Source organism: Pseudonaja textilis, chromosome 1, assembly GCF_049901715.1.
Source record: "Pseudonaja textilis isolate UNSWEBS1 chromosome 1, rPseTex1.2, whole genome shotgun sequence".
Taxonomy (NCBI): domain Eukaryota; kingdom Metazoa; phylum Chordata; class Lepidosauria; order Squamata; family Elapidae; genus Pseudonaja; species Pseudonaja textilis.
In genome coordinates, this window is record NC_141990.1 from 21,456,300 (window position 1) to 21,528,045 (window position 71,746).

At 42.4% G+C, this 71,746-nt stretch overlaps 3 protein-coding genes across 9 annotated transcripts; 2 read left to right on the forward strand and 1 right to left on the reverse strand.

The window, feature by feature from the left end:
• Positions 1-4,548: 4,548 nt before the first annotated feature.
• LOC113441624 (claudin-4-like) lies at positions 4,549-54,212 on the forward strand. Of its 6 annotated transcripts, XM_087927866.1 has the most exons (4): positions 47,658-47,789; positions 51,124-51,515; positions 52,072-52,374; positions 53,699-54,212. In XM_087927866.1, the coding sequence occupies exons 2-3, from the start codon at positions 51,177-51,179 to the stop codon at positions 52,336-52,338; spliced, it is 606 nt and encodes a 201-aa protein (XP_087783992.1). In that variant the 5' UTR covers positions 47,658-47,789; positions 51,124-51,176; the 3' UTR covers positions 52,339-52,374; positions 53,699-54,212. The 6 variants fall into 6 exon arrangements, 5 of the variants coding, with proteins under 5 accessions (XP_026564510.1, XP_026564511.1, XP_087784002.1 ...); XR_015742438.1 differs by lacking the exons at positions 47,658-47,789; positions 51,124-51,515; positions 52,072-52,374; positions 53,699-54,212 and adding exons at positions 4,549-4,674; positions 25,051-25,947; positions 28,541-29,134; XM_087927876.1 differs by lacking the exon at positions 47,658-47,789 and adding an exon at positions 4,565-4,674 and having other exon boundaries at positions 52,072-54,212.
• CLDN4 (claudin 4) lies at positions 16,636-19,022 on the forward strand. Its single transcript, XM_026708728.2, has one exon. It carries the CDS (start codon positions 16,881-16,883, stop codon positions 17,508-17,510), a length of 630 nt encoding a protein of 209 aa, XP_026564513.1. The 5' UTR covers positions 16,636-16,880; the 3' UTR covers positions 17,511-19,022.
• Positions 34,816-47,650, reverse strand: METTL27 (methyltransferase like 27). 2 transcript variants are annotated; one of them, XM_087927893.1, is made up of 6 exons: positions 47,518-47,637; positions 46,565-46,614; positions 45,176-45,304; positions 42,570-42,705; positions 41,668-41,760; positions 34,816-35,047 (listed from the first exon to the last, which is right to left on the reverse strand). In XM_087927893.1, exons 2-6 carry the CDS (start codon positions 46,589-46,591, stop codon positions 34,833-34,835), a joined length of 600 nt encoding a protein of 199 aa, XP_087784019.1. In that variant the 5' UTR covers positions 46,592-46,614; positions 47,518-47,637; the 3' UTR covers positions 34,816-34,832. The 2 variants fall into 2 exon arrangements, with proteins under 2 accessions (XP_087784019.1, XP_026564240.2); XM_026708455.2 differs by lacking the exon at positions 46,565-46,614 and having other exon boundaries at positions 47,518-47,650.
• Positions 54,213-71,746: the final 17,534 nt, after the last annotated feature.

Sequence of the window (71,746 nt, forward strand, 5' to 3'; positions counted from 1 at the left end):
AGTACAATTAAGTAATTAAACTTACAATTAAACTAAGGAAACTTTCTCCCTTTAGTACAGTGGCTCTCAACTTTGACCACCTGAAGATGTATGGACTTAAGTTCCTAGAATTCACCAGCCAGCATAGTGGCCAAAGTTGAGAAACACTACTTTAATACATAAGTAAGGTAAGGTAAAGGTTCCCCTCGCACATATGTGCTAGTTGTTTCCGGCTCTAGAGAACGGTGCTGATCTCCGTTACAAAGCCAAAGAGCCAGCACTGTCCGAAGACTTCTCCATGGTCATGTGGCCGGCATGACTAAAGGTGCACGGAACGCTGTTACCTTCCCATCAAAGTGGTCCCTATTTTTCTACTTGCGTTTTTACATGCTTTCGAACTGCTAGGTTGGCAGAAGCTGGTACAAGTAACGGGAGCTCACTCCATTATGCGGTGCTAGGGATTTGAACTGTTGAACTGCCGACCTTTCTGATTGACAAGCTCAACGTCTTAGCAACTGAGCCACCACATTTAGTACATAGCATCCTGTTACTTAGAAATATTGCAGGAGAAAGAGGGCAAACATTCCTTCCGGGTGCAAAGATATCAGGCATGGCATAAATTTTGACTGCCTTCTCAGGGCTACTGCATGCTCTATGTCAGGAGGCAGAATCATTAAATATGAGAGTGCTCCACAGTCAGTGTCATTCTGGACCTTTCCCCACTGCTGAATTGAAGTCTTAGGACATAGACAGACAGCCATCTCTCCAAGCTTCTCTCCAAACTGTAGTCTAGCATGAACTATGCTGACATGCTGGATGCCGTGTTATCGCTGAATAACAAGTCCAGCAAGTCCAGGACTGACCTTGCCCTTTTCACCAGGGACAAGGAAAGGAAAGTGATGGATATTCCCCTGCCTCAGTTTCTCCTCCCACTGGAAAGCAGTACAATCACTCTCCCTAATCAATGGGAGTGTAAGTGAGGGGTTTGAATGGCAGGTTTAGCCAGTGTTGACTGACTAAGAGGCCACAGGTGTGACGCTTGGGAAAGAGTGCCAAATACGTATTGAGAAACTGGCCTGGCAGACAAATCTGCATCATCATCTACTCTAAGCAAAACCAGCCTGGTCCCGATTGATCTGATCCAACAGTGAAACAGCTTCCTGATGGAGAGCCGGCTGCTGATATTCAGGGTTGATTTTGAATATCATGATATTGATACTGACATTGATATTTGGCCTTTTCCTGATTTTTATCGACTTCTGTTTTTATTGTTTGCATTTTTATGTTTGGAGGTTGATTGTTCCTATTATTTGTTAGGGGTTTTATACCATGGATGTTTAATCGGTTTTATTGAAAAGAGTCTTTTCAATCCACCCATCCATCAGAATAGAGCTGAAAGGGACCTTCAAGGTCTTCTAATCCAACCCCTTGCTCAAGCAGGAGACCCTATACAATTTCAGACAGAAAATGGCTGTCCAGTCTCTTCTTAAAAGCCTCCACAACTTCCGAAGGCAAGTTATTCCACTGGTTAATCGTATTCGCCGTTAATCATCTTCACTGTCTTCACTTCTCTTTAATTCTAGGTTGCTTCTCTCCTTGATTAGTTTCCATCCATTGCTTCTTATCTTGCCTTCTGGTGCTTTGGAAAATAAGTTGACGCCCTCTTCTTTGTGGCACTGAAAATTTCGATTGCAGTGGGGTAGAAATGGGCAAAAATGAATTGCAAATATAGAGGAAGGGCAGAGGAATGGGGTGAATTGGGAGAAAACCTCCCTGTCAGCATATTGGGAGAGTTAATCTCCTGGCTTTTCTCTGGTTCTGGGACCTCTCACCTAGGTTAATGGAAGGTTGTGGGGCAGTGAAGTAGGAAGGAAGAATCAATAATGAGCAAGCACTGTTTTCAACTGTTTCTCCAAGGGCATGTCAGGGCTGGCTGTGAGTGGTTGTGGCCAGTAGTTCCTGGAATGGGTAAAACAGAATTTCCACAAATAATAAAAACAGAAAACAAAGACAGCCGCCTCCACACCTTTTCCAACAGAAACATAATGTTGGCACATGTGACAACAGATTAGCAAAGTACAGAGGTGGCTCTCTTTCAGGGAAGCGGGGGTCAAAAAAAATCAAAAGGGCAGCCAAAACCATGCAATCAAAACTTTGTCCTTTTTTTTTTTACATGTGTTGACAAATAAGCACATGTTGTTTAATATAATTCCCTTGGGCTGCCAGATTCTTTCAGATTTTTTACTACCACAGACCAGCGTTTTTCAAACTTGACAATTTAATATGCGTGAACTTCAACTCCCAGAATTCCCTGCTTTTATGACCATAATGGACCCTGGAATTATGGTCAAGCCAGGCATTAAGAAGGTCACCACATTGCCACACCTGATTTTACAACTTTTTAAGACAGTCATTAAGCAAACACTGTGGTTGTTAAGCAAACCCATTGTATCCAATGGCTATTTTTTTTTGTGCTACAAACCAGAGTAAATAGCAGTTTCAGACAAACCCCCCCCCCCATAACAAATCAGAATTGTGTGACCATGGGACAGTTCAAATAGCCCTAAATGCCGGCCATTTGCCAAATCCAAAACATGATCATGGGACAGTGGTAGGGGGCTATTGGAACTTTGAAATTGTGTTGTAAGTGGTTTGTCATAATTTCAAACGATCACTAAGTGACTGCCTAATTCAAGGACGACCTGCAACAAACTCCTTCTTTATAATGCTTGCTGATTGAAACTGGCATTCTGTGGAGGACTGTGCTTTCACAAAGAGGGCTAAATTTGCAGAAGTTTGTTGTCCAGTTTTTCTTATGGCTCAAAAACAAAGCCCAGTAAACAATAACCAGAATGAGCCATATGTTTGCAGCAGCCCAAAGTGACCCATAAGAGCTGGACATACCCCAGACCATGTCATCCACAGTCACACTGTGGATAAAATACAATAATTTAATTTTTATGTATTAGATTTATATGGCTGCTCACTTCATAAAACTGTAGGAAAATATCACAAGTGAATTCATGGTGCTCCCTGTGCTTGGTTGTTTGCTTGCAGACGTTTCTTTACCCAACTATGTAACATCATCAGTATGATAGCATTACGCTGATGATGTTACCCAGTCAGGTAAAGCAATGTCTGCAAGCAGCAACCAACCTCAGAGAGCATCAAGTATGCCACAGTTCCTTCCTGAGTTACAGATATTTTCTTCTATTGGACATCACAAAGGATACATCAATGAACCCATTAACTCCAAACCTGGGAACAAAGCCAGGGATTAAGAGCTTTCTGAAATTCCAGAAATATTGAGTGCCCTCCATATCTCGGGGGGAAGGGGGGGAATGCTGTCCCAGTTCTTGGCTGAGAGGGGATTTTCTTTGATTCCACAAGATGCCAGTATATAATTGAAGGAATTTGGAGTGCATCCATTCTGTCCCAATGTACCTGGCAAACAGAAACAATTGGAGAATAGCATCAGAAGAACAGGTAATTACTACTTTAAAAATAGATTCATAAAGTTGAAGGTCGAATCTGGGTTGGTCACCAAGACCAATTTTGATCTCACTGCATTATCCTGGGACACTTATATTTGTCTTCATTAGTAGTAAAGCTGACTTTAAGCTGCCTTAGCTGTGAGTTGCCTATGAGACTCAATAAAGGCGAGTTATCAAGATTTATATTCTTTGAAATTGAGTATTAATTCAATAGAAAATTAAACCAGAGTGAAATGTGCTGTACTCATTGCTGGTCCCAATCCTGCCTGTATTACCCTTGTTCCAAATCAATGCACCCCTCCAACGTTATAAGTGACACACACAGCCTAACTGGTTTTACAACAGATTTGTGCTCAGAAGAGGGGAAACACTATAGCAGATGATGGTAACTATGTGAGCAGGGATGTGATGTGAAAAACAGGTTGCTTGGTGTCATGATTAGGTGCGCATGGTAAATCCTGTTTAGCTTTGGAATCAGGCAAAATTGGCTAGGTGCTGCCTTACCCAGGAGAATTATAGAGCCAGCCTATTTCTGATTAGAGTAAGAGGCTAGAGAGAAAATGATAGGGATCAGTAATTCCTTTCTGATCCAATTGCGGAGGTTGCAAACTTGATGATAAAACCTGCGTTCCACTTTCGGTGAATCTTGGTTTAATGCAGATTAGTAAGAAAAACAACAAGAGGAACAGTGGTTTAATTTATACAGAATTTGTTTTTGCTTGCTAGCAAAGGAAGGGTATCTCAGGATTGCTGCCAGGTACTTGGAGATCAGTCTTGTGATGGCAGAAATGTCTACGTGTGCCAGAATGGGCACATATCACAAGATTAACCATTGCAGTGCTGAACAGGAGGAGAGTCAAAGGAGATTATTTTTAATGGTCCATGTACTTGAATGCACAAGCATTACCTCTTACAGATTTGGCGGTCCTACCATATCTAACTAGACCCCAAACCTCCTTCTAACATCCTTTTTGTTCCATGCATATCTCATACACCTGGCCTTGATCTCTGCAGCTTTCCACAATGTCTTCCCCGCCTCCCCTGGCTACCTGCCTGGCCCAGCCTTCCCTCTCAAGGAACTTATCCTGTGACTTTATTTGATGAACAGGGACCCCTGACAGCTCCCCCATTCCTTCTTCCTTCAGTCTGCCATCTCCTTGGATGGCTCAATTGCTCGCTGGCAGGCGCACAAGCTCCACAGGTGAGTGACTCTCCCCTTTCTTTCCCCCCAGCTCCCCAGCTAAGCGGAGGCCGGCTCAAGATTCCTGATATTCACCAGGTAAAGCCCCCTCTTTGGGCCCAATTAAGCTGCTCCAAACTGCAGCAGTGGGAGCATGTCTTAGATTCCCTTGTGGGTCAAATGCCATTCCCAATAAGTAGGATAGGATCCCACTTGTAAGGTACATATATACATTCCTTCAGTGATTTATTCCCAGTTCCCCCAGTTCAATATTTCCCTGCCAGGTTTTTTTTTCCCCCTTTAAGTTTGCCAGACCTAAGCTGTACAGCAAATCCATTTTCTTGGCTGTTGTTGGATTTTTCACAAAGTTGCGAAATGGAAGCAGCTTTCTTTATAAGGAGTTATTTATTAGTGGAATTCTTTGATTGCTTTCAAAGAGTACTGTACAATGGATTCTTCTGAGTGGCAGCTGATTAACAGCCGAGGTATAAAGATTTGCCCCTTTCAGAATAGAGAATAGGTTCTTTATATTTTCAACAGATATATTCTGTGAAAGTGGGTTCTTCTAATTCACTGCATGTGTACAAAATGGAGGAATTGGCTGTCTTGGGAGAATGCCAGTTTACAGATTAAGAAATATTCTAGAAGGGGGATTCAGGCAAGGACTGAGTAGGCTCACAGGCCCTAGAATGTTTATTGGCTATTTAAGAAAGAGACAAATGTACCATAATATGTGTGTGTGTGTGTGTGTGTATGTGTGTGTGTGTGAGAGAGAGAGAGAGGGAGAGAGAAATGCATTTTAGAAAAGGGCAACCTTAGAGCACTGAGTAGTGAAGTTATATCCATATGCCTAAAAGATGGTTATGGAAAACCAGTTTGGAATATTAGCATATTGGTAGGGAAACCCAGAGTTTTCAAAAGCCGGTCAGTGGGTGGGTAGAATAATCCCTTGCTATCATCTTGTACGAGACAATCATCATTATCATCAGCAACATTAGAACAATTTTATGAGAACTGAGTCTGCTCAGAGGACAAGCAATGGACTATTATTGGAAATGATGGACCATTTAACAAATGATTTTGTGTGATGTTTTGTCATAAACCCCACTTCTTCAACAGAATATACTCTTTAGCCAGAGATAGTTTTCACTTCTAGTAGAGAAATAGTAATACACTCTTGCAATGTACACACAGGGAATTGTTCCAGGCTGCCACTAGAATTTGCCATTGTCCAAATTCAATCTCAGAAGTATTAAATCAGTGAATTTCCCTTACACACCCACCCGTTCTGTGGCACCACCCAATTGTATGAAAATGAGTGAGATGTTCCTGGCTGCTACCTTGAAGTCCTCCTCCTTTTTTTTCATGTGAGAAAGAGCTTTATGTCTCTTGTGGCAGGAGTGTTATGCTGATTAATTCTGTGACAAAGATTGTGTGGCACACATTTCAGCAGAAACTCAGAGCACATCTCATTGCCAGCTCATGCTGCATCTGGGTTTGAAGTTTGAACTTCACTGCCGCGAAGTATCTTAACACCCAGTGAAACTCTTTCATGAATGAGTCAACAAGTGAGTCACGTCGTGATTATCTCCTGCTTGTACTTTTAAAATCTATTGCTGTCTAAATTTGGTATGGGAGTACACATGATACTCTGAATGTAAACATGAAACTTTACAGATCCCATACAAATACTGTATATGATTTATACAGCACACAGGAACACCACAAGCTTAAATCAGATTTTAACTACTAATGGTAGATGAACATGGTCTGAGCAGAGTTATACCTTACAAATAATCTTCAACTTACAATCATTCGTTTAATGACTTCTTGAAGTTACAACAGTGCTGGAAAAAGCGATTTATGACCAGTCCTCACACTTACGAATTGTTGTAGTCACATGATCAAAATTTGAGCACTTGGCCACTGGCATGTGTTTACCATGGTTTCAGTGATGACCGTTTGTAATTTCCCAGTGGGATTCTGATATGCAAAATCAATGGGGGAAGCAGGCAAAAATGACCATGGCAAAAAAAGGTCATAAAATCAGCCACAACCCTCTTATCGACAGCATTGTTTAATGACGGAAGTTCAAATCCCCATTGTGGTTGTAAGTCTAGGACTGTCTGCATTAGCTTTTAGAGAGGAAATTAATACAGCAAATTGTTGGGCCAAAAGTAAAACACTTTCATACTATTGCCCGGGAATTACATTGAATTACAGGGTTGGAAGGGACCTTGGAGGTCTTCTAGTCCAACCCGCTGCTCAGGAAGGAAACTGTATACCATTTCAGACAAATCATCAGGATAAGGAGGTAGAGGGTATCATCTTTTGAGGGAGGGGCTCTGGCTTGGAAAAGAGAAGTCACAACACAGCCATCATAGCTTATGAAAAGGCACAGAGAGCAAGTAAATTAGCTTCCCATGAGTCTTGATGGAACCTGAAATGCTTTGCTGTGACCTGTTCAGGATCCTTTAAATATTAAATATAGGTGGAAATATAAAACCATTGTTATTTATAGAGCACCATTAATCTAAAAGGTACACCACAGAATAATATATGATCTGAGGAAAATACAATTACAGTGGGAATCCCACCTCTAGAGAAGCGAAACGTCTCCAAAGAAAAACCAGAAAGTCCAGTTGCCTCTTGGGAAAGAAAAAAAAAAAGCACCTTTGGGACAACCATGACCTGGATGACTGAAAATCTCCATAGACGTACAGGTGGGAATAAATGTAAAAATAAAAGGTATGAAATTAAATAAAAACAAACCATTGAAGGTAGCCGTAGGAAGCTTTTTGGGGTTAGACAGGGGCATTTAGTGTTTTGAAAACTTTATCAGAGGGAAAACTAGTTTAGTAGTACCACATTAGAAAGTTCACCCAATCAATTTTGTAAAATCTTGTAGAACTTAGAAAGCTGCAATACTTGGCAACCCTAAATAAAACTCCTTCTGTTGCAACACAGCTTTCTCATCACCTTATGCACAAGCACGGTCAAATTGCCAGGCACATAGCAAAACTTAAAAATTTTCCTCAGCCCCAAGAGAGTTTTGAAACACACGCAGTATGAGATGTTCTCAACAGAAAGTGAAAAGTAATAAACTCATTTGGGTTTTCCCTTATTGAGAGAACAAGAAGAGTCATAACATGGAAATAACATGGAAAGCTAATTTACTTGCTCTGTGCCTTTGATAAGCTTTGACCAATGTGTTGTAACTTCTCTTTTCCAAGCCAGAGTTCCTCCCTCAAAAGATAGCACCCTCTACTTCCTTATCTTGATGATTGTGAAACTAATATTCAATAGTCTGTACTCCTTAGGATATGATGTAATGCGAAGGAACCTTCATGAGATTTGTGTTGTCCTAACATAGAACATAAAGTTAGAAGTGACCTAAGAGATTCAATTGCATGCAGACCACATGATTAACTGATGACTATCCAGTCTAGTATTGGCAAACCTATGACATACATGTCAAAGGTGACGCATCACAAATTTGGGGTAATATACCAGTATTCACCAACCCCCGAGGACACCTATTCTCAAAAACGTGCCATGATCTTGTGCAATTTTTAGAGATTGCACAGTGAGAACATGGTGTGCCCTCACATAGCCTCCAGTAGTTGTACAAGAGAGCCGTGTTCTCATGTGGCCTCTGGAGGTTCCAAAACTCATGCAAGAATGGGTGTGTGTGTTTTTGTGTGACTTTTGGAAGCTGCAGAAGAGTCCTTGTCAATATGGCAATGTCTGTAGATATACATTGCTTTCTTTTCAGTGGTCTGATCTACATATCAGACTTAGCAGCTAAACCATTTTTATTTAACCAGGTTTAAATACTGTAAACCAAATATGGCAGTCTGAAAACCATATATCAGCTTCAGAAACTCTAAGGCAACATTTTTTAAGCTTGGCAATTCTAAGATGTTTATACACTTGAGCTTCCAAAATACTGGCTGGGGGGTTCTGGGAGTTGGAATTCACCCATCGTAAAGTTGCCAAATTTGAAAAACACCGATCTAAGGCGCTTGTTGCTCACCAGGAACGAACAGGGCTAAAATATTCAGAACTGTGTTTGTTTTGTTTAACTGGCTTACAATGGTCATTTTGGGGGGGGGATCAATATTATTATTGCAGATGCCATCTTGACTTTTTTTCACACACTCCTCGACATAGCTGTGGTCTGCCTATGCTCACTGCACAAAACTTCTTTAAGTCCTTGAGCTGTTGGGTAAGAGTTGTGCTCCCTGTTTTTATTGTTGGAAAAGCCTAGTTAAAATATGAAGCCAGAGTCACCCTGAAGTGCTGCTTAGGGTGAATACCAAATAACTTTAGGAGTGACTTGAAGGGCACTCCTTCTGAAATTCCATGTTCTCACTGCTAAGCATCAAATTGCTGTTGTAATCATTATTTAGAAGCTTATCATGCCTTTCTCTCTGTCAAGGACGCTCAAGGCAGTTAGCACCAAAAGAGCACTCAAACTAGTGCAATTAAAGTAAATTATACAAATACAAAGTAAATAAAGTCCATATTAAGTGTTGTATAGTTTTGTTTTGTTTTTCCTGTGATGTTTTACGCATGCAGGATGCTTGCTCAATTTCTAGAATGAATGATAAAACCCGCCCTATGTTAGGACATCAGCGAGAGGACAAGGATAGATTTATTTCAGGTTAAAACCAACCCACAGGGATATGGTAGCATAAAAGGAAGAAAAGTGGAGCGGTGAAAGCAAGGGTGGGAAAGGAGAACTACTTAATTTCAGAGAAGCCCATTAACCATCACAAGCTTCTTAGAACAGTGGTCTCCAAAGTTGGCAACTTAAGACTTGTGGACTTCAATTCCCAGAATTTTGCAGCCAGCATGCTTTAGAAGCAGGGCCCTGATTGGCAATGGTCTGTGCCAATCTTTCCTGGCATTTTGGTCAATGATAAAGGACAAAGAGGAATGGATTTTTTTCTGCCTTTCCCTGCTTGGAAGGTAGGAGGGATGGGCGAGTCACCTGCTTGTACTTCACATTCCTATCCTGAAGTGTGATACCTATCATGCCAGAAACAAGTACAACTCTACATTCCTGAAATGAATGCAGATTTCAGATAAATTTGCTATTTTGGATAAGGGTCCTAAATATCAATTTTGCAGAAGACAATGTTGAAAAAGCACTACACAATCTAAAACCATCTCTATCTATTGGACCGGACGGAATATGTGCCTACTTCTTAAAAATGCTATCCACTGCCATAACTGAACCTCTAAGCATAATCTTTGAAAAATCTTTCAGGACCAGCTCCTTGCCAAAACTATGGTCACAAGCCACGGTTATCCCCATCTTCAAAAAGGGAGACCCCCCAGCCTAGTTGAAAATTACAGACCAATCTCTTTATGCTGCATCACCTGTAAAGTCATGGAATCAATTATTAACCAATCCATCATCCTCCACTTAGAAACAAACAACCTACTCTCTAATAAATAATTTGGTTTCAGGAAAAAACTATCCTGTAATCTGCAACTCTTACACTGCAAAAACATATCGACTACACAACTCGACCAGGGCAAAACAATAGACGCAATCTACATAGACTTCTGTAAAGCCTTTGATTCAGTGGTACATAACAAACTACTCCTAAAACTAAAATCTTACAGTATCTCTTGGCACCTGCATTACTGGATAGAAGCATTCCTGTCAAACAGACAACAAATGGTCAAAATTGGGCGCGTCCTATCAAATTCTGTACCTGTCAACAGTGGTGTCCCCCAAGGCAGCGTTCTAGGACCAACTCTTTTCATACTCTACACAAATGACCTCTGTGATCATACCAAGAGCAACTGCGTTCTCTTCACTGATGATGTAAAGCTGTTCAATACCACAGACAATACTGCTACCCTTCAGAAAGATCTTGACTATGTATCAGAATGGTCAATCAAATGGCAACTTCAAATCTCAACACATAAATGCTCTGCCCTACATATTGGCAAAAAAAATGAATCAGAAAATAAAATACAGGCTGAATAGTCAAGATCTTGTTGATTATCCAAACTCTGTCAAGGATCTTGGAGTACTCATCTCAAATGACCTAAGTGCTAGAGCCCACTGTAACTACATAGCCAAAAAGGTGTTAAGAGTTGTTAACCTAATCTTACATAGCTTTTTCTCTGGTAATATTACACTAATAACTAGAGCATACAAAACATTTGCTAGACCAATACTCAAATACAGCTTATCAGTCTGGAACCCACATTACGTATCTGATATTAACACAGTTGAGAAAATCCAGAAATATTTCACAAGAAGAATTCTCCACTCCTCTACTCGTTGCAGAATACCTTATGCCACCAGACTCGAAATTCTAGACCTAGAAAAGCTAGGAACTACTCTGCCTTCTGTCCGATCTAAGTATAGTATATAAAATCATACATTGCAATGTCTTACTTGTCTGTGAATACTTCAGCTTCAACCATAACAACACAAGAGTAAACAATAGATACAAACTCAAGGTTAACCACACCAAACTTGATTGCAGGAAATAAGACTTCAGCAACAGAGTGGTCAATGTCTGGAATACTCTACCTGACTCTGTGGTTTCATCCCCAAACCCCAAAAACTTTAACCTTAGACTGTCTACTATTGACCTCACCCCTTTCCTAAGAGGTCTGTAGGGGGAGTGCATAAGCGCACCAATGTGCCTACCATCCCTGTCCTATTGTTTCTTTTCTTTTTTTCTTTTTCTTATATGTATCCATGTATTCATAACTATGAATACATGGGTTACTTATACCTATTATCTTGTAAGCAATTGACAAAAATAAATAAATAAATAAAATAAATATGCAGCTGGTTTTGTCCGGTTTCTATTAAGCTAATATGCTCATTTTATTGTGGCTCATGGTAGGTCCATTGTTGATAGCTTAACTTGGGACTCCTTTGCTTTGCCTTTTCACTTTGTTCAATAATCTCAGATCAGACTTTCTTGACCTTGGCAACTTTAAGAAGGGTAGTCAATGGGGGCAGCTGGATTCCCTTAATAGCTGAGGCAGAAAAGGTCATAAAATCAATTCCAACTCACATAATGACCACATTGCTTAGCAACAGAGGTTCTGGACCCAAGTGTCGTCATTAAGTCAAGGACTACTTGTATGTCCACCAGCTCTTTTGGTAACTGATTCCACTCTCACTAAATTGTTCTTGCCATTAGAATGGAATGGAATAGAATGGAATGGAGTAGAGTAGAATGGAATGGAATGGAATGGAGTTGATTAGAATAGAATAGAATAGAATAGAATAGAATAGAATAGAATAGAATAGAATAGAATAGAATAGAATAGAATAGAATAGCAAAATTGGAAGGGACCTTGGAGGTCTTCTCGTCCAACCCCCCGCTTAGGTAGGAAACCCTACACCATTTCAGACATGGTTATCCAATATCTTCTTTAAAACTTCCAGATCTTTCTAGGGTTGAGAAGTGCTTTGATCTCCAAATTTCCTGATACCCAAATTTGGGGATTCTTGCTCTGTATGAGGAATTTGACTAAAATATCTCTAAAGTCCCTTTCAAGCCTATGCTTGATAAGAGCTGTGGATCTGTTTTAAAAGAATGTGGCCTTCGGGCTTCCTGTTTAGTTTAGTAATCCTTGGGGTCAAAGATAAGGGATGATTCCCCCCAGCAGCGACATATTGCTGTGTTTTGATTCTGAAAAGCAGATGAAAGTTAAAGATTGCCCAAGACCAGCTCAATGATGGCCCTACAGTTTTCTTGGCAATGTGCACACAAGTGGAGCATATGCAAGTTTCTAAATGATGCGGAATTATAACTCCAGGCAAACCTGGCTTATGGTAAAGATGTCAGTTGGAGAGAAATATCTGAAGGACTACAATATGGCTTATTCATTTTGGAGAGCTGGAATGGCACAGCCATACGTTTTCCAGGAAATCAAGCTGGGCTTCCTAATTAGTTGCAAAGCAAAGCTGCACCCGCAGCAACCCTGGCCAAGCTTAAGTCCTCTCTCATGCGCAGATGGGAGGAGGGTTCGATAATACAGGAGCTGAGAAAACAGTTAGCCTTTTCCTAGCACAGACAACCATAGTCTTCTCATAGTTGCAGACTGGGCATGCTGCAGATCTTATCAGCCAAAGAGTGCTAGCTGGCAGGCACTGGAAGACAGGTGTTTTCTGCCCCTGCTCTGTGGAATATCCTGCTGTAGGAGATTAAAATGGCCCCAACCCTACTGGCCTTTCACAAGGCTTAAAAAACTTGACTGTGTACTTGAGCTTGGGATGCTGAATGTGTTAAGGGCCCCATTTCTTGGCTTTGCTACCAGGTTGCATATATTTATTTTGGTTTTTTAAAATTGTTTTTAAATGTTTTTGTTTTGTTTTTATAGTTTTGGAATTGTAAGCTGGCCAGAGTCATTCATTAAGATGAGTGGCTATAGAAATTGAATAAATATTTACAATAAATATTGCATTGATATAGAACACTAACCTTCAAGCTTGGCAGCTTTAAGATATATGGACTTCAACTCCTAGAATTATCCAGCCAGGATATTCATTTATAGCACCCTTGCAAACTCATGAGCTGAACTGAAATTGACATCTCCTCCACTCCCTAGTCTGAGCTATTGACTGCTACCTCATACAATGCATAAGGAGCTAAATTTCCTTAACTGTCCCTCAACTCTTGGGCTATTCTGAATGGTTGCACACGGTTTGAGTCTTCTTCATTTTAATTTGCCAAATGCAAACATTTGGCGAAAAAGAATGAAGAAGACTCAAACCATTGTGGTCCTCTATTATTTACACCTGAGAACATTGATGGTCCAAGAGTCAAACTCTTCTCACTGTGGGTAAGGATGCTCAGTTATCTAGATCAACATTTCTCAACCTCAGCAACTTTAACACTTTGGACTTCAACTCCCAGAATTTTTCAGCTGGCATATTGGTTGGGAAATTCTGGGTGCTGAAATCCACGTAGTTTAAGCTGCTGAGGTTGAGATACGCTGGCCTAGATGCTTGGAAGAAGCTACAATGGTCAAACTCACCACGTAAATGATGTCAAGATGCATTTGACCTTAGTCATCCTCTGCTCATCCTTACCTGTAAAAGGTCATGTTTATTTGGGACTCCAGGCTATAAAGTTGAAAGAATGGTTTAAGTTGGAGTAGGCAGCTTTCTTGAATAGGAAGACCCACTTCAGATTTTGACAGCAGTTGCACACTGCTTTATAAAAGTTGAGAGGGTGACTGAGAGGCTTGCTTGATTACAAGAATGACATCCATAAAGGGGAAAACAGCCAATATAGGGAAGATACAAACTCTCAGTCTGCAAGTTTATGGCATAACCCACGAGGATGGGTTCAGGTACTGAATTCTAAACTTATCAAATGGGCTGACTTCACAAAACTTGCTAAGCTTGTACGCAGAAAAAGTTAATGCCAACCAAGCTTTATATGTTGCAGGAATTCAGCCACTAATCTTTAACTACCTGTTTAAGTATGTTGTGTGAATGTAGCCTTCAACTTTTTCTCACATTGGTGGACACATTTTCAAGCAATGGTCTGGGTTGCAGCTACTATCCAATCATTTTTATTTTCCTGAAATGCTTAGTGGGTTATATGACGTCTAGGGGTATTCTTAGAAATAAACATATTATTAGACACCAGCAAATTTTCCTAAATACTGATGTTTCGTTTAATTGTAATTAAATAATAAGCTTTATTTTGCTTTTTTTTAACTAGAGGGCAGCAAATATGACAGTAGATTTTATTTGTGGGCACCCTGTCAAATACTCTTGGTTTAAAGTTACTTTCACCCCATTTGATAACATGAAAACGGTTGGTATATCACTTCTTGCTCTTTTGGCTAAAATCAAAGACTGGTAGAAAGAAAGATTGGAAAAGACCATGAAGATCATCCCTGATTGCAGGAGAAGACTGGAAGTTGAGGTTCAAAATACAAGTTATGTCTGACAAGAAACTTCTGCTGATTTTCTGATGTTATAACTCATCAACAATATTAAATACAGCCTCAAAATCTGACTGGGAAACCGATCTTGGTGTACGGGATAGTGAATATCTGCCCTCCAGCCCACCACCGCAAATCCTGTGCCACTTATCTGATTTACCTAATTTGATTCCTAAACTATTATTTTTTCCATGGAACACCATAATTCTACACTCTATAAATCTCCCACTATTGTAGTAGGTACTTCAGTATATGTGATAATCTATGATAATCTGAAGTTATTCCTGGCCCAAAGAAATGCAAGTCCTGATATCCCCATAATTATGTAAACATTATTATCCAATTTTAAGATGACTGGGTGTTTCAGCAAAAGGGACAGATTCTTTCTGAACACCACATAGAAGAAAACTGGCCTCTTGAAAGCTCTTATTTGGATAACACAGATGTCTGCAAGGTGGAATCAAACAACTCAAGAGGATGGCCATGACAATCCTATCAAAGCCCTATTTGTTTAATGTGTGTCTACACATGACATACAGCATGTTAAAAAAAAAAAAGCAGAGACCTTACAGGTGGCTATATCATGGGATCATATCAGTTTAGCCTCCACACTTTTTTCCCAAGACAAAATGCCTGAAGCATATGTGGACAAAAAAACACAGCAATGTTATATCAGCTTGATCAGTTCTTGCTGAAATTTTCCATGCACGCTGTTGAGAAATCTGTTCTTTTCACCTTGTTTGTACTATTCATGCATAAAGATACTGCGTCCATGTTCCTTTTGTGAAATCTGCTTGGAAACATTAGCAGATTAATAGATAATCAGAATTGGAAAGGACCTTGTAGGTCATCTAGTCCAACCCCCCCGCCCAAGCGGGAGACCCTACACCATTTCATAATGGAATTGGAAGGGACCTTGGAGGTCTTCTAGTCCAACTCCATGCTCAAGCAGGAAACCATAGACCATTTCAGATAAATGGTTGTCCAATCTTTTCTTTAAAACCTCCAGTGACTCCTGCACTGCACTAAAGTTGGAGTTAATTCCCACAAAAGGTTCTTACAAAGACTCTGACTATCGTCCTGATCATATTTATGAGAGAAGAGATGTTGTGGTGCACTGAAACTCGCCTGTAGTTTCTTCCCCTCTATTTCCATAAGACTTGGGATGTTGCATCCTTTGCTGCTCAACCAGTTTGGCGCTCTCAGGGGTGTAGCCCAGCTGCCTGTGGTCATCACATCCTCTGAGGGTGAGGTGATAATCTATGATGCCCTCCCAGCAATTGGACTAGAAGCAGGGCCTGGAGCGGGACAGACCTATCTGAATTGCAAAGGAGGGTGTGGGAAGAGAAGAATGCTTCCATGCAGAACAACATTATACTGGGTGGAGACTAGAGAGTAATTCTCTACTTTGAGCGTTCTAAAGACCAACACCAGGGTAACAGATGCTAGGCATGAATTAAGGAGAACCAAGTAACTTCTGGACCATAAAGAACACTACTAAGTGAGTCAGTTCCACCCATTCCAATCTACCTCAAAAAGTTATTGTGGGAAAAATTATTTGTAAATAGCCTTGTGCTCCTAGAGAAAGGTGAGCAAATCCTCTTCCTTGCTACAGTTTGTGATTGTGTGATCTGTAAGCACAATTTGCAAAGAGAACTGATATTGATGACTACTAGGTTAGGATCATTGACTGGAATCTCTTTAGACAGAAGCAGTGGACCCTTTATGTCATCAGTGCAAGACTTCCTTCTGCACTTCCCTGAAGCATCTGAATGTACACTGATGGAAGTAGAACATTGAGCTGCCAGAAGGAACATTGGGTTAGACTTGCTGAGCAATTTCTATGCTCTTAGTAAGAATGAAACATTTACATCAGCCTACAAAGATTTCAGCAAAGAACGAGGTGGGAACACTTTCTGTTCTGACCCTTTGCTTCTTGTCTCATGCTATAACTTCCTTTTGGGACTGGGATTTTTTGGTGAGTCAGGATTGGAGAAACCCATTTCTGCCAGGATAACAACCTCTCTTTGAAGAAGACGAGAGGAGGAGGAGAAGGAATCCTGGGGAACAGGTTTGAGCTTCTCTGTCTGTTCAGACTGGATGGCTTCTGTAAAACTCCACCCACCACCGCAGCCTATAACTTCCCCAAATTTGCCACCCTCATTTCAGTATTATTGCACCGTCTCTTGTTGTAGTTTTCCAGTTTGGGGTTTTTTTTTTAAATAAATTTTTGCCTCCTTGGTTGGAGCTGCTCCAAGAAGCAAGAGGAGAACGCTATGGCTTCCATGGGGATGCAAGTCTTGGGAATTGCCTTGTCGGTGATCGGCTGGCTAGGTAGCATCCTCTGTTGTGGGTTGCCGATGTGGAGGGTGACAGCCTTTATAGGCAACAACATTGTGGTGGCCCAAATTATTTGGGAGGGCCTATGGATGAACTGTGTGGTCCAGAGCACGGGACAGATGCAATGCAAGGTCTACGAGTCTATGTTGGCACTGGCACAGGACATGCAAGCTGCTCGGGCTCTGGTAATCATTGCCATCATTCTGGCTGTCATTGGCATCTTCTTCTCTATCATTGGAGGAAAGTGCACTAACTGCGTGGAAGATGAAGCTAGCAAAGCCAAGGTGATGATCTTCGCTGGAATTATTTTTCTCATCTCCAGCATCATGCTTCTGATTCCACTCTGCTGGACAGCAAACAACATCATACGAGACTTCTACAACCCCATGATCCCAGACAGCCAAAAGCGGGACTTGGGGGCTTCTCTCTATATTGGCTGGGCCTCCTGTGGCCTGCTGCTCATTGGAGGAGCACTACTGTGTTGCAACTGCCCTCCCAGACACGAGAAACCCTATTCGACAAAGTACACAGCAGCTCAATCGGTGCCAACCAGCAACTATGTCTAAGCCATTCTTCCTCCCTCATGTGTCCTGGGGACTTTGCACCTTGGAGGAGGCAGTTAGGGACGCAGTCGACTTCAGTGTGAGGAGGGATCATTCTTTCCCATCCTTTGGACTTGGTGCAGTAGCAGGAAACCTGGCATATTTCATCCAGATTTGGAAAGCAGGGACTCATTTTTTGCATTCACCTGTTTGAACAAACATCTCTCAAGGATCGGAGTCTGACAGCTGCTCCTATCCAAACTGCACTGAAAACTGGCTTCTGTGAGACTAGTCACCTTCAAACTCACCAGGATCTCAGCCAGCTCAGCTCAGCTGAAAGAGAAAAATTGCTGAAATGGAGGCCTACGTGAAATACAGCAGCAACAGGGAAGCTTGAATTGGGGTGGGTGCTTGCTGGACTTCTGGACACCTTTGGAATTTGGCTAGAAGAATTTGATGGTGGATATAGACCTGGTGTGTAATATTGGCAAGAACAGTCACTGGTGGAGGTGGAGGGCAGGGGTATAAGCCCCCTCTAATTGCTGGCTGTCTCTTTGTATTTGGAAATCTGGGTAGCAGAGAGTCCATCAAGTTTGGTTTCTGGCTGCCTTTCTATAACTGGGTGTTCCATTGTTTGCAATCGCTCTAGTGGGTGTTTTGATACCTGCTGAAAATGGGAAGCTGTCTGGGAAGGTCTCTGTTCACTTTCCTTCCTCAAATTGCTGCAAACTCTTTAAAATGAATGCAATGATTAAGTAGAACTATATCTAGGTTTGCAGGTTGTGGAGGTCTAGGAGGAAGCTGAAACTGTGGGATAATTAGTTCCTGGGCTGTCAGACAATGAGTTGAGAAAGGAGACATAGACCCAGTTTATTTGAGATCTTCAGAAATACGATAGGAAATTTGAATTCTGCAACATAGGGAAGAGATTGAATAATAACAATATACCTTTTTAATGTCTTGCATGGATTAATTTAAACTCAGAGTTAAACCAGTTTTGAATGCTTGAATACAAGTGTAAATTTAATCTGAGGGATGGATAATCTTAAAAAAAGACATTTTGAGACTGGCTACTAATATGGTATTTCTGTTCATTTATAAAGTACCATCTAAAGTCTATTGAAACTGCACCAAGTGTCTTCAATTCCAATTGGCAATTTGAGAATGATGAACTGGTGTTAAATAGGACCAATAGGACCAAAAAGATATATTTCTACCTTTTTTCCATTCAGGGCTGAATTTGAAGCAGGCTTTTTGGAAGATTAACCTCAATTAATTTTGAATACCAGGTTTCTATCCAGCTGCTTATGAAATAAAGAAAAATGTCTCTGGGCATAGACAGAAGTCAGGCTTTATTAACAGTCTTATTATTTAATGGAGTGTCATATCATCATTTAGAATGAATTACTCTCCAAAATAAGATTTTGTCAAGTTTTCCAGATAGGTGTGTAGGTCTCCATTGACAAATGTATTATTTGCAGAACCCAGAGGTGTTACAAGTTTGTTCCTCCCTTGCAGAGATGCTGAAGAAAGAAAGGAAAGTCAATTCTCACAAAACAAAACTGTTTTTTCATATTTTATTTGTGAGTTATTGTTTATCAATTGATTTGAGCTTGTGTAAAAGCAGTCTATAAATATTTTAATTATAATCACACAAAAAAACCACCCTTGCCGTTTCATGTCTTTCCTTGAATTCAATGTATCTATACAGTGCACTTTTATTTTACACCTGTTCTTTGTTATCATTTAGGGACAGTTTCCTATGCATTTGGTTAGTGAAATTATCAGATGCTTGGTTCATGAGGCTAAAGCATTGGGTTGTTAATTATGCATTGCAGAAGCAGGGGAATCATTTGTTCTGTCAGCTGATTTTTTTTTACTACTGCCCATTATTGATTCCTTTGAAATGCATTTCTGCTGGGTGGTAAGTTGCCTGGATGGTAAGTAAAGAAAAACTGGTCATGCTGCTTAAAGCTGTTTGCTAGATCAGAGAAAAGAACTATTGATTCCACCATAATGGTTCCTATTGGGCCAGTCAGAATCCTGCACAGAAACTCCAAAGCAGATCAGCACTTTCCAACAACAATTCTCCACCATCCATAATTTAGAACTGACTTCCTTAACAACCAGATGTTCTTTTTTGATACCTTGGTTAATTGTCACTGATAACCTCATCCTCCAATTGGTCTTTTGATAATTTGTCTTTATAAAACTAGAAAACCAGATTAACCAAGATTCAGGCTCCAAAATTCCAGATCCCATGATTTGGAGCAACAAGCTCTCATCTAGTGGTCCGTCCAGATTTTTGTAAATCAGATCCGATGGCCCTTATTTCTAGTAGGAATGAGATCCACGCACAATTTATGCATGATGTACAATAAACACCTGCAGCTGTCTCGCTGGAAATTGATTCAGTCACTTTTTACAGTTTATAGCTTTCTATCGTGCTATCTGTCCATCCACAGTTAAGAATTGTACACTTTAGATCAGTTTGCACAACATTGTAGATGAACTAAAATAGGAAAGGTAATTTGTTATTAAATATGGTGTGAAGCAACTCTTCATTACATTAGTGTGTTATATAAACCACTCCACCAAATTAAAACATAAAATGCCTTATGGATTGAAATGTATCATGATATATTGTCAATAGTAATTGTGTTTTATTAACTTGGATTAGGTGTATTATCTAGCTAATTAATTCAGAAGGACTTGCTTCCAGACAAATATGTCTAGACCAGGGCTGTCAAACTCCCGGCCTGCCGGCTGGATGCATCATGAGCTGGCCACACCCACACCCATTTCAGTGAAGGGGAAAAAAGTCCTGATATGTCATGTGACGCCTCCTTGACGACATGAGTTTGACACCCCTGGTCTAGACGCTAGACTTTCAGTTTTGGGGTGATTCACATTACATGCTTAACCCAAGCAGGCAAAAATTAAAACCATGGGTGTCCAACATTTTGGCTTGCCTGTGCTACGTTGAATAAAGAGGAATTGTCTTGAGTTGCATACCAATATATATAATATAGTTTTATAATATAAAATCATATACTAATGTTAAAAGGGGCCACATTACTAGCAGTCCAGGGCCACATGTGGCCCATGGGCCATGGGTTGGACACACCTGTTATAGACTATATTTGCATGGGATGCAAAGCTTGCTTAGTATCCTTGATGGGTTTAAGCTTACTCAGCATCCTTGATGGGTTAGCAAGTTGTACAAACCCAGCCTCCTTGGCTAGTTTATAACCAGAATTAATTAAGTTAAGTCATTGTTTTGCTACAAAACTCCAAATGCTAATCAGTATACTGTACTTTAGGAAGAGGTGAGTCATTGTATTCTGAAGTTATGGCTATAGCAGAGGGAGCAGCTGTTTGGACTTTGCAAACTGAGGAGAATAATTAATTGATTTGTTTAAAATACTTATGCATGCCATGGCACATACCTCTAGGCAGCATACTAATTTTAAAATATATTTACATACCAAAATAAAATAGCAAAAAGTAGTAAAAAAGAATAGCAAAGCATATAAGATGATACAACAATACTGTATATGTTGGGACAGTTCCCAACATTCTGAGGGAAAAGCTGGTTAGGAGTTCTAAAAACCTTATAGTCTTAGCATAAATTTATTTATTTTCTTTATTTTGATTTGTCAATTGCTTACAAGATAATAGGTATAAGTATATACATAGTTATGAATACATGAAATGGGTACATATAAGAAAAATAAAAGAAACAATAAGACAGGGACGGTAGGCACGTTGGTGCGCTTATGCACGCCCCCTACAGACCTCTTAGGAAAGGAGTGAGGTCAATAGTAGACAGTCTAAGGTTAAAGTTTTTGGGGTTTGGGGAAGAAACCACAGAGTCAGGTAGAGTATTCCAGATATTGACCACTATGTTGCTGAAGTCGTATTTCCTGCAATCAAGTTTGGTGCAGTTAACCTTGAGTTTGTATCTATTGTTTGCTCTTGTGTTGTTATGGTTGAAGCTGAAGCATTCATTGACAAGTAAGTCATCGCAATGTATGATTTTATATACCATACTTAGATCAGACCGAAGACGGCATAATTCAAGGTTTTCTGGGTCTAGAATTTCAAGTCTGGTGGCATAAGGTATCCTGCAACGAGTAGAGGAGTGGAGAATTCTTCTTGTGAAATATTTCTGGACTTTCTCAACTGTGCTAATATCAGATACGTAATGTGGGTTCCAGACTGATGAGCTGTATTCGAGTATTGAATATACTATTGAATGAATGGTTCTAGTCCAGGGACATTGGTATATACGACACAGGTCCACACTCCAAAGTGTGCTTGAACACAGAGAGAAAAACCACAAAATGGAGCTCCAAAATGAAGTGGGAGCCCAGTCTTTTCACCTCAGTAATGGACAGCTGGGATGAGGAGAGTATACCTGCCCCAGGATGCACAACAGAGAAATCCACAGCTCAGATTCTGAATGGGGAACAAACAAGGCAGGATGGGTGATTATTTTTTTTGCCTTCTGGCTGCAGGAGCATCGCAACATTGAAGGTGTTGGGTAAGAAAACATCTCCATCATAGAATGGAGGCGCTGAAAATGGAGACATAGCAGCTGGGCAGGTGGGGCCACTGGAAAAACAGGTTTCTGATTTCCTGGTCAGTGTTTACACAGCATCCCACAGCTAAACACTAAACAGGAAGCAAATTAACTGGCTTAGCTGCCTTATTCCACCACCACCTCAGCATCCCGAAATGTTGCATTCAATTAATCTTAATGAAAGATCATCTAGAGGTAGTTAAGTTCTGCACTTTCTGTACTACGACTTGTTTTGGGGTAAAAGACAGAGGCTGTCCAATGTGTTAGCAAACTAATGAATGGGGGTTATGTAAATTGCTTACTGTACTTGGCCTCCTGCCCTGTATATACTCTTATCCCCTGTAGGTACTCTGCTCTGTACCCACAAGGTCCTCTGGATACCTGTGATTTGTTATGTGAGTCTGTATTTTTGTTATGTGGTGTTCTGACTCAGCTCCCAAACATGACAATTCCTCAATGATTCCTTTATTAGGAGCACCAGCAGCCTTGGCAAAAAGTCTCCCTGTCTCTGTCTCCCTCCCTCCTTCCCTCCCCCTCCTCTCTCTTGTCTGTCCAGCAGGTAGATGAATAGTTATCTGCCAAACTTAATCATCTTTGCACGCTGCCTTTTATCCCCAGAGCTACAGTGCAGCTTTGCTAGCTCATGGGCTCTTCCGTCCCAAGGATCAGCCTAAATATTTCCACTGCTCTCCTCTCCTCTGCCTTCTGCACGTCCACATATTAGGCACTGGACCCAGCTGTTCCTCCTTTTCCTCCTCATCCACCTCCAGACCTGGGGACTGTTGACTCTCCATCTGAGGGCTGACGGACGACCCAGGCTCTGCCTCTGTCTCTATCTCTGACAGCTCCATTCCCTCTTCCACCTAGGAGCTCTCGGGTTGCCTTGATGCTGACCCTGACTCCCACGCCGCCTCCGCATCTGATTTGGCTGCTGGAGGGGGCTGGCAGCTGACAGGCTACAACACGTGGGCATCAGTACTGTAAAGATTGGCTCCGTAGCTAACTATATTCCTTACTGGCTGCTTTTGAAGGGGGCGGGAAGGTAGATGTGAGGCCAGCATTTTATTCTAAGGTTGTCCCATTTGCCCTTGTTCCCCACCCACCCCATCCCGAAGATGAACCAGCCCCATTCCATTTTCTCAGCAAGAGGGAGACTTTAGGGAGAGGTTGAGTAAGATTTGATGGATTGACAGAGTGGGAGGAAAAAAAGCAGGTACCGCCACAATGTCTGCAGGGGATGGTTAAAAATGTCAGGATGGGGGCCATAATGGTGCATCCGGTGTAGGAATGAGGGGAGCTTGGGTTGGTCTTCCATATCCTGGGGATGCCCCCCGGAGGCTGCACAAAATGGTACAGTTCATCCTTGACTTACAAACACAACTGGGACCAGAACTGCTATTGCTAAGCGACAGGGGCGATTAAATGAGACATACTTGATTTTATGAATGTTTTGGGTTTTTTTTGCTGCAGTTGTTAAGTGAATCACTGCAGTTAAGCCAGTCACAAATCCAGCTTCCCCCCCACTGACTTTGCTTGTTAGAAGCTGGCCGGGAAGACCGCAAATGGCAATCCTGTTGGAGACCAGAGGTGGTATCCAGCAGGTTCTGACCAGTTCTGGAGAACCGGTAGCAGAAATTTTAAGTAGTTCAGAGAACCGGCAAATATCACCTTCTGACTGGCCACGCCCCCATCTATTCTCTGCCTCCCGAGTCCCAGCTCATTGGCTGGGTCTTCTTTGGGTGCCCTGCACAGAGAATGGAGCTGGAAAGCAGGTTAGTGGGGTGGGAAGGAAATGGGATTTTGCAGTAATCTTCCTTTGCCACACCCACCAAGCCACGCCATGCCCACCAAGCCACACCCACAGAACCAGTAGTAAAAAATTTTGAATCCCACCACTGGGGTCTTCAATTCCCAGAGTTGAAGTCCACAAGTCTTAAAGTTGCCAAGGTTGGAGACCCCTGGAATAGTCTATCAAAATCCTTTCTCTATTAGTGAAGCCTGGAAAGCAACTAAATGGAAGGGAGAAGGAATCAGAAGGTGTTTGGGGTGGCTTGGCTGTGTTGGGAGTGTGTATAAGAGGATTTCTTTCTTTCTTTCTTTCTTTCTTTCTTTCTTTCTTTCTTTCTTTCTTTCTTTCTTTCTTTCTTTCTTTCTTTCTTTCTTTCTTTCTTTCTTTCTTTCTTTCTTTCTTTCTTTCCTTCCTTCCTTCCTTCCTTCCTTCCTTCCTTCCTTCCTCCTTTCCTTCCTTTCTGGTTTTTCTTGAAAGAGAGGAATGAGTAACTGGAGAGAGTTAATCTTGCCCGCTGGGAACATAAGGCAGGAAGAAAGCCTGGGGAGATTTCTGAATGAGCAAGTAAAACCTGTGTGCTGGGGTGGGTGGGGGTTGGTTCCCCGGTGGCGTAGGTTTGCTTTGAGGCTTTGCTTCCCTCTGCATCATAATCATAATCTTTGTATGTTGTTTTTCCAGTTTGTTTTTTGTTTTTTTGCAAAACGATGCAGCTATTTTGTCCTAAACTTTATAATCCCATTCATAATGGCCTAGCAGCTCCAAAAGATAGAAAAAAACAATCCTAAGTTCCTATATCCATCTATAATTATGTTGTAGAGCTGGCTTAGCATCAATCAATATGGACACTCTTAAAAAAGCCCAGACTGATAAGTACATGAATTACCCCCCCCCCCCATGCCTACTCCCCCCCAAAAAACGTTTTAGGCTCTCATCCTTTGATCAGGTCAATTTCACTTTCTCAGAAACTCCAAAACTGTTGACTGTATAGTTTTAATCTGCACAAAAGAAATTCTCTGAAAATGTACCTTGATTCTTCCGTCTGTAAATATTAGCTCTTTGAAGAGAGGAACCGCAACAAACTTTCCCTCCCTGTCTTTGTACGACACTAAGATCCTGTTTGTGGGTTACCTGCATATGTCCTAGTTAATTGGTGCTGCTTTCATCCTAATCAATCAGGGTTCTGTTTCCAGCAGGTGGGAGCATGATGACAGCCCTGGCCCTGCAGCTGGTTGGGCTGGCACTGTCTATCCTGGGCTGGCTGGGCTCTATTTTGGCCTGTGCCTTGCCCATGTGGAAAGTGACGGCTTTCATCGGATCCAACATCATTGTGGCACAGGTCTTCTGGGAGGGGCTGTGGATGAACTGTGTTTATGAAAGTACTGGACAGATGCAATGTAAGGTCTATGACTCCCTACTTGACCTACCAGCAGACCTACAAACTGCCCGGGCCTTGGTGGTGGTCTCCATTGCCATGTCTTTCCTGGCTCTCCTGATTGCCATCTCTGGAGCAAGGTGCACCCGCTTCGTAGAAGACCCAAGTACTAAGGCCAAAGTTTTGATGATAGCTGGTGTGGTCTTCATCCTAGCTGGAATGGCGCTCCTCTTTCCTGTCTCCTGGTCAGCAAGGAACATTGTCAGCAACTTCTATAATCCACTCGTTCCTGAGGCCCTGAAGAGAGAGCTGGGTATTTCACTTTACATAGGTTGGGCAGCGAGTGCTTTCCTGATCCTTGGTGGAGGCACCTTCTGTTGCTTCTTTCCTCCAAAGGAGGGAAATAAATTCTATCCAGTGAGATACTGGACAGGAAGACACCCTTCTGAGAGCAGCTATGCCCGCAAAGACTATGTATGATCCTTCTTGGAAAAGCTACGCCTCTCCTCCTTACTCCAAGCCTTGAGAAAGGAGGATTGGCTGGTGGAAAGGACTCCTCTGATGCAATGATGTTACAGAATATAAATCTTGAGATGCCAATCGCCTGTCAGGCCTGTCCACACGGAGCCCACATTGACATGACATGTGACACCAAGAGAAAGTTCACGCCAGCCGTTTGTAACATTTTTATTCGACAAAGCAGCATTATTTCATGGTACGTGACAGTTTCCTCAAATGAGTGCTGTGGTTTGATGATATGCCAAGAATTGTATCAGAAAGATAAGTTAGCTCAGGCTTTGGCAATGGGTTTTTTTTTGGTCCAGTAGACATAAATTTAAGAGCATGATGTAAGGCTTGGCTAGCTCTGAAATTGTTGGGAGCTGAGTGGCATACAAATTAGATAGATATAGATAGATAGATGAAAGATGAGAGATAGATAAGGCTGCCACAGTAGATGTGAATAGTCATCAAATGCCTTTTGTTTAACACCTCAACATTTCTTCTTGCATTTTTGTCTTAGCATCTTCCTAAGACTGAGAGATAAATTTTGGAGAAGGGGAGAGAAAGAGCCAGAAGTTAGTGCCTGATTTTGCAGCTTCCAGTGTAGGCTGTATTGGGTAGGATGAGGATTCTGCTTGATGCCAAGAAGTTCCTTGGCATTAGGCTGCCTACCTCCGGTCTGGCCTTTTAGATAGTAAGAGCTATCCTGAGCCCTTCAGGTATTTTACTCTACACACAAATTAGGGCCTTTCCCCACTCCTGAAGCTACCAATCTTTGAGTCAACAGAAACCTACACCAGCATAACATTTGCTGGCTTAATTAGGGTTACACCTCCTGAAAAGTCAATTGGTGCCATGTACAGGTAGCCCTTGACTTACGACCACAATTGAGCCCAACATTTCAGTTGCTAAATGAGACATTTGTTAAGTGAGTTTTGCCCCATTTTATGACATCTCTTGCCACAGCTGTTGAGTGAATCACTGCAATTGATAAATTAGTAATCCAGGTGTTAAAGTGAATCTGGCTTCCCCATTGCCTCTGCTTGTCTAGAAGGTTGCAAAAGGTGAGCACATGATCTTGGGACACACAATGGTCATAAATATGAACCAGTTGCCAAGCATCTGAATTTTGATCATATGATCATTGGGATGCTGGAAAGGGAGTAATTGTGAAAAACAGTCACAAGTCATTTTTTCCAGTGCCGTTGTAACTTTGAACACTCACTAAATGAATTGTTGTAAGTTGAGGACTACTTGTAGTAGGGTCCTGATTGATCATGAGCACAGAATGTTAAGGAATGGGAGTGGTGCTTTCCTCTGACTTTCCTCCCTTCCCCTCCCACTAAACATCTCCAGCCCACAGAATAACGTCCACCGGCCATTCTCCTTAATGTGAGATGGGTAAGAGACTTGAGGAGGGAGGGAGTTTTGATGAATGTCAAAATGGAGGAATTTTGCTATCAGTTCCTAGTATTGCACAAATGTTTTGCACAAGTGAGGTCAAAATAAACCTAATAGCTGAAAGGGGGATGTGTGCATTTGGAAGGGACAGGCAGACAGCTATTCTGCTTGAGGCCCCCTGACCTCTTTGCTCAGTTGTTAGTTGGGCTTTCTTTGAAGAAGCAGCCAGCCAGCTCCTCACCCCCTCTAACAGATGTCGGAGAGGCAATGGAAATAGAGCTAGCCAATTTTTAGAACTTCCAACCATCACCCAATAGCTGATATAAGATCCCATGTTCAAAATCAGCCCTCCGAAGTGTGCAAAAGTGAGAACCTCATTTGAAATAACTGGGATTACTCATTGCCCAAGCTGGAGGGGAAAAGCACAAAAGATGTGAAGAGAAAGGGCATGCCCGCAGCACTCTAAAGTGGCTGATCTCACCCCTTAGGGGTCATCTGATTATGCAAATAACAAAATGGTTACTGAAGCAAAGCAGACAACCATTGGTTTAGCAACTGTGCTAAAAAGAAGAGATGTGCAACCAGTTCTCCCAATTGTGATTGTTGCAGCATCCCTGCAATCACGTGATCAAAATCCAGGCACTTGTATTTAGGCGATTGCAGCATCCTAGAGTCATGTGATCTGCTTTTGCAACCTTTTGCCAGGGAGTTTCTGGCAAGGCAAAGTCAACAGGGAAGGCAGATTCACTCAAAGACTGCAGCCCATAAAATCATGAAATTGGGTGTGACTAATTTTACAACTGCCTCACTCAGCAGTGGAAGTTCTGGCTCCAGTTGGGATCATAAGTTGAGGATTACCTGTATCAAAACAGCCATAGGTTGTTGCCTGAATAAGAGGAAAAGCACCACTTAAACATAGGGACAGCTAAAAGCGAATTTAAAGCTGCCTCGGGTATGGTTTGGGGATAAGATGAAGGCAACATCGTGAGTTATGGCAGAAAAGGGGGTTGTTGGGATATATTTGCCTCATGGGTTAGATGCAAGTAGAAAATGATCTCACTATGGAAAAAGCTGTTCAAGTGTAAAAAAAAAAAAAATCTAGTGGCGAAAGTATGATATTGAAAAATGTTATTGGATCAGACCCAGTGGTGGGATTCAATTTTTTTTACTACCGGTTCTGTGGGCATGGTTTGGTGGGTGTGGCAGGGGAAGGATACTGTAAAATCTCCAGTCAGAGGTGGTATTTGCCGGTTCTCTGAACTACTCAAAATTTCCACTACTGGTTCTCCAGAACTGGTCAGAACCTGCTGAATACCACCTCTGGATCAGACCTAAGGTCTATTTAACTAGGATAGCATCTGTTTTCCTTTTGATTTATCAAATAATTTGTTGTCCATCCATTTCAGAATCTCCTATCCTAGTAATCCTGTCATGCCCTTGTTGGAGTCTGATTCTGAGGGGGAGATTGAGCAGCTAACAGGGAGTGGGAGTGTGGCTGGCTCCAGTGGCTGTGGAAGAAACGGGGAAAGGGAACAGTCCGGCTGGGCATTCAGAGGAAGACCCAGGGCCACCCCCTCTTCATCCTAGGGCACGCAGGGAGGAACGAAGAAGGGAGCAACATGGCTTATGGGAGAGAAAAAGGCCCTGATCCCTTTCATTAGTTGCAGCTGGGAGAAGAGGATATAAGAAGGGTGTTTGCACAAAGCACCTTGCTGGAAGCAAAGCATGCATTATCGTTGTCAAGGCTTATCTGGGTTTTGGCATCCTCCCAACTGTGTATGCTTCATTATTTTTTGGAAGTCTGCAATTTATTATCCTGGCATGTCGTGTTAATTACTTCGGTGTGGTTTGTGTTGGTTTTTTTATTTCTAATTTATCTGTACTTTGGGTTTGGATTGCATTTCTTCCCTTTGGAGACTGTTTTTGGAAGAGTTTGATCTCCAGTCGAAGATAACTGGACGTTGGGGGCCAAGTTGGAGGCATTAAAAGGAATTTATCTACTTTTGTGCCTTTGTTATTTTTGGGCCATGCCCAAAATTCAAATCCTTCTGTTCCTCTCTTGTGTATTTTGCTCCAAAACATTCTTCTGATCAGGCGTTGGTGTTGTGCCGGTGTCCCCTTAACTGTCAAAGTCCAACAAGATTTGCATAAAATCCGTTTCTTTGCTTCTTCTCAATTAGGTTCACAAAGAGACATGTGATCCACCTTGCGCACTTTGATACTTTAAAACAAACAGTTTCAAACGGAAAAGAACAAGCAGAAATTTAAAAGCCTCATAAACTAGGCACAAACTGAAGGGAGAACGACGGTTACTTTTTAAATGAAACTGCACTGAAGTAATATTGTCTCAAGAGGAGGAAGTGGTTTTTAGACCAGGAGTTCAGCTGGCTAAGAACTTCCTGACAGGAATTTTCATCCAGTTGCATAAGCAATTCTAATTGTTTGAATTAGAGAGAAAGGCAACATTTAGCAAAAGGCTCCATCCATTGTTCTATTGGCAGAAAACAGGACATCGTACTGTACACAAGGGGTGTGTGTGCCTTTATGAGACTGAAACCCTAACCCTTGGTCTGTAAGCAGAATGTGCAGGAAGGGAAGGAACGGACGAAACGTGGGGAAGGCCAGGACAAAAAATAATATTAGTTTGAATGTCAATTAACGAAATTGTACTTTCCTGGTAGTAAATACTCTCTCTATTGCCATCATTCCCAGCAATAACTTAAGGTTTGCACTGCCTTATATTTGCATACGAGGCTCTGTTTACCATACATTTTTATCTTGATTACTGAATTAACTCATTTTCTGAAATCTGTACACTACGAAAACTCTCAAAACTTTAACTGGGTGAAAATGATGCATCACAGGGCAAAATCTTTTGAACCACAAGTACCTCAAATGGAGTAACTTACAGGATGCACCAAAAATCTGGGATCCATGACTTGCATGGTATTAAAACTTGGCAAGTTTTATAGAACATTTTATGACATAAAAACACCATAAAGCCTTTTAGCACACAATACAAAATGTCATAAAAACCTTCTGTGGTCCACTTTTGATGCTTGACTATAGCAGAATCAAGATGGAATCCTTTCAAGGTGAGTACAGCTCAACTTACAACAGTTCTTTTAATGACTGTTCGAAGTTACAGGCACTGAAAAAGTGACTTAATGCTGTTTTTGTCTTATGACCGTTGCAGCATCCCCATGGTCACGTGAATAAAATTCAGACGCTTGGCAACTGACTCATATTTATGACCATTGCAGTATCATTGCAAGTCATGTGATCCCCTTTTGAGACCTTCCGACAAGCAAACTCAATGGGGAAGCCAGATTCACTTAATAACTTCGTTACTAACTCAACAACTGCAGAGATTCACTTAACAAATGTGGGAAGAAATGTCATAAAATGGGGCAAAATTCACTTAACAATTGTCTTCCTTAGCAACAGATATGGGGCTCAATTGTTGTCTTAAGTTGAGACTGCATCTTTACTCTGATTTAAAAAAAAAACGAAAAACTTTTCCCCTGCACTAGAAACTCTGCCATTATTGAAGGCATTGAGGAATCAGATAAGGAAATTTCTTTGAAAGGATGACCCAATGGGTCACAGCATGTCTGATGCTATTATATGATGTATCACAAATTACCATGCCACCCCTCTCCTAGAAAATTGAAATATCCTAGGAAATATTAAAAAGGTGGATTATTTCCCCTAAAAAGAGAAGAAACTCAAGAGCAGAAACTCACCTCAGAAGCAGAAACTCACCCCCACCGTTGTTAATGGGTGGGCCATTAAGGCCTGGGCCAGAATACTTTACATAACAAAGGTCTCCAGGTAAAGCTATAGCAATTGCCAAAAGCCCTTTTCAGTGCATCATCATCCAGCAAGGCTCAACCAAACCTGGAACTCAGGACAGCCTACAGAGTTGCCCCTGCATGGCCCCATGGAAGTCTGACAACCAATCAGAATACAAGCTCCAATTCAAATCCCAACAAAGGTTATAAAACCCAGCCACTCTCAGCACCTCAGCCCCTTTTTGATCTCCTCCTTCACCTTGAAGCATGTGACCCTCCTTCCTTTTTCATTCTGGGGCTCCAGGCCACGTGGTCCTCCTGTCCACCATTAAACCTTCCAAACAGCCTCCATGTTTCCAGTGTCTTTTCCCCCACTTGGAACTGAACCTAGGAGGATATTTCTTCCAACAACCAGATGGGTAGAAAGATTCACACAAAATGCTAACCCTTCTAAAACAGGGGTCATCCTCAGGGTGCAGCCCATTTGGAACCATGTGTGTGAGTGATGGGGGCTCACGCAAGCTCCATTTCCGCAAGCGGCGGGCATGCACACCTGCTGCTTGTACAAATGGAGCTGCATGTGCTCTCATGCGCGCCTCCCATTAACACAGAACCATTCCCTCCCCCCTCCTGCTGGGCCACCAAGCCAGAAAGGTTGGGGACCACTGCTCTAAAAGACCCCCAAATCTAAGCTTAATTTGAGCCAAATTTGCCCAAGTGTGTGATTGCCTGAATGCAGCTGGCATTAACTGGGTTGCACCTGCATGACTAAGCCTGTAGGTATATCAGTCTAAAACCCCGTGATTAGTTTGATGGTCCATTGTCCACAAGCCCAAACTTTTTATTGAAGGCAGCTCAACACTCAAGCCATCTTTTCCTTCCTCTCCTATCATCTGCCTCTCCATAAATTCTTTCTTTGGCCTCCTGGAGGGAGAAACAAGCCTGGCAACTCCAGGTTTCAAAGACAGCAAAGCCATTTTTGATAAGCACTCTCCATTTTCATGGACCTTGTTTCAACTTGTTTGAGGGGGAGGGGACACTCCAAATCTTCTGCCTTAATCACTTTTACTTTTGGATTCAATGCTTTTCCATTCCGGGATGATGATCTCCGTTGCAAAAATTATACAGGTAGTCCTCAACTACCTCAATGACTGCAATGGATCCCAAAATTCCTGTTGCTAAGCAAGACAATTATTAAGTGAATTGTGCTCCATTTTACAGCTGTTTTGCACAGTTGTTAAGCGAATCACTGCATTAAGTGAATTGTACAGTCATTAAGCAAATCTGGCTCCCCCTACATTCACTTTGTCTGTCAAAAGCCGGCTGGGAAGGTCACAAATGGTGACCACGGGAACCCAGGACAATTCCACTGTCATAAATACATGTCAGTTGCAGAGGTAGTATTCAGCAGGTTCTGACCAGTTCTGGAGAACTGGTAGCGGAAATTTTGAGTAGTTTTGAGAACTGGAAAATACCACCTCTGACTGGCCCCGTCCCCATCTATTCTCTGCCTCCCGAGTCCCAGCTGATCGGCTGGGTCTCCTTTTGTTGCCCTGCACAGGAGAACGGAGCTGGAAAGCAGGTTAGTGGAGTGGGGAGGGAATGGGGATTTTGCAGTATCCTTCCCCTGCCCCACTCACTAAGCCACACCAAGTCCATCAAGCCACGCCCACAGAACCTGTAGTAAATTTTTTTGAATCCTACTACTGGTCAGTTGTCAAATGCCCGAATTTTGATGACTTGGCCACGGGGTTGTTACAACGGTGTTAAGTATGAAAACTGGTCATAGATCACTTTTTTTCAGTACCATTGTCACTTTGAACGGTCGTTAATGGTTGTAAGTCAAGGACTACCTATACTACTCTTACTACAGTACTATACAACACAGGTCTCCAGCCTTTCTGGCTTGGTGGACTGGCAGAGGCCGTGGCGATGGCGGTGGGGGGAGAGGGGACGGTTTTGCATGTGTGCACACTGCTTTCACAAATGCAGCTGTGCATGTGTGCACATATGCATGCTCACCCATCACTTCTGCAGCCTGGCTGGGGCCTGGGAGCTGGAGACCCCTACAATACAACTACTCTTGAGGAATGAGAGCCGCTCTTCAAATGATGCTGCCAAATTGGGGCCAGCTGTAAGTGTTTAAATCTGTTTTTTTCCCCCTCATGTCCACTCATCCCCTGAAATTTTGTTTTCATGTCCACACATCCCCGTCCACATAGCTTCTGTGGCAGGAGTAGAGATGTTAAACCAGGGATCCACAAACTTGGCGACTTTAAGACTTGTGGACTTCAAATCCCAGCTATGCTGGCTGGAGAATTCTAGGAGTTGAAGTCCTCAAGTCTTAAAGTTGCCAAGTTTGGACAGCCCTGTGTTAAACCATTCAGAGCCCTGGATCTTTTTCAAAGGTGGGAATAATGACATTCAAGTCAGCCGGCAAGGCGTAGTCTTCAGGTAAACAGCCTAAGCCCTAAAGATTCCAGACTTCCTCCCAGAGACACAGTGCAACTGTAATTTTTAGCGAGACAGAAGATGGAAATTATTAACTATGTGGGGAGTATTCATCATAACAGCATTTAATTGATTTAACATCATTTAAATTTAAATTGTTCGGTCCTTCTGTGCTTCTTTGCCCTGGCCTCGCCCACTTCTATGAATATGGCCCCTGGAACGCCTCTCAAAGGAATGTCTCCAAACCACTCATTCCAGTTGAGGTATAAATATAAGTACCCAGCAGACTGAAAAGGTCCAGGCCAGCATCCTGCTTCCGGCCGTGACTCCAAGGATGGCCGTCTTCTTTCCTCAGAACTCCAGCAAATGACATTAAAAAGCAAACTGTTTCTCAACAGGGAGATTCCATGTTGTTTTAATTGCTAGGCGTTACTCGTCGCATGCATTTCCTCTTCGCCCAAATCCTCTTTAAAGCCACCCTAACAATACTGCTGCTAGTATTTTTGGCCCCAAAGAAATATAAATTGTTTTTGGAACCTGATTGCCTCTAGCGCTGTCTGTCCTGCACACACAGTGCTGATTGAGTCCCATGAACAAATTGAAGACCTGTGTTCAGAATTACAATTCTCATTTCTGCTTTTTGTGCATTATTTTATATGTCTCTTCCCTGTTCTCCCTGCCTTATCTTCTGCCATAGACAAACATTTTACCTAGAACCTTGGTACTCTCCAGTTCTCGTTGCTTTTACCCACCATATACAGTCCCATCTCTGAAGAGATGTTGACTTCGAAGGTTTGAAAAAAGGACATTTGGAGATTCTGCTTTCTTCCTTGAAGTTCTCTTCACCCTCTCAGGAATTTTCGTGAACTTTCAGGTATCTGCAAAGAGTTCAACCCACAAGCAGCCACATTTCCTGTGCGGGCCTTTGAGAAATGATGAGTTATAAGCACCATAATTCCCAGCTAGTAGAACAAATAGATGTACTGGCTGGGATTTACAAGAGGGTTAGTCCCTTGAATCAGGAGAGTGATTGGTGGAGGGAGATAGCCACAAAGCAACAAATACACTCTCTTAGAATATGCACTGTACTGCAAATATTCAGCAGTGTTGACTGCTAAAATGAAGGAAATACTACATTCAGTAGTGAAAACTCCATGAAGACTTCACAAATGAAGACTGTTGGAGAAGGGGAAGCTGGGAACATTTTAATGCAAAAACATGAAATTTTGGAAGTGCAGAACCTTAAATTGGTCTGGAACACATTGAATTTATGGCAGCTTCTTAAGTGGTAAAGAGAAAATACTCTGCAAACAAACCATGGTCCAGCCTGCTTTATCACTGCTTCACATTAAACACACACACACACTACAGATTTTGAAGCTAAGCCTCTCAGGAGAGGCTCCCGGGTCTACTTAGAAGGTCTTCCAACATGAAGGATGTTTAAACCAGACTTTTATTTTTTTTGGTATATGTAGACCACGCCAGAGATATAGTCTGAGTCCTGATCGGATTCCTGATGTGATGTTGCTCTCTCCCATTTTTCAACTTCCTGCATCCCAACCTTTTCCCACAATCCTTGCTGCTCCAGGTCATTCAGCAACTGCTGCAATTCAATCTTGTATCGTAAGTTGCTTGAGTTGTTTCGTGTGGTCAGACACACGTAGCCACCTGTTGTGCAAGATCACAGCATTTCAGTCTAAAATTATTAGGAAAGCCTTGATCATCCTTGAAACAAGATAAAGGTAAAATCTCCTTCACACTGAGTTTGAATCCTGGGTTACAATATGAAAGGAATTTGTAAAAAAAAACAACCTAAAATAAAGACAGCAACCATAACCATATAATTTAGGCTGTCATGTCTACTGTTTTGACCTGTTCCTTACAAGTTAAAGCTTGAACTAGCTTAACTTCAAAACCCAGAAAAGGTCAGACACAGAATGCTCCTCTGTGGCAGAAAATCCACCAATACTGAGTCCTTTTTAAGAGAGATAACAGATAATCAGAGTTGCAAGGGACCTTGGAGGTCATCTAGTCCAACCCGCCCCCCCCAAGCGGGAGACCCTACACCATTTCTGACAAATGGCAGTCCAATCTCTTCTTGAAAGTCTCAAGTGATGGCGCTCCCACAACTTCCGAGGGCAAGCTGTTCATTTTTTTGAGGATTTGGGTATGGCCAGTCTAGAGAAAAGAAGGACTAGGGGGGACATGATAACAGCATTCCAGTATTTGAGGGGCTGCCCCAAAGAGGAAGGGGTCCACTTGTTTTCCAAAGCACCTGAAGGCAGGACAAGAAGCAATGGAAGGAAACTAATCAAGGAGAGAAGCAAGCTGGAATTAAGGAGAAACTTCTCAACAGCGAGGACAATCAACCAGTGGAACTGCTTGCCACCAGAAGTTGTCGATGCTCCAACACTGGAGGTTTTTAAAAAGTCACTGGAGGTTTTTAAAAAGAGGTAGAGATGAAACTGTTTAAGATGCACTAATGTTCTCATACAGGAGCACTCACCTCTTACAATCAGGCAATAAAATGAAAGTAGGAGAAAGGGAAGGACAAGAAGGCAAACATGTTACTGATGAAACTGAATGGGTGAGTTTCCATAAATGCTAGACTAAGAAAAAATGCGGTTGAGCAATTTACAGCGGAACACAGCTACAGTTTAAATTGTGAGAGCCAAGCTATTACATTAAGCTGTAGCATGGTTTTATTTGTGCAGGCAACAGCATACAGGTAGTCCTTGACTTACGACTACAATTGAGCCCAAAATTTCTGTTGCTAAGTGAGACATTTGTTAAATGCCCCCATTTTATGACCTTTCTCGCACACTCATTAAGTGAGCCATGGCAGTTGTAAGGTGAGTAACATGGTTGCTAGGTGAATCTGGCTTCCTCATTGACAATGCTTGTCAGAAAGTCACAAAAGGTGATCAATTGACCCCGGGACATTGCAACCGTCATAAATATGAGTCCGTTACCAAGTATCTGAATTTGGATTGTGTGATCATGGGGATGCGGGAACGTTTGTAAATGTAAAAAATTGTCATACGTCAGTTTTTTCAGTGCCGTTGAAACTTAAAAACAGACACTAAATAAACCTGTTGTAAATTGAGGACTACCTGTATTCTCTGGATACAGGATAACAGATAACAGACAATCAAAGTTGGAAGGGATCTTGTAGGTCATCTAGTCCAACCCCCCGCTGCCCAAGCGGGAGACCCTACACCATTTCTGACAGATCTCTTCTTGAAAGTCTCAAGTGATGGCGCTCCCACAACTTCCGAGGGCAAGCTGTTCCATTGGTTGATTGTTCTCACTGTCAGAAAGTTTCTCCTTATTTCCAGGTTAAACCTCTCCTTGTTCAGTTTCCATCCATTCTTCCTTGTCTGGACCACAGGCACTTTAGAAAATAGCTTGACCCCTTCCTCTCTGTGGCAGCCCCTCAAATATTGGAAGACCGCTATCATGTCTCCCCTGGTCCCTCACTTTATTAGACTAGCCAAGCCCAGTTCCTGCAACCGTTTGTTGTATGTTTTAGCCTCCAGTCCCCTAATCATCCTGGTTGCTCTTCTCTATACTACTTCTAGAGTCTCAACATCTTTTTTGTAATGTGGTGAACAAAACTGGATGCAGTACTCTAGGTGTGGTCTTACTAAGGCTTTATAGAGTGGTATTAATACCTCCCTTGAGGACTTAGCATTGTTAATCCAGGTTTAGGGTTGAGTATGATGTGTGAACCTCACCCTGTTCACCTAGAAACTTAAGAGGGCAGAGGTGACCAAAAAGCCCGCTTGCGGTGAAGAAACTGGCAAGGTTTGTTCATCACATCTTCATACAGGGAAGAGAAATGAAATAACAAATAAAACCATTGCAAAATGCATGTAAGGAGGAGGAAGAGGAGGCAAGCAATGACTAAAACTAAATTCCTGAAAAAGAACGTGTCTGATGATTCCAGATATACACATAGGTGCGCACACAGAAATATAGGCAATCTGAAGAAAGGAGACAATTCAACCAATATGGTTCTCCAAGATTCTGATCAAAACACATTTTAAGTGGCGTTTCTGTCTTTCAGCCTTGCAAGACCCCTGAAAATGTATATTTCTGCTCCATGGTCTGTTTATGAAGTGTTGGCAAGATAGCAGCACCATCTAGTGGTTATGAGTTGTTTATCTAAGCCAGTCCAACATCCTGTGTCCAAAAGGGGCCGATTTAGTCCCTTTGGGAAATTCTCAAGGCATTAAAAACCCTCCAAAGGTTTCTCTTATGCTTGGTTACCAGCTATTTAAAGGTCCACTGCCTCTGAATGTGTGCGTGTTTGTGTGTGTGTGTGTGCGTGGTCCATTTCGCAATCCCTGTTAGATCCCTTTCCCATCTCCACTCCAAGTATTTTGTCTGAACTCTTTTTAAAAAGATACGCAACTATCACTGCGTCTTGCAACAGGGCGTTTTCAGAAATTAATTGCACGTTGTGTGCCAGTCCTTTCTCTTTCTTGTTTTAATCATCACCCAGTTTCATAAGATCAGCCTGAGATCCAGTTGCACATACAATTTCTGGAAATGATATTCAGGTGCCTTGGAGGAAGCTCAAGCTACGGCGCATTCAAATAAACCTGGGGTGTCAAATTCATGTCGTCACATGATATATATAGCAACTGCCCCCCCCTTACTAAAAAGGGGCTGGGCGTGGCCAGCACGTGATGCATCCAGCCCACGGGCCGTGAGTTTGACACCCCTGAAATAAACCATATATCCCTCTTAACATGCACTGGGCCAATTCTAATGAAAAGCATCACAAATCCAAGCATCCTAAATCTCAGGGGAATAAATCAGTGTCAATTGAGTGGGTTAAAAAAATAAGAAGACCAGCCTAACTTTGCAATCCAAGCCCCACCTCTTTTCTATTCCTACACCAGTATAAAAGTTGTGATCCAACACTGCAGCTCCCATCTTGCCAAAGGAGATTTAATTATTATATGTACGAACTCAGAATGGTCTCACGCTAAATCAGATCACCAATCCATCTAGCTTAGAATTATTAACTGCCATAACCGTCAGCAGCCTCCTAGATTTGGATCTCTTCCAAATTTGTATCACAAGCTATGGTCTTTCCACCTCAGATACCCATCTATGTTCTCAGTCTAATACTTGATGAAGCAAATGTTCACCAACAATGCTTCTAGTTCCTAAAGTGTTATAAATCCATCTGTTAAGGTCCCATGAAGCAGTGGTCGCCAACCAGTGGGCCGCGGACTATTGGTGGTCCACGAGAAAAATTTAGTGGCCTGCAGAGAAATGTCCCCCCCAAAGCAATTAATCCAGGCTGTGCGGGAACACAAGGCTGCGCCGCCCACATTGCCCATGGAAACACAAGGCTGCACCGCCCACATGGCCTGCCCACCCACTGGCCCCAGCCTTCGGCCGAGCGCAAACCTTGAGTAGAGCCATGAAAGCTGGAACTGGAAGGTAAGACCAACAGCGGGGGAGGGAAATCCGCCCCGGGGTGGCTTGCTGACGTTGGTGGGAAAGTCGGTTCCATATTCCAGAGCTGCAGTAGTCACAGGACTAGTCCTTTGGTCATGGCAAGCCGATGCAACCAGGTGGAGGAGCAGCTGCTCCGGGATGACCAAAGGGCCAGTCCTGTGACTACTGCAGCTCTGGAATATGGGACCACCTTTCTCACCAACGTCAGCAAGCCACCGTCTGTCAAAATTCATATTAGTGGTCCATGGGATTTAAAATTATGAGTTTGGTGGACCCTGAGGTCCAAAAGTTTGGCGACCCCTGCCATAAAGCATTAAGCAACATGGTATGTACAGTGAACTTCCTACTGGGGACTGTTACGATGTGAGAACATCCCATTCTTTCTAGTTTCAGCAATAAAAAATTCAGTTAATGTGCCACTGATTACAGACAATCATATACTACTAACTCATCTTATCTGCTTGACCCATGACCCATGCATATTTTGATATGTCCTTGACAAAGAAATTGGTAAACATGGCACTTTCCTTGTTACCTATAAAACTTTAGTCTCAATCAATCGTTGTTGCTACCTTTGATAAAAATGCCTCCGGTCCGATCTAAATATAGCACATAAAATCATACATTGCAATGTCCTACCTGCCAATGAATACTTCAGCTTCAATCATAACAATACACAAGCACACAATAGATACAAATTCAAAGTAAACCGCACCAAACTCAATTGCAGGAAATACGACTTCAGCAACAGAGTGGTCAATGTCTGGAATACTCTACCTGACTCTGTGGTTTCTTTCCCAAACCCCAAAAACTTTAACCTTAGACTGTCTACTATTGACCTCACCCACTTCCTAAGAGGCCTGTAGGGGGCGTGCATAAGCGCACCAACGTGCCTACCATCCCTGTCCTATTGTGTTTAATTTTTCTTATAAGTACCTGTCTCATGTATTCAAAACTATATTTATTCTTATACCTGTATCTTGTAAGCGATTGACAAATCAAATAAATACTAAAAATACTAGATTCTGTCCTCATCACTGCATCTGGTTAGGATAGTTTTGTTCATAATATGTGCTGTAAGATAAAGCATTACTCCTATCTCCATTCACAAGACTGAATTTTCCTTGGAAGATTGGAGGGGACATATTTGCTTCATTCATGATGCTTCAGACAGTATTTTCAATTATGCTGCCTAAAATCAGCCTGGTCTCATTTCTGCTTGCAAAGATTTCTTCACAAATGCTTCCTCTTAAAACTACTTTATAGGATGTTTAATAAAAGCCTGGATTGATCTATTCTAAAGCGTTTTGCAGACTTCAGCATTTTGAGTCGATTCTGATCAGCTGAGAGCTGCAGCATAGCACAAAAGGACTCACTTGGGGGTTGGGGGAGTCCTTCTCTCCATCAATGGCTGGAGGGAATTTGGGTTCAACCAAATGAATCTGAGATTTCCAGCTCCTTAATGTTCCTCAGGGCAAGTGTGATGGTATTTCCTTAAAGGGCGTTTAGTGTGCAATTGCCTAATCCACAAAAAATTATGGGGAATGCAGAAAACATGATATAATCTTCCTGTATTTTTTTTCCTCACCAATTTTTTTTTCTTACCAGAGCAAATCTATTAAGGAAAGTATAAGTCTAAGCCTTATAACTGCTTATTGCACCTCATCTGCCATAAACCTAGTTTACTGTTTTTCAAACATAGCAACTTAAACCAATGCATGGACCTCAACGCCCAGAATTCCCCCAGTTTAAAAAAGTGTGATCTAGATCAGAGTCGCCAACTTGTTGGACCTCAGGGACCACCAAACTCATAATTTTAAATCCCGCAGAACAGTGACCCTGGGAAAATCCCCAAAAAAGTCTGCAGGAAAATTTCCCACCCCATTTTCCTACCGATCGATCATTCTTTATTTGGGATTGCAGGATACCATCTCCAGCTTTGTTCTCAGGGGGAGAGAGAGAGAGAAAGAGACTTTTTGCTTCATGCAAGGAAAACAGCAGAAGCAGCAGAAGTCTTTCTTTCTCTTCCCCCAAACTACACCAGAAACGAGTCTTTGTGAGACTTGTTGCGCCGGCGCAGCCTCTTGGAGCAGGATGCCTTGCAGGGCCCCAAAGACTCATTTCTGGCAGAGTTTGAGGGAGAAAGACTTTTGCTGCTTTCCTTGCGTGCAGCCAAAAGCAGAAGAAGAAGAAGCGGAAAGAAGCAGCCCGGTGGCCAGGCATGGTGCATGGGGCGCATAGGGCTATTTCCCCCCCTCCGCCCTTTCCCTCTTCCCCTCACAACCTCCTGTTGTTCGCAATGCAAGTGATACAAGCCTTGTGTTCCCACAGGCCATGTGGGTGCCACAGCCTTGTGTTCCTGTACAGCCTGGATTAATTGCTTTGGGGGTGACATTTCTCTGCAGACAACCAAAATTTTCTTGTGGATCACCAGTAGTCCCTGGCCCACTGGTTGGTGACTACTGATCTAGATCAAGGTTTCCCAAATCTTGGGAACTTTAAGACGCCTGGCCTTCAACTCCCAAAATTCCACAACCAACCATAATTACAGAATGCTAAAATTAGTTTAGAATTAATGAACTAATTAACTATTTTTAAAGGCCAGATCTCAGTAATGCTTGATATTCTCACAGGGGAATAGGTAAAATGTTATGAAATTTGGCAAATTTGGTCAATGTGAATAATTTTTCATTTTCATTGTTTCACATTCATTGGCACGATATTACATGGTGATCAGACACTGGAAAAAGTTGCTCACCCATTTATAAGTCCTCTGAAACTACACTTGAGTCTCTTTTGCAAAAGCTTACCTGGTTTGGTGACCAGAAGTAGTTGCGGAATGACACCAGAGGGCACTTGTCCCTCACTGAGCGCACCCACAATCACAGTAGCATCATAAGAGCCTGCAGAGGAGAAGATGAAGGCGTAACAGGTAGTGTCAAGGAAGGAGATGGGCATCATTCTCTATGTGGTGACCTGGGGCGTGGCACAAAGGCAACACAGTCAAATAAGCAAGAAGAGTCCCTTTAATACCTCCAACTTTGCCCCCAATGTCCAGGTCAACCTTCAGCTGGAGAAAAGACTCTCCCAAGAACAGTCTTTAAGTGGAGAAAATTCAGTCCGAAAACCAAGTACATACAAACTGTAAATAAAAATTCACACAAACCATGCTGCAGCAATTAACTTGACAGGGCAGGATAAGGAATTGCAGACTTGAAAGGCCAACAAAACACACACAGTTGGGAAGACGTCTGGAACCCAGATAAGCCTCGACAATAACAGATAACTCACAATTTGCTTCCAACAACTTTGCTGTGCGTAGCTTCCCTTTTTAAACACTGTTCCCAGCTGCAGCTAATGAAGGGAATCAGGGCCCTTTCCTCCTCCGTAAGCCACACGATTCATGTTGCTCCCTTCTCTGCTCCTCCCTAGGACGAAGAGGGCATGGCCCTGAGTCTTCCTCTGAATTCCCTCTGCCTTGCTCTACCTCTCCCCTGCTCTGCCCAGCCGGACTTTGCCCTTCCCCAGTTTCTTCCACCGCCAATGGAGCCACCCTCCCACTTCCTGTCAGTTCCTCGGCCTCCCCCTCCGAATTAGATTCTGACAGGGGCATGACGCTCTAGAAATCTCCATGCATGCAGGCACATTCCAACTTCTTCCCTTTCTCTAATCTATTCTGTCCATTGCTGAGAACAACTGTTCCCGTTATTACCTTCAGGAGCTGGTAAGGTTTCCTGGCCCAGCAAGCACAACTTCAAATCCTCGTACAGTCCTTTGTGCTGTGCATGTTCCAACATCTCCCGGCTGCCATCCAGGCCATGGAGATGGCGAAAACCTTTTGCCTGAAGCTTAGAGCACAAAGTGTTAAGTTACAAGACCCCAGCCAGAAAAACAGTCAGTCCCCATTTGCTAACAGTTAAATGAATGCTGCAAGCCAAATGGGGCCTGGCCAAGATAGAAACAAGTAGGGGTGCACACATGGAGCGCACACAAGTGATGATATGTGGATGATGATGATCCTTATGTAGTTGAATGCAATGCCGCATTACCTATATGGAAAGGCAAAATGACATCATGACACATTTCATCATTAATTTAATTTCTTTATTTAAAACATTTATATAGCTGCCCATCTTCTAGCTAACTCTGGGCTGCTTTCAATTTTGGGATTCCAGCAGTTAGCCTCTGAATGTGTGTGTGTTTGTGTGTGTGTGCACTGGCACTTCATGTTCTTATGCCAGGAAGCAGGTTGCTTTGCAATGCTTAACATGCTTTTGTGCATGAGCATACATAATCAGTCATTTGCATGATGATATCACAGTGCACATGTCATTATTTTGGTGTCATTGTAGCTTGTAACAGGTGACTGTTCTGATGAGATCAAAACAATGCTCTTAGTTTCATCCAGTTATTTTAAAACTATTTATTAAAACTATTTTCCAAGGGATTTGAAACAGTCTTGGAAGAGAGGCATTCTCTTCTTTATTTGTGTCACACAAGAGGGAAGGCATCTTCTAAGATGGTGCCTACAAGGAAATAAGTATGCAATCTGACAAAAATGGACCTACTTCTTTCATACCTATTTATTAAGCAACTATTGATATTACTAGTAATGTCATAATTAAAATAAATCTCGGGACCAAGAAAGCAGCAAGTGTTTGAAAGCAGAACACATTCATCAAGAAGCATTCCTTCCGCAAAAGAGAGAACATATTTTTAAAAAGTGTATTCTTCTCCCATTATGTTCTCTGGAGGTTTTGGACTGCTTGATTCACCCTCAGCAGCATATCCAAGTTATCTGATAGAAACCACAAGGGCATCAAAATAATGTCATCATGCCAATGACGGAAATTACATCGAAGTATTATTCATGCAATAATGTCATGACATGTGTGCTGTCCAGACAGTTTATAAATAATGGGATTTGAGATAGTTAGGAATTGAGAGCTGTCCCCTTAAGGGAATGCATCATGGTAAATGTAGTCAAGGTATCCTGGGAAATGTAAGTCCATGTCATATGGCCACATCTGTAATCCTGATTGGTCACTGAATTGACCCTTGGTGGGTTGGGGGAGGTTTCTTCACTCTTGCTCAGACCCCAGCAGCATGCTGGCATCTCTCCCGTTGCTCCACTACTATGGGATGAACGATCAGAACCCTTTACACCAGAAAGCCAGCTATGCAAAGAGTTGAATATTGAGATGAATCTCGACGTAACTGTAAGTTATATTGAGGATGCCTGATGAACCAATAAAAAGACTTTGTATGGATGCTTTGTGGAGTTATCTCCATGCATTGTTACCTCTCCTTATGTACCCTCAGTTACAGAAATGAACGATGATGTTCCTGCTTGTAGGCCAAGGCTTCTGCTGGGCTCCAAATAAACAAGAAACTCTCGCATTTCATGTCCCCACTCTGCTATCTCTTGTACGTTGATGTCAATGAGGTAGTAAGTACTGTATGATATTAATCTGAGTTCTGAATTTGGTTGTTGAGGTTTTGATTTTTTTCATCTTATTCTGTTTCTTCATTGATAACATGTAACTCTTAATAATTATTACACAAATTCTTATTAGCCTCAGCCTTAAAAACCATTTGAAAACAGTGCTGATGAGAGCAACCCTCTCATTAGCCTCATTTCAAGGGGGTGGAGGGAAATTGAATTAGGAGGCATTGCCAAATGGCAATGACACAAGGCAAAAACAGGGTTGAAGGCCTGCATGTTGTCCGTAGGGCAACGTTAAGAAAACGGAGCTCCCCTCAGTGTGCTGTCCCAGCCAGTCTATGGGAATTGGATAGTTACTTAGGAATTATGAGCTATCCCCTTACGGGAATGCATCATGGTAAATGAAGTTAAAGGTATCCTGGGAAATGTAGTTCATGTCATGTGGCCACATCTGTAATCCTGACTGGTCACTGTTGTGACCCTCAGTGGGTTGGGGGAGTTTTCCTCACTTTTGCCTGAACTCCCTAACTCATAGCAGCCGCTTTCTATCGCTACGAGATGGGTTAGGAGATAACCATCTTTTACTACAAGGCAGATATGCAAAGGATTGGTCATTAAAGAAGAACTTCGTCACAAATGTGAGTTATGAGGATACCTGATGAACCAATAAATGTACTTTCTTATGGACGTCTTGTTGAGTTTATCTATCTACATCTGCACAGCTTAAAAATCCACTACTGTGCAGGAGACAGAAAACTCAGTGATGAGTTTCCAAAACACATCACAGGGACAATTATAAGCTGATTGTTTTCAAAACCTGGTGGAGAGCAGCCTAAGGTCTCTGGCTGAAGCACAACTCTGATCTCAGTTACCTCCTGGGCCACAAGTCCTGTGCCACAGGCCACATCCAGTACTAGTGCATCCTCAGCTGAACCCTGGAAAACGGAGGCCAAGAAAGCAGCGGCCAGACTTGGGGCCTGGTATTGCAACACTGCCACATCCTAGAAGAGAAAAGAGTTTTAATCACTCCAACAACGGGGGAGCTCCAAAGTTTGCGTTTTTATCTATTAGGTGGTTAAAATAATTGCATCTAATAAAAAGACAGTATCAGCTCCAGAAAGCAAGACCAAGATTTGCTGAAGGCCATCTGTAGAACTTTATAACTGTACAAAGAGTTCAACTTTGTCCTTTGTCCAAACAGAACATTTTGTAATTTTAGTTTTGTGGCTCCATTTCAGATGTGCTGGACCAGTGGTGGGGTTCAAATTTTTTTACTACTGGTTCTGTGGGTGTGGTTTGGTGGATGTGGCATGACTAGGTGGATATGGCTTGGTAGGCATGGCAGGGGAAGGATACTGTAAAATCTCCATTCCCTCCCCATTCTTAGGGGAAGGTTACTACTGGTTCTCCAAACTACTCAAAATTTCTGCTACCGGTTCTCCAGAACTGGTCAGAACCTGCTGAATACCACCTCTTGTGCTGGACCAGAGTCTTGTTTCTCCCAGGCCCCAGAGACCCTTCTCTGGGAAGATAACCTGAAACTTGGCCAGGCTTGGTTAATACCTGGATGAGAGAATACTAAGTCTCTGAGCTGTGGTGCTTAAGAAGTTGGAGAACCTCGAGTTACGACTAGACCAGAGGTAGTATTTTGCAGGTTCTGACCAGTTCTGGAGAACCGGTAGCGGGAAATTTTGAGTAGTTCGGAGAACCAAATACAACCTCTGACTGGACCCACCCCCATCTATTCCCTGCTTCCCACTGAGTCCCAGCCGATCTGCTGGGTCTTCTTTTGTTGCCCTGCACAGGAGAAGGGAGCTGGAAAGCAGGTTAGTGGGGTGGGGAGGGAATGGAGATTTTACAGTATCCTTCCCCTGCCATGCCCACCAAGCCACGCCGAAAGAACCAGTGGTAAAAAAATTTAAATACCACCACTGGACTAGTCACTAAGCAATTATTCAAGTTATAACAGACCTCCACAGTGCTACTTGTGCCTGGTTTCAAAGTTCTGTCAATCACATGCACATTCCCACACCCAGTCGTGTGACTGCATGTTAGCTACTCAGCAACTGGCTGCATTTACATACATTTACAGCATCCCCTGGTCTGGTAACAGCATTTTCTAATGTTTTTATCAAAAACAGCCCATAGCAATCTAGGTTGTCTGCTTTACAACAGTGATGTTCATTTTACAAACACAGTGTTTGCTTAACAACTGCTGCAAAAAATATTGCAAAATTGGATCGGACATGTGGGTGACCCACCTTATGACCGTAATGGTCAGGCTCCATTATGGTCGTAAGTTGAGGACTACCTGTAGGATTAGAGAGACTGATTTCACATCTACCTTCAATCATGGAAACCGATGATGTGACTTTGGGCCACTAACCCTTGGAGCCTATGCTACCTCACCGAGTTGTGGAAATAAAGGGAGATCCCCATAGAAGCTGCTTGGAAGTTCTAGAGATAAGGCAGGACATAAGTACAGGATGCTTCAAAAAAGCTCTTTTAGCATGTTTCAAAATATGAAGAGTAAATTATTTTGATAAGATTAATATTTTTATTGCTTAATACTTTTTATTAGTGCAGATCAGCTACTTGTTTATAGATTAACCTTTGGTTGGTTAAGGAAGTGGGGGAGGGGGCCAGATTTTCTAAAGAGGTTTGTTTGGTCTATTACACTGTGGAAAAGGGATATACAGCTCTAATATTTATATTAATATAGAAATACTCTGCCAATGCAATATAACTATTAAAGTGGCTTTATGCTTCAGGCTCGATATAGGGTATTTCGGTGGGAAAGATAGGGAATTCTCAAATTCCTTCCTTTTAACCCTCCCCCCCCCCCTTCTAGCCGCCAGCCAAGTCGATTGCACGAAGACAACAGCTGAATCTTGTCAAGAGTTGACAGCAGGGTAAACACGCTCTGCACATGCTCAGGAGGGCAAACCCTTTAGGAACTAGCATTGATGATATTACCTAGTCTAGGTAATGAAACGTCTGCAAGAAAACAAGCTCGTTCGAGAGCACCAAGGATCCCTCGTTGGTGCTCTCAGAATACCAAGAGTTAGAAGGGGCCTCGGAGGTCTTCTAGTCCAACCCCTGCGGAGGCAAGAATCCCTATTTCAACCCTGAGGCTACAAACATGAGCACACCTTCCGGACGAAGAAAGCGAGATTCTCGCCTAAGCGACGCGGGGAAGGACGGGGAGTGGCACCTGGTCATAGTCTTGGGCCCAGCCGTTGTAGAAGCCTAGCAGCTGCTGCAGATCGCTTTGGCGGTGCACCTCGGCCACGCGGCGCTGCACTTCGGCTAGGCGGCAGCTGGAGAGAGCGGCCATGGCCAGCTGGAAGCAGGCGGGGCCTTCCCTCCCATTGGGCGGGCGGCTCCTGGCCAGCCGTTTATGACGCTGCCTTCCTCGGCGCTTTTGCTAGCGGCGGGTCTTGCTCTCTTTTGGGGAACCGCTCGTTAGATTGGCTACCTGCGATCGTAGGTTACTCCTCCCGTTTCTTCAACAAGACAAAGGGCGAGGAATCAGGAGCTGCTGCGGGTGGGATTTGGGACGCTCCCATGAAGCGGACTTGGCTCCAGAGCCAACAAGGATTTTATTAAGGAGACAAGGAAACAATATCTAAAGGGCAGGTGTGATTGCTGTTTTGTTTGAACATGCCCTATTGCTGCCTTTATCTATCAATCCGGAAGCTGGGGCAGTAATGAGTACAGTCCAAGGGAAACTAAAAGTTCAAGGACACTCAATAATTAATACTTGGATTTTTTTATTTTTTATTTTAAAAAGACCTGCATCTTAAGTTATCTTGGTGGGAGCAGCAATTGGCCTTGCTCCGAGATACCCAAACATGGGATATTCCACCCCAATTCACTTTGTCATCTCCCCCTGTCCAGAATCTGTGGATTGGGAGAGGTTTTAAAGCAATGTTTCATCACCTCAGCAACTTTGAAGATGTGTGGACTTCAGTTCCCAAGATTATCCAGCCACCCTTGCTGGCTGGGCAGTTCTGTGAGTTGGAAGTCCACACACCTTAAAAGTCGCTGAGGTTGAGAAACACTCTTCAAAATAATTCTCTTAACCTTATGTGTGACATCCTTTGAGGCAGAGACGTGCAATGTTTGGACAAGAAGACAGAGAGGCTTTAGACCCAGTGTTAGCTCCTTCATTAGAACTATCAAAAGCTCTTGGGAAAAAAAGTAATATTTTCCCGAGCTTGTGCAATTTAGTGCAAGCTTAGGAAAAGACACAGTTCTACTTTCAGGAAGGGGAAGCAAACAGTACTGCCAGAGCCCCTGCTTGTTCTTCTCAAGGTTGAACACAGGGTGCTCTTTCAGTCTTCAACCAATCAGAATAGAGCTGGAAGGGGACCTTGGAGGTCTTCTAGCCCAACCCAAGCAGGAGACCCTATGCCAGGGGTGTCAAACTCACAGCCCATGGCCCAAATGCATCACATGTTGGCCCTTCCCCCACCTGGTTTAGCCAAGGAGGAAAAGTTTTGATACGTCACGTGATGCTGCCATGATGATGTGAGTTTGACATCCTGGCCCTATACCATTTCCGACAAGTGACTGTCCAGTCTCTTCTTAAAAACCTCCAGTGATGCACCACCCACAACTTCTGAGGGCAAGCTGTACAACTGGTTAATTGTTCCCACTGTTTGGAAGTTCCTCCTTAATTCCAGGTTGCTTTTCTCCTTGATTAGTTTCCATCCATTGTTTATTATCCTGCCCTCTGGTGCTTTGGAAAATAAATTGACCCCTCCTCTTTGTGGCAGGCTCTCAAATATTGGAGTACTGCTATCATGTCCCCCCCCCTTTTTCTCTGGACTAACCAATCCCAAATTTTGCAACTGTTCTTCATGTGTTTTAGTCTCCAGGCCTTTAATTATCTTAGTTGTTCCTCTTTGCATTTCTCCAGTCTCAACATCTTTTCTGTAATGTGACTAAAAGAATCCCAGGTGCGGCTTTCCTAAGGCTTTCTAAAGCTGTACTAATACTTCTCATGATTTTGATTCTATGCCTCAATTTATACCAAGGATTGTATTAGCTTTTTTGGCTGCTGCACTCCTGTATTTAAGTGATCATCCACTAAAACTCCCAAGGCCCCTCTCACAATTTACTGCTTTTGAGCCAGGTTTTGCCTAATCTGTATTTGTAGCATTGGTTTTTCCTGCCTAAGTGTAAAACCTTGTTTTTTTCCACATTAAAATTCATTTTGTTGGATAGGGCTCATTGTTCAAATCTGTCAATATTTTTTTATTCCTGAGCTTGTCTTCGTAGTCTTCATAGGGTTGAGTTCCTAATATGAAAGTCCTCGTTATATGTATCAGTTTCTTTGCCTTTGTTAAGTGTTTGGCCAGAACTTATATTGGTCCCTGATCAGCTGAGTGCATAGCATGCTAATAAAAGGCTATCAAGATGGATTTGATCCTGATGACTGCATGGAAAAAAAGTTCTCCATCATGACAAATTTTTATCAATGTCCAGCTTTTCCAAAGAGACCCAAGTAATCTTTCTGATGCTCCCTTCCCTTTCTCTGTTCTGTCCTCTTATATTTAACCAAACCTTGCTAAATATAATTGCCAAGCACAATATGTTTCCTTGAGTCCAACAACATGCTGATCTATGCAGCCCTAGGGATTGAAAATTTGTGGTTCAGGATACTGTGCAATCTCAGCCATTGTTGTAGCACATGGTGTGAAACAATAATATAACTCAATTTTGCAAAGTGAATGTTGAGGTCTATTAACCTATGTATAAGGTATAGTGCATTGTGTAAAGCCAGCCCTGGTGTATGGTCACACTGGGATCAGTCTTCAGGATTTCACACTCTGCCATGACATCACAGTCATGTCACAAAGCTGAAAGCCAAGGTATGTAACTGGAACCTGCTTAACAGCTGCTTGAGAGCGGAGCAAAAGGGAAGTTGTAGACAAGTCATTGCCTCTTTGAAAATTCTCAGGATCTTGAAACTGTAGGTGTCTACTAGATACAGGGAAGTTTGATTCTGCTCTTCTCCGAGTGCAGAGACTGAAAGAGAGACGGCCCCAAGGGCCCTCCCTCTTCCTACCTGAGAAGAAATAGTTCCAAAGGAAGATTACTAGGGGAAAACAAGCAAGATGACTGAGGAATCTATTCTTAATGAATTCTTAAAATTCATACTGAAGGCAGCAAAGAAATTGAGACGAACGCTGGTGGCGATCGGGGTTAAAATAGGTGTCCAGTTCCTGGATTTGAATTTATTGACAGGAATGGATGAGAGAGAGTATTCCAGGGATTACAAGTGAAAATATGCCAGTGAAAAATTATAAATGGGAACTAGAAGAGAAAATGCCACCCTCCCAGCTGCCCAGGGCTTCTTGCAAGCTGAAATGATTGCACTGATACAAGGGGTTCAGTTGGACAAACATAGCCTCTGGCTTATGCATATAATTCAGTCAAATTAATTAAAGATTTTTGTGGCAGTAAAGGCAGGTTAAGACTGCTTAATTTTGTGGCTTAGCATGTTGCATATTGTAACTAATTTGGTTCATTTATGTGTACCTGTATAATATTTGCACATGTTACTTTGGTCACTGTTGATGTGTTTTGACTTGCAGTTTAGCATGTTTAGTAGCTGTTCTCAAATTATTTAGCCATTTTTAAAACGTTAAGCAATTTTATGGGATTGTTGTGTTAAGGGGGGGAAGGAATAAATGCTTAGTTGATAGATTAAATAGGATAGCAAAAAGAACACAAGGATATGTAGTTTAGCACAGCGTTTCTCCTGGTTAAGAGGAAGAGCCTGATAGTATGTGGCTGTCTTCATTCACAGATCTCTGAAGAGTGTTGTGTGCTGTGCCATCTCTTGTCAAGTAGTGCTTCCCCATGGAGCCCAAGACACATCCTTCTAGCAAATTTCCTGAGTCAGGATCCTCGCTGCCAACTATGGGGAAAAACCTACAGGGTGCAGTTCGAGGGGGGCTGAGAACTCTGTACCTGCACCTTCTTTCACTGCAAGAGGGGATTCTGAGTTGGTATTTATGTCTGAAGCAGATTCAGTGGGATCTCCTGTGCTGGATCCAGGCTTCCTTGGAGCTAACTATAGACTTCTTCTTCTGTTGGGCGCAAAATGTCCTCCTAGCTTCCATGATGCTCCTGCTGTTGGCATGGCAAATTCACAGTGGAGCCAAGGAATATGGCTGGAGAACATTCCTACAAAGAATGGTAAGAGACCCAGAGTGATAAAAGCCAATAGGGCACAGAAGCAGGGTATCAAAAGCTGGAAGTGTGCAGATTTGGGCAGTGTCGAGTCTGATAGCAATAGCAATACCACTTAGACTTTTATATTGCTTTACAGCACTTTACAGCCTTCTCTAAGCGGTTTACAGAGAGTCAGCATATTTTTCCCAATTTGGGTCCTCATTTTACCCACCTTGGAAGGATGGAAGGCTGAGTCAACCTTGAGCCTGGTGAGATTTGAACTGCCCAAACTGCAGGCAGCCAGCAGTCAGCAGAAGTTGCCTGCAGTACTTCACTGTAACCACTGCGCCCCCACAGCTCATAATGATAGGCTTCAATTTACCTGCCCTCCATCAATGTATCGAGTCACTTTTCAAAGCTATTCAAGAGGAGGAAGATTGTCTGAACTCAGCTAATGGAGTGCCCTAGGATGAAGGGGTGATGCAGAGAGTCCTTGGGCCTTTCCCGTTTCCAAAATTCCACCATTCAGTCCATTCCTCCCAACCTTCCTGACACATTCTTGCCCTTTTTTGCTTGCCAGGTCCTGGAAAAGCAGCTTACCCAGAGGATTTCACTACTGAAAAGCTGCTACTGGAATCTGGAGAACCTCCTAATTCAGATAACGTGGACCTCCGTGTGCTGCTTCATCTGGGTTGTGTCCTGCATTGTTCAGGTCCTGGAAGCCAGCTACAAGCAGGCTTCCCAGATGGCTAGAGACCAGACTGAAGAAGACAAGAAGGAAACAGCAAGGCCACTCATGGTGACCCCTCATTCAGCCCTTATCTCAAGGCAGGAATTGCTGATCTAGCTGGCATTCACTAAACATTGCTGAAGGAGATCTTAAGTAAGAGCGTTGTGCATTTTTTTTTCCTGGGGTCAGAGTTTTTGCTGGCAGAGCATTTGGGCCTCCACAGGTGCCCCCCGATATGAGTGACGTTGAGCTGGCCATGCCCATCCTGGCCACGCCCACCCCGGTCGCTCGAGGTCAAACACAATCCTGATGTGGCTCTCAATGAAATCGAGTTCGGCACCCCTGGGGGTAGGTGGTCTCAGCACAATGATGCATCTGGGGGTTGATTTTAGTGCCTCAAAGCATCTTTTCCAATTCTTAAATCAGATTTTGGAGAAGGACATTATTTGCTTGTGGCAATGCCTCTTCAGACCCGGCAGACAATTTTGCTTTCCTCCTCCAATTAATCAGTGGAACAACTTGCCTCCAGAAGTTGTGAATGCTGCAACACTGGATGTTTTAAAAAAGATGTTGTATAACTATTTGTCTGAAGTGGTGTAGGATTTCCTGCCTAGGCAGGGGTTGGACCTCCAAGGTCCCTTCCAATTCTATTATTTTATCCCTATCCCTATCCCTATCCTTATTCCATTCCATTCTATTCCATTCTATTCTATTAATGTTTCCTGTTCCATTATTATCTTAGTGTAAGTAACATTACACAACCCATAGTATGGGAATAAGAAATAATAAGCCAAGAAATTAAAACCTGTGCTATGATAACTGACTCTAGTACCAAATAGTTCACCAGCAAACCATCCTTCCACCGTATCTCTACATATCTTCATACAATGCCTTTTGTTCTTAAACTTTCTAAGCATGTCCATTCTAGCCACAACCTGCAGAGAAGAGCAACTAGGATGATTAGGGGACTGGAAACTAAAACATATGAAGAACGGTTGCAGGAACTGGGCATGGCTAGTCTAGTGAAGAGAAGGACCAGGGGAGACATGATAGCAGTGTTCCAATATCTGAGGGGCTGCCACAGAGAGGAAGGGGTCAAGCTGTTTTGCAAGGCACTTGAAAGCCAGACAAAGAATAATGGATGGAAACTGATCAAGGAGAGATTCAACCTGGAAACAAGGAGTTGTTTTCTGACGTTGAGAACAATCAATCAACAATCAACCAGCTTGCCTTCAGAAATTGTGGGAGCTTCATCACTGGAGGCTTTCAAGAAGAGATTGGACTGCCATTCGTCAGAAATGGTGTAGGGTCTCCCGCTTGGGTGGGAGGGGAGTTGGACTAGATGACCTACAAGGTCCACATCCAAAGAGCAGTTATAGGAACTGGCTATGTCTAGACTAATGAAAAGAAGGACGAGGGGAGACATGATATCAATGTTCCAATATTTGAGATGAGAGGATCAACCTCTTTTCCACAGTACCAAAACCAAGATGAGAAACAATGGATGGAAACTAACCAAGGAGAGAAGCAACGTAGAACTAAGGAGAAATTTCCTAACGGTGACAGCAATCAACCAATGGAACAACTTGTCTTCAGAAGTTGTGGGTGCTCCATCATTGGGGGCTTTCAAAGAGAGACTGGACAACCATTTATCTAAAATGGCATAGGGTCTCCTATTTGAGCTGGAGGCTGGACTAGAAGACCTCCAAGGTCCCTTCCAAGTCTATGTTTTTCTTCCAAGCATTTTGAAAAAAATTCTTTTACATGCCAACACTATTCTGGTGTTGTGGTTATCACATGTTTGAGCATATCTTTCTTGTGCTATTTATTAACATTTTTACTGCTTTTCATTTTCATTTTTCACCTTTGTGACTATCATACTGATTTTGCAATCTGCCAAGGCTGTTAGACAAGATTAGAAATATAATCATTATGCACTCTAATTGATAACACATGTCCTGCCACTGTGTCACCTCCAATAGATCTTTGCCTATATATATATATATATATATATATATATATATATATATATATATATATATATATATATATATATATATATATACACACATACATACACACACACACACACACACACATTTTCTTCTAATAATAGACAATTCCCACTTCACTCTTTCTCAAAGTTGTTTTTTTTCTTTTCCAGCAGATCTTTATGGAGGAATGGTGTTACCTACTCCACTTTGGAATTAATTTACATTGTGGTCTGCCACATTGCTCTTCAAAATCTTTTAAAGACCTTTCAGGATGTTCTAAGTCCATGGTGGTGAATCTGTGTCACGTGTGCCAAAGGTGGCATGCAGAACCCTCTATCTGGGCACACGAATGATCTCCTCAACTCGGCTCTGCCACGCATGTGCGCACCAGCCAGCTAGTCTTTGGGTCTCTGCCACGCATGTGCAGGGGTAGGGGCGCATGCGGGGATCGTGCACACATGCGCAGAGGTGAGGCACATGCTTAGGGGTCACATATGCATGTGTGGGGTGCGTGGGGTTGCACGCACCTGTGCGGGGTGCAGGGGGACATTACGTGCATGTGTGGGAGGGCATGGGGGTTTGCGCATGCACATTGCATTCGGGAGGGTGCATGTGTATGAGCGCACTTTGAGCATTTGGTGCTGAAAAGGTTAGCCATCACTGTTCTAGGTTATGGAGATGTCACTTGATTGCAATTCCAGGAAGCATGGACCAATGATGAAGGATTTCAGGGGAGAGGGCTGTAATTCAGCAAGACTACCTTTGCCTTGCCCTGTGCTGACGGAGAAAGCTAGTTATTACCTACAGGGGTGGGATTCTGTCAGTTTGCACCTATTCACTAGAACCGGTTGTTAACATTCTAAGCAGTTCAGTTCTCCAAACTGCTTAGAAGAAATTACTGGCCTAATCCTGTAAGGAAGGCAGGAAGGAAATATTCTGGTGTTGCTTACAGAAACTGCCTCTCCGTTAACCCTTATTACATTCTTAGCAGGACTAGAATTCCTGCCTCGGAAATGTCTCTGGAGTTTTTTTCCCCTCTGCTGGTACTTTGCTTGTGTGGAGTGACTATTCAAAGTTACAATGGCACTGAAAAAAGTGACTTATAACCATTTTTCATACTTACGACTGTTGCAGCATCCCCACAGTCATGAGAGGCCAGGGGAGGAGATGCGTGCCTCGATGTGAGTGATATGGAGTTGGCCATGCCCAGCCAATAACATGCCCACCAAGCCATGCCCACCACCTAAGCCACACCCACAGAACCGGTTGTTAAAAATTTGAATCCCACCCCTGCTAACCTGCTACTGAAGCTAGTACTTTCACATGGAGGAGTATCATTTGATGGTGTAAGTGTGACAAGCCACCAGACCTTCTGGACCCAAACTGCTGCTGATTTTTACAAAAAAATAAAAATGGGTTGATATTATTCTAGCAATTCCATTCCCCAAAGGAGTGCCTCAGAAAGCAACAGTTTGCTCGGTGCCCATAAGGGGGCACCCTTCTCCACCAATTCCAGATACCTCCTTTCAGTAAATCCTTAGAAAGAATCATCCTTCCTCCACTGGCCTTCCTTTTACAGTACTATATGTATAATATGCAACCCGAATTCCTGTTGTGTTCTGTAACAAACTTCAAATAGATCAAGAACAAGCGTCCCCAAAGGAGCAAGGGGGAGGAGTTTAGCTCTCTTGAGAGTTGCTCTTCCGAAGATCAAGCAAGCATGCAGTGGGAGATGTGAAGATCAAATCCATACTGGATGGTTCCGAGGGAGTCAGGACCAAGCCAGACTCAACAATATGATCTGAAGCAAACTGGCAGCCATACAAGTCGCAAAGGATTCTGGGTCTATTCTAAGACACTCAGCTGCTGATAATAACAATTTAATAATGTTTTAATTCCCAAGGTTTGGAAGGCTGTTTTGAACATTCCAAATGTTCCAAAAGTGACCGACCTCAAATCAAGGCATGATAAGTATGCCATAAGTGATAAGAGCAGCCCATTTTGGGATTGGAATATTTCATGACAGAACATTTTGCACAGGCTTACTTGTGGGATACACGGACTAAGTCTTTGGGGACCTCATTTTTGTTCTGTTTGATAGGTCATGTATTGCTCAAATAAAGCCTCTATGTTCTTGTTAGTTCAGTTCAGTGCTTTTCCCCACCAGCCTCTGCAGGTTTAAAAAGTGGGGACTGCAAAACCCAAATTCCCCAGCCTGCATTCTGTGCTCCATGCCTCTTAATGTTGCTGAGATTGAGAGAGGCTGGTCTAAATCACGATGAGTGGAACCTCCTTGTTCTGAGCAAGATTACCTTAGTTTCTGGGGTCAAACCTTGGAAATGAACTGCACTTGTGGGTTTTCTGGAGGGTTTGTGATATTAGCCAAGATGGTGGAAAATAAGATGCTGGGGTAGACAAAACTCTTTGAGAGGATGCAACCAGGGTTCCCAGCTGGAACAAAAAAAAAAAAAAAAAAGGCTCAAAACATTGATATAGAAACATACCTTTTAGATAAAACTCTGCAACCAGGCCTTTTTAGTGCCTGAACAAATCCAATTTATATGATATACATTTTACTCACAAGAAAGCAGATGGATATTCTGCCGCTATGGCAAAACACCAAAATCACAAAATATTTGAAGAATATTTAAAGACATTAAATATGTTAAAAGACATTATTATGTAAAGGGCTCAGGGAACTTAAAAGTGCTAAGCTAACTATATCACAATTTCCCTCAGTAAAGAAATCAGAAGGAGGGCTGAGAAAATAACTACAGACCACTCATATCCTAGGCATAAACTGTTCCAACAGTTGGGATGCCACTGCAGGGCATTATATGCCGAAACTAGACACAAAGACAGTTTTCCCTTGTGCTATCACTCTGCTGAATACCTAATACTCACAGTACTGTCTTATGTGTAAGTATGTTTATCCATGTTGTATGATGTAGTAGTAGTATTACCCTTTTCATCTTCTCTACTAACCCCTCTTATTTATATCATTACTATGATATTTGTATCATTACTATGAATACCTGTTGCTTTGCATGTACACTGAGAGCTTCTGCACCAGAAACAAATTCCTTGTCACACTTGGCCAATAAAGAATTCTATTCTATTCTATTCTATTCTATTCTATTCTATTCTATTCTATTCTATTCCCATTTCCATTCCACATTGAAGTGTTTAAAGAAGCACAGCTCCCCCTAGTGGCCTATGTATATCTTTGCCCATTTTGAGGTATACTCTTCTCTATGGAAAAAAGACACTACTGCTCCCTCTATTCCAGAAGCGTGTTAGTGATGGAGTTTTTGCAGGCTGCAGCTCGCACATCACTTTAGCAGCTGGCAGAGAGATAAAAAAAGAGTCCTCCTTCCCCACCCCACTGCTAGGCTCTGCTGGGTTTCCAGCACTGTCTTGGATCATGCTGAAATGTGCAATCATCCTCCAGGCCAAAAACTCAGCTACGTTCTGAAACCATTTCTTTAATCGCCTGTTTCACACGTTTCACTTTGTTTCCATTGCTAACCAAGGCCGCAGATCCTCTTGCGGTACAAACACAGCAGGGATCAGGCCATCTAGCCCAACCCTTCTGAATCTGTCACTTTACTGGACCGGCCTGGCCTCTTGGCTCAGCTCCCAAGCAGACATTCCTGGACTGGCCCCTCTGACAGGCTGGGTCTTTGCAGAGAAATTCTCAAATTAGCTGGTGCTTTCCTAGACATCATGTTCCCAGGGGCTGGCGCTCAGCTCAGGCGGCCACAGCTGTGCAAACAGCTCCACTTGGCTCTGTTGTGCCATTTGGCTGGGGATTTGGTCAGTGCTGGGAGGGGAGCTGGAAGCAAAGCTAAGCTGAAATCTCAGATGCCCCAGTGAGGTGCCGACGGGGTCAACTTCACTTGTTCCATTCGCAGCACCTGCAAACCCTGGCTCATCGCCTGTCAGGTATAAGACATAGGAAGGGATAGCTGCCAAGCAAATTTCTCTGGGATGGGTGCATTGCAAACTGGTGGGAGCAGTTAGGATGGCCTAGTGAAACATGGTCTTCCAGAGAGTATTGGGAATAAAAGTTATCCCTAAATATAATGAGCATCCTTTTTCAGATATATTGTCTGTATTTGGACAACGCGTCTTACCTGGCTTCAAAATTTATAACCCTACATTAACTAAATGGCCTGAGTTCATCAACATACTAAACTATGAACAACCAGGGGTGGGATCCTACCGGTTTGGTCCGGTTCTATAGAACCGGTAGCTTCGAAGAGCAGCTGAGACCGAACTAGTTCACTGGGACGAGGTTTTAGTCTGCTGTTTGGCCATCCCGCTTGCCCGGACTCAAGGCTGTCCTTTAGTGGCTGCATTTTCCTCCTTAGCTGCTTTACCCGGCACAGCTGAGTGCCACTCGTCAGCTGAAGAAGCTAAATGCTTGCCGGAGCTGGTAGCGCACATGTGCATGAAGCGCACATTTGACATGCATGCACACACTCCCCAAACCAGTTGTTATGCTGGTTGGATCCCACCCCTGTACACAACTACAGACAAACCAAGATTACCTGTTATGTAAATGCAAGTCTTAGAATTTTAAGGTTGAATTTTAATGTGTTCTTAGAAATATTTTATTATATTTCTATCCCGCTTTGCTTTCAAAGTGAGGATGGGCATTTTCCCCCCCATCAAAGACTTTTTCATAGAAGGCATCTTATAACCAACCTGGTGAGCAGGCCTGAAGCAAATACAATGTCTTGTTTTTATTCCATCCCATTGTTTTTGACATTTGCTTCATTTCTTTCCCAAACAGCAGGCTGTGAAGAAGGAAGTCATAGGCTTTCCTGAATCAATCTTTGGCAAAGTCTAGAGATTTCAAGCAGAATTTTATACGGTTAAGGTGTTGGATGTGGATGGGGAAACAAATTTAAGTCCCCCGATCTGCTATGTAGCTCAAGGGTCAGTCACTATTTCTCACCCTAATCTACCTCACAAATTGCTGCCTGAGGAGAAAATTAGAGATTAGACCAGCTTAAGCTTCCAGGAAAAAAATAATAATATAAAAATGCAACCAATCAATCAAGCAGAACTTTACATTAAAGTAATCACAGCTCCATTTTACCTCTAAAAATTCAAGTTTGCATTTATATCCTTCCCATTTTATCCCCAGAACAAGTCTGTTAGGTGAATAAACCTAAAAAAATAGCAACAATGTTCACAGAACACTCTTTGTTTATTGAATTAGCCCATTTTGGGAATTTATTGAATTAATTATTTTTTGGAGTTCAGAAAATACACTGGTACTTGATGTATTCCAGTGTGTGTCAAGTACACAAGGCACTAAACTTCAAAAACCTAAACCATGGTTAGTATTAATCAAACACAATGCACTTCACAAATGCAGTTGTTAGATCTTTAACTGACCTAGCGTGTTGTGTGAACATAGTAAGTACATGACTTAAGCATGTTGTGTGAACATAGTAAGAAATCTTAGTCCCCCATTGAACTCCATGGCTAAATGAGAGATTGCAGCCTAGGTCATCCTGTCCTGGTCCAATGGACTGACAATGCCAAATTGAAAGACCAGTTGTGAGATCTAGACTTAAGCATTATTAAGTCAATCGATTCCATTTTTCTGTTTTCAAAAATCCTTAAAAAATGAAATGCCATTATGAATAGAATAGCATGACACACTAGCCCAATATAGTTATTTAGTTTGTGGCTCAATGGCTGAGTTCATACAACATGTTAAATCCTAACCTTGGATTAAAATGATACAACTGCTGCCTGCAGGTACCATTTGAGGCTCATGTAGACAAACCTCATTATGGAAACCACCAAAAAGGGATGGGGTTTCTTGTCCCAACTCATCTTGCCAGTGATGGGATTCAAAACTTTTTACTATCAGTTCTGTGGGCGTGGCAGGGGAAGGATACTGTAAAATCTCCAGTCAGAGGTGGTACTTGCCAGTTCTCTGGACTACTCAAAATTTCCGCTACCGGTTCTCCAGAACTGGTCAGAACCTGCTGAATACCACCTCAGCATGTTGCTAATAAAAGAAGGGCAAACACTCCAGAAAACAGGGCTATTTTGGGGGAGCTGCTGAAGCCTGTTTAAGCAGAGAGAAGGTCTTAGAACTGACGCTGCGAGATGTGAAGGAGAGCTCGGAAGCTTTGGTTGCAACTATTCATCCCATCTCCATTCTGGTTGCATCATGTCTAAAATCCATTGGATTGATAGGAAACATGAGAGAAAAGATGTATGTTTGCCTGAGCAAACCAAAAGAAACAACACACCTCTCAAACTGCTTCCCATCCTGTCTTCAGCTGAGGGAGCCTGTAGCTTGCAAACATCAATAACGATTTGGTGAAAAGTCTCAGACGGGAGCTCTGGGTTACTAATAGAATCTCTAAGGATGGTTTTATTTTATCCAAAAGGCATGTATTGGCTCAGATCTTTATAACTCCAAAGAGACTTGTATAGGGCAAGCATACCATAAAAATTCCATACGATTGGAATGACCTCATGTTCTTCCAGCCCCAGAAATAACTCTCAGCAGCATTCTGTATTATGATGATCTAGGCTTACCAGATGCCTTAGAGAAGAAACATGGTTTGGGGAGAAGAATTTCGCTTAGGGTCCTGATTTACCAGGAAAAGATCTGGAGCTGGACAAGCAGAGGTGTTATTCAGCAGGTTCTGACCAGTTCTGGAGAACCGGTAGTGGAAATTTTGAGTAGTTTGGAGAACCGGCAAATATCACCCCTGACTGGAGATTTTACAGTTATCCTTCCCCTGGCACGCCCACCAAGCCACGCCCACAGAACTGGTAGTAAAAATTTTTGAATCCCACCACTGTGGACAAGAGCAAAGAAGTTGAACTCCAGCGAAGGGGGCTTATTATCAGACATGTCCCTCCATCTTGCCCATGGAGAGGCTGGGAAAGCAACACAACAAATGTTAAAGGTAAACAGTCATGAGATGGATACAAGTTCATCAGTTGGTCATTTTATACGTGGCATCTCAGTCCAGGCTGCAAAAAGTCCAGAAAGAAGAAATTCAAAACATTCACACCAATACCTGAATGAACTTATGAATAAACAAAGGCTGGAAATCTCTACCGTTAACTGTGGGGTGGAGGTGTGGCAACTCCCGTTTGCCCAAAGTTTAGCAAGCAGAGGCTCTTCCCACTGAATGAAGATCCAGCAGAAAGAGCCTCTCCTTGCCAAAGTTTGGGGAAATGGGAGTCGTCTCCCCACCCCCCCAATCCCACAGTTAGCAATGGAACAAGAGTTGCGGCTGCTAGATCGGGCTGTGAGTTGTGTTTGGGTGTTACAAAAGAGAAAATCCTAAGGGGAGGAGGAGGTGGGAATGCTGCTTGCTTTGGGGATGCTGCAAGGCAATTCAGTGCCACCATTCTTTGCATTTGATGGTGCAGACAATACACCCCCAGGATTTGTCTTAGGCACTTGTCCTAGGACCAGAGGTGTTTACAGGATGTGAGCAGAAAAGTCAAGATTAGTCACGACAGTGTGGCCAAAGCTGGCTTTTAGGAGTGACACTTCTTTAAAATTTCGAAGCTTTTATGTGCAATGCGCATAGAAAAATGGGCAGAGCTTTGATGACACTTTGCAGACCTCCTGCTTATCACTTTCCAAGATTCTCTAATTCACTCCATTGTTGCATTAGGAACACCTTATTCAAGTCTGTGTATACCTGTGTCCAGGTATAAGCGGCATAATGGCCGCCCTTCTTGCACATTCCATCTTCTCAACTCCATCTATACTGACTTTCTCACCTACAGTACATGAAAAGGATGGAACAACAGCTTGATATATGTTTATTTCCCCAAAATATCCAGTGGTGATTTCCAGTTGTGTTAGCACTCTGGCTGCTGCTGCTGCTAACCTCTGCCATTCTAGCTACCTCACTATTGTACATGAGATTCCAATGTAAGCAGAGAGATATCAGGTGACCCAGCAACCTTTTATGATTTATATAGGAAATGTGAATTCAGGATAGGCATGCATGCTATATGACAGATTTCTTCTGTATTGTGTCATGTGAGTTTATTGTTATTTATTACTTTAGTTTATATACTCCCTTCCCACATGTGAGTCAGGGTGCTGTACATAATTAAAATGAAGCAAATATATCCCCCCCCCCATACGCACACCCAAGCATACTGTGACAATGTCTTTCTGAAAAACTAGAAATAATTTTGAAACCTCCTGACTCAGTACATGGTGGAAAAAGTTGGGGACATCTGACTCTTGGGAGGAGTGCTGTTCCATCAGGCATAACATTGCTTGGATGGTGGGCCCATGTTCATGGGAACTCTCTTCGATCTTATTGGGTAGGCAGGAGTAATCAGAGATAGGGGTTCTCAGAACCGTGGATCACACTCAGAACCCACTAGCAATCAATGCAGCTCACAAAACATCACTGTTACATAGGGTATAGTGGTGTACTAACAATTACTTGTGCCATTGTCTTTTGGACTAGCTATAAATTTTAAGTGGCCTTCAAAGGCAATCCCATGCAGTAATCCAGATGAGAAGTGACCAAGGCATGAATGACTATGACTAGGGACCGCCAATCCAGCAATTGGTACAATTGGCACATAAGATTTCTGAAGTGTAGTTGCCACTTTGCTCCTCAGATGGAATCTAGGGGGATCCCCAAATTGCACACGAGGTATGTTTGGGACAACGTGACTCTCTCCAGAACCAAAATTGGAAAATCTTCAGGTTCAGGAAGCCTTAAAATCTATAGTCAATCTTGCTAAGGTTGAGCCTGAGCCTTTTCTTCCCCATTTAGAATGCCACATACTATAAATATGGAAACAACCTCAATATGTAAAGCTATTCAACACCACAGACAATACTGCTACCCTTCAAAAAGACCTCGACTATGTATCAGAATGGTCAAACAAATGGCAACTTCAAATCTCAACAAATAAATGCTCTGTCCTACATGTTGGCAAAAAAATTCAGAAAATAAAATACTGAATAGTCAAGGCCTTGTTGATGATCCAAATTCTGTCAAGGATCTTGGAGTACTCATCTCTAATGATCTACGTGCTAGAGCCCACTGTAACTACTACATAGCCAAAAAGGCATTAAGAGTTGTTAACCTAATCTTACGTAGCTTTTTCTCTAGTGATATTACACTAATAACTAAAGCATACAAAACATTTGCTAGACCAATACTCAAATACAGCTCATCAGTCTGGAACCCACATTATGTATCTGATATTAACACAGTTGAGAAAGTCCAGAAATATTTCACCAGAAGAATTCACCACTCCGCTACTCGTTGCAGAATACCTTATGCCACCAGACTCGAAATTCTAGACCTAGAAAACGTAGAACTACGCCGCCTTCGGTCCGATCTAAGTATAGTATATAAAATCATACATTGCAATGTCCTACCTGTCAATGAATACTTCAGCTTCAACCATAACAACACAAGAGCAAACAATAGATACAAACTCAAGGTTAATCGCACCAAATTTGATTCCAGGAAGTACGACTTCAGCAACAGAGTGGTCAATGTCTGGAATACTCTACCTGACTCTGTTTCTTCCCCAAACCCCAAAACTTTAAGCTTAGACTATCTACTATTGACCTCACCCTTTCCTAAGAGGTCTGTAGCGGGCGTGCATAAGCGCACCAACGTGCCTACCATCCCTGTCCTATCGTTTCTTTTATTTTTTATTTTTCTTATATGTATCCATGTATTCATAAGTATGTTTTTACTTATACCTATTATCTTGTAAGCAATTGACAAGAATAAATAAATAAAAATAAAAAGCATTGCTTGGCTAGCCAGTCAAAGGTTGAAATATATAACTACCACAGGTATCATCAGCATATTAATAATATTAAACACATGCTGATGGATGACTTCACCAAGTGGCCTCATGTAGAATTTGAGCAGCACTGAGAAGAGAATTGAGCCCTGAAGCAAAGGCTGAGGGCTAGCATCAACATGACTGGAATTGGCTCTGGCACAAGGAGAAAAGGCAGCATGAACTGGGCCTCCCACTTCTAACCTCCTGAGTTGGACCAGAAGGATACCAACGATACTGAAGACTGCCAAGATAAATGCATTTCTCCTATTCTGGTCCCACATAGGTCATCAACAAGCATGGCCCCATATTATCTCAGTATTGTGTGCCCAAACTTGAAATCTGACTGGAAGGGATCCAAATAATCCTTTCCCTGCAGGGTTCTCTGAAACTGTAGCCTGATATTTTCTCCACAAATTTCCCTAGAAGGGAAGATTGGAGGTAGTCAGGAATTGTCCAACACCATTGGATCTAGTAATAGCTTCTTGTAAAGGAGGCAGGCCACTGCCTCATTAAGCTCAGGCAAAACACCTCCTCCTTCAAAGATATATTCACCATTGTTTAGACCTAATCGTGTGTCCCATCCCAGAAGGTGGTAACCGAGGGATATCGATCTGAATAAGAGATGTCAGCACTCACACCTCCAACTCACACCTCCAGACATTATGTCCACATTATCAGAATCTACTGTGTATATCAGGTTCTCCAGAGGTTTCCCAAGTGCTCTATGAAATCCAGTGGGCTCCATCAGAACGTGAGTTGGCATCTCTGAAATGGTCCTATCTTCTTATGATGGGGAGCATGCCCAAAGAATCTCAAAGAGCAATCTGCCCTGTTAACAGACAATCCCCAACTCCAGATCATATTGCCACTGCTCTGAGACAAAAACTCCCACCTAATGTGTAACCTTCACTGTTTTCAGTCCCTTGATGACTTACATTGGGTTCATGATTGCCCTGATGGATATGGATTCCTAAACTGCTTCAGAGTTCAATTCTGTGCCTGTGGAAGGCAGTTTGAAATCTCCCAGTACAATAAGTCTGAGGAATGTCACTCTGTCAACCAAGCCCTGGCCTTCAGCAGTTCAGGCAGAGAAGCCACTGTGCTAATTTCCCTTCTGCAAGGCATTCCAATTTCTTCCCTATTTCACAAAGAGAATTTCATGTTCTTTGCAGAGCGGCATCTGTGAAAGTCACAATTGTCTCCATGATGCCAATAGCTACACCCAAGCCCTATCCTAGTCCTAGCTAATGCAACAATCAAACGTTGGTGAGCACATTTCTGTAGAAAGTAAGGAAGTTGACCTTGATGGAAATAGGCAGGAATTCATCTCAGGGAAAGGCGCTGAAACATTTTTAAAGTCCAGAAATACAAGATAACATTCCAAAGTGGCTTAAGTAGACATTCCTCTTTTACTTAAGCATAAGGAGGAGATACAGAACAATCAGATATGCAAGATTGTCTTATAGCCAATCTCAATAAAAGTAGTGTTAGGTTTCAAGTAGAGTTAATTTCCTGGTCTGGTTTACTTAGTGGGATCAATAGGTACTCCACCTCAGTGTCCATCCAGATCTCAGCAATACAGTCCAGGATGGCTCTGTTATTCTGCTAAGGAACTCCTCACTTCAAGCTGACCTGGGCCTAAGCAACAACAGCCTGAAAGTAAAGCCGCTGGGGATCTGATGACCAGGATTTAGAACTGGAGGCTGAAAGATGGAATTGATACAAGGCACTGGGTATGCCTTCTCCCTCTGCCCATCATCACCAAGATGTTACCACCTGCCCCTTCCCTGCCCCTCCCTCATCAAATCAATCTGTCTGACACTACCATTTCTCCTCCAAATGCAAGGATGCCATTCAGTTCCCAGATGTAAATTACCCACTCTCTAGTTAACTAGCTTGACAGAACCAGCTGGCTTTTCATGGACTGAAACAGCGGTGGAATTCATTTTTTTTTACTACTGGTTCTGTGGACGTGGCTTGGTGGGTGTGGCACGGCTTGGTGGGCGTGGCAGGGGAAGGATCCTGCAAAATCTCCCTTCCCTCCCCACCCCACAAACCTGCTTTCCAGCTCCGTTCTCCTGTGCAACCAAAGGAGACCCAGCCAATCAGCTGGGACTCGGAAGGCAGAGAATAGATGGGGGTGGGGCCAGTCAGAGGTGGGATTTGTCAGTTCTCCAAACTACTCAAAATCTGCTACCAGTTCTCTAGAACTGGTCAGAACCTGCTGAATACCACCTCTGGATTGAAAATAGTTACCTGCAACAAATGGTACCTTAGTTTAAACTCAGTGGTTAGTCATAATTCCCTTCCTTTTTTTCTTGTGTGCTTAGAAAAAAAAGAAAGGCATCCTTATTTGATCAGGATTCACTGCTACATAAAAATCAGGATGCAGTGACTTCATTTATATATAAACATGTATGCTGCAGGGTCCTTAAATGCTGGGATTTTGGAGAAGGAGAATGCAATGAGGCTACAATTAGGAAAGGTAATTGCTATGAACAGGGTAACAAACAAGTTGAAGGAAAGCAGATTTTTCAAGGGAACATTTTGTGTCTCCAACGGCACGTTTCTTTCCTCGCTTATTTTTTGGCGAACACTCTGCACAGCCATTTATACATCAATACAAAGATATGAATACCTGCTTCCATTATATTTAATGGTTCATACTTTCAGATAAACCTGCTGCAGATTGCAGCTCAAACCAGGCGTGCATATAGTAGCCCCGAAATCATCCAAAACTCTTCATCCCAATCTCTTGTGCAGCCTGATAGCGGATGAACAAGGACACAACCGATGTCACTATGTGACTTTAGAGGACCCTGTCTACTACGGCAGAGGAGTTGGGAGGAAGCTGTACATAGGAATGGACTCCTGGAGTGTCTGGTCCTCGATAGAGTTTGGACTGCCTGAGAATACAAGGCTTTTCATCTGATGAACTGCCAGAACTGCTCTAGTTTGGGCTGATTTACTGCCGATTTGCTTGCTACCTGGTCGAGAGCCATGGGTTTGCAGGGCCAGTATGAATGCCTTAGTGACAGCTGAGCTGGCTGAAGGCATGGGCAGAAATGTCTAGATTTATGAGCTGGGAAAGTGGGCAGCTATCCAGGCCTCTCCAGGGGCTCATGGTGCTGAGTGGAGCTTCAGGGCAGCGTATTACAAGGCTGTTTTGTTGTCCCTTCGCCAGAAAGTCCTTATGTTCTGCTCCCATGGACTGGGTGACTACTTTGCATGAAAAAAAAAGGCTCCTGCACGGTGAGTTCTGTCCAGGACCAGGAAGGAATTCAAACCCTCTGCAACTCAGCCAAAGTCTCTTAAGTGTCAAGAAAACAAGCACAATGTTAATTATTCATCATAAAAAAAATCATTATTTCTTCGAAATTGTTGGCTTTTTGGAGTAGCTCTTCCTGTTTCCATTGACTGAGCGAGGTCCAACAGCCCTCAGGAAAGATTTACCAACACAATGATGAACTTATGATGCCGTAAGTTGACATATCACAAGATGAATGCAGCATAAGGGATGGTATGACATTGAGAGAAGGAGACAGAAAAACGCTATTTATCTGTTGCTGCCTGGCAGAGAGCTGCGGTCCTGCTGAACTGAATGGACGTGCAAATACAATCCAGTCAAATAAACTATGGCTTTACCTTCTTTTACAATTTGGGCCAAGCACTGGACCTTCTAGCTTTCCAATCTTATATTGTGTGAAAAACGTTTCTGAAACATTTCGATACAGACAGCTGTTAAAAACCCCTTTAATAGAGGATGATGTCCACTGGGGCTCAGTATAAATTGTACCATTTTGAACTCTTGCTTCTTCGTGTTTTATTTGATGAGGGTAGATAGGGGAAGAATCTCCATGTTGCTACTATGTCTCTGATAAGGTATGACGTAGCATTATCCCTGAAGATTGTCCATTGGCCTCTGTATGAGTTAATGCTTTGGGCTTCATGGCTATGGAGATTCTCAGTCATCCAGGTCATGATTGTCCCAAAGGTGCTTTTTTCAAGAGGCAACTGGACTTTCTGTTTTTTCTTTGAAGACATTTTGCTTCTCATCCAGAGCTGAAGAAGCTTCTTGGATGAGAAACAAAACATCTTCAAAGAAAAACCAGAAAGTCCAGTTGCTTCCAAGAAAAAAGCACCTTTGGGGTTCTTCCTTTCAAGGCTTTCCTCCTTGAAATCACAAAGCATAGTGCATGAATGAGTTATGAGAAGACACCAGAAACAGTTCTAAGGGGTTCTGACCCTTATATGTTATACATATATATGAAAACTTAGTCCTATTTCCCAGTATTGCTCCAACTAAATAGTATGAAGACATACTTCAGTATGAAGACATCCTGGACAAGGACTTCAGTAATGATGATGATGATGATGTTATCCATTCAGTCGTGTCCGACTCTTGGTGATTCTATTTATATTTACATTTTTAAAACATTTTATTTGATTTGTCAATCGCTTACAAGATACAGGTATAAGAATAAATATAGTTTTGAATACATGAGATAGATACTTATAAGAAAAATAAAAAAACAATAGGACAGGGACGGTAGGCACAATTGGTGTGCTTATGCATGCCCCCTACAGACCTCTTAGGAAAGGGGTGAGGTCAATAGTAGACAGTCTAAGGTTAAAGTTTTGGGGGTTTGGGAAAGAAACCACAGAGTCAGGTGGAGTATTCCAAACACTGACCACTCTGTTGCTGAAGTCGTATTTTCTGCAGTCGAGTTTGGTGTGGTTAACCTTGAGGTTGTATCTTTTGTGTGCTCTTGTATTGTTATGATTGAAGCTGAAGTATTCATTTGCAGGTAGGACATTGCAATGTATGATTTTATATGCTATATTTAGATCGGACCGGAGGCGGCGTAGTTCTAGGTTGTCTAGGTCTAGAATTTTGAGTCTGGTGGCATAAGGTATTCTGCAATGAGTAGAGGAGCGGAGAACTCTTCTTGTGAAATATTTCTGGACTTTTTCAATTGTGTTAATATCAGATACATGATATGGGTTCCAGACTGATGAGCTGAATTCAAGTACAGGTCTAGCAAATGTTTTGTATGCTCTAGTTAGTAGTGTGATATTACCAGAGAAGAAGCTACATAGGATTAGATTAACAACTCTTAATGCCTTTTTGGCTATGTAGTTACAGTGGGCTCTATCACTTAGATCATTAGAGGTGAATACTCCAAGGACCTTGACAAAGTTCAGATCCTCAACAAGGTCTTGACTAGCTTCTACTTTATTTTCTGATTTTTTTTCTACCAGTATGTAAGACAGAGCATTTATTTGTTGAGATTTGAAGTTGCCATTTGATTGACCATTCTGATACATAGTCAAGATCTTTCTGAAGGGTAGCAGTATTGTCTGTGGTATTGAACAGCTTTACAGCATCAGCAAAGAGAATGCAGTTGCTCAGAGGTCATTTGTGTAGAGTATGAAGAGAGTTGGTCCTAAAACACTGCTTTGTTTTAGGTAGAAATTCTGTACCACTGTTGACAGGTACAGAATTTGATAGGACGCTCCCAATTTTGACCATTTGTTGTCTGTTTGACAGGGATGCTTCTATTGGTGTCCAGAGATACCATAAGATTTTAGTTTTAGTAGTACTTTGTCATGGATCACTGAATCTAAGGCTTTACAGAAGTCTATGTAGATTGCATCTATTGCTTTGCCTTGATCGAGTTGTGTAGTCCATATGTTTTTGCAGTGTAAGAGTTACAGATTGCAGGATAGTTTTTTTCTGAAACCAAATTGTTTATTAGAGAGTAGCTTGTTTGTCTCTTAGTGGAGGATAATGGATTAGTTAATAATTGATTCCATGAGTTTACAGGTGATGCAGCATAAGGAGATTGGTCTGTAATTTTCAACTAGGCTGGGGCCAGGTCTTCATCTTGCACTACTTCATTGAGTTGTTCTATGCTCTGGCTGGTGTCAACTTTGATAGTATCCAACCACCTTGTGTTTGGGTGGCCTGATTTCCTTTTAATTCTAACTTTTCCAGACTTCAGTAAGAAGCTCAATAATATGTACTTTCCATGCAGAATCTTCCTCTTGATATTATCAAATACTTGCCTGTTACTGTTTCCAAACCAACATTCTCAAATTCCACAAGGCACAGCCTCTCCTGTAGCAGAAAAGAATTGCCCAACTAAACTATAATACTGATAAAGGACAATATTTGTAGCTCAGAGTTGAAAGGAGGCACTGATGATGTTACATAGTTTGGGTAATGAAACATCTGCAAGAAAACAACCAAGCTCAGACAGCACCATGAACAATATAAGCCAGATGTTTCTTTTTTTAAAAAAAAATTGGTCTGGTCTTTATTCTTGGAATATCACCTACAAGGACAGACAGAATCATATTTACCAAGAGAGGATGACCAGGGCATTTCATTTAGTAATGAGGTGCTTTAGGCCTAAAAGAGATTGTGCAATCAACTGGGATCCAGAGGTGGTGGCACATTGCCCTAACACCATTCCCAAGCCTTGGAGAGACTTGGAGCATTCTTGGCCCAAATCCCATCTGTATATGTCTGGTTCTTGGCCCTGCTTGGCTCCTTGGGCAGGTATGTAAGTATTCTAACCATTTCCTTTTGTACAAAAAGAAGGGGCTGGCTATAAATATCTCTTCCAGTCACAGAAACAACATTGTAGACAGATTGCGTCCATGGTAGCATCGGCCAGCGCCCCACACTTGTTCCCATTCTGGCAGGCCAAATGGCTATCAATTCCACAGCAACAGCCCAAAGACACAATCCAAGCCAGCTCTCTCCCATATTTGCAGATGATGGATTGATTCTCTCTGGCTGACACTAAACGGGCCAAGTCTGCTGATCCTGCACTGGGGGGTGGGGGGGTGGGCAGATTAAAGAGGTTGGGAAAGATAGCTTGGGTAGGATCCAAGGTACTGTTCGCACCCCAATGCATCTGTGGCCCATAATTGTTAGGATGTAGGGCTGGATCAGAATTTTATTTGTTTTAGACTTAGAACTTCATGACCTTTAATTTAAAAATTTAATTGCTTCACCCACAGGCCAAAATTTGAACAGTTGTTGGAGTTTTTTTAATTAAAAGATAAGATAACAATAAATAAATGAACCTAATTAAAAGATAAGATAACAATAAATAAATGAACCTATCCAGGCAGAAGGTTTGGAATATTTTGCTTATCAAAATTTGGGCTTGAGTTCCGTATTGCAAGTATGTTGTGTTGCTCTATGAAAATTCCCACCTTGTTTTCTTTACCTCTCTCTCAAGATTTCTCATTTGTAGAAGTTTCAAGACAGGCAGATACAACATGATCCTCCCTTTACCGACAACAGGCACACATGTTTATTGTTCTGCAGTAAGCAGGGGAGAGTTTCCCACAATCATAGAAAAAAACAATAGTTTACCCAAATCTACCAACTTCGGTAGAAATGAAACAAAAAAATTGAGCTGATGCAAGGGAAAAATCCTGACACCCACCCCATGAAGTTTAAAATGGAAAAGGTGGCATCAGATATGTGGAGCTGGCAAGCCCCTGCATAGCTCCAGGGGCCTCTCTCCATCTGCTGTGAACTTTAAACGTTTTGTTCCAAAAGTAATCTCAGGATGTTGTTGCCCTAAAAGGCTGCAGCACAGGTTGGTTCTCATGTTTGCTTATTCATGGGAATTGAAGACTGGATAAGATCCAACCTCTTTCACCTTTCT

Excerpts from the sequence above, each read along its gene's own strand:
- LOC113441624 (XM_026708725.2), top strand. The coding sequence starts at position 4,635 with ATGGCTCAATTGCTCGCTGGCAGGCGCACAAGCTCCACAG. Across the intron at positions 4,675-25,050 it reads CAGGCGCACAAGCTCCACAG|CAGGTGGGAGCATGATGACA; the intron begins GTGAGTGACTCT and ends TTCTGTTTCCAG.
- CLDN4 (XM_026708728.2), top strand. The coding sequence starts at position 16,881 with ATGGCTTCCATGGGGATGCAAGTCTTGGGAATTGCCTTGTCGGTGATC.
- METTL27 (XM_026708455.2), bottom strand. The coding sequence starts at position 47,640 with ATGGCCGCTCTCTCCAGCTGCCGCCTAGCCGAAGTGCAGCGCCGCGTG. Across the intron at positions 41,761-42,569 it reads AACCTTACCAGCTCCTGAAG|GCTCTTATGATGCTACTGTG; the intron begins GTAATAACGGGA and ends TCTCCTCTGCAG. Across the intron at positions 35,048-41,667 it reads ACTTCTGGTCACCAAACCAG|GTGGCTACGTGTGTCTGACC; the intron begins GTAAGCTTTTGC and ends CTTGCACAACAG.